This window comes from Cherax quadricarinatus, chromosome 40 (assembly GCF_038502225.1).
Source record: "Cherax quadricarinatus isolate ZL_2023a chromosome 40, ASM3850222v1, whole genome shotgun sequence".
NCBI lineage: Eukaryota > Metazoa > Arthropoda > Malacostraca > Decapoda > Parastacidae > Cherax > Cherax quadricarinatus.
The window spans coordinates 10289816-10351741 of NC_091331.1; the positions used below are offsets into that span (position 1 = coordinate 10289816).

Genomic DNA, 61926 nt, shown 5'->3' on the forward strand with positions numbered 1-61926 from the left:
ACAGAAACACAGGCAGACAGAAAGACAGATAAGCAGAGACAGATAAACATAGACAGAGCTAAACAGATAGACAGACATGTTTATGTGCAACAGTGAAAAATAAAGCCAAGGTAGTGCACGATCATCAAATGTCACTCCACAAGTGACACTCCACTGGCAGTGGAGTGACAAACAGATAGACAGACATGTTTATGTGTAACTGAAAAATAAAGTCAAGGCAGTGAACGATCATCAAATGTCACTCCTCGAGTGTCACTCCACTGCCAGTGGAGTGACACTCATCTTACACTATGCTTCAAAGAGTTTCATATACACTCCAGCATTTCTAAAACATTGCTGGGACCTGGCAAAGAAGGCAAAAATCATTTCTTATTTATAAATACATTTTTTTATTTAAAAACCTGTAACAAAAAAATTGGGGTGTTTTGGGGGGGGGGGGGGCTGGAATGGATTAATGGCATTTTAATTAATTTCAATGAGGAAAATTGATTTGACATATGTATGAGCAAATTGAGTTACGAGCTGGGTCACAGAACGAATTAAACTGGTAAGTCAAGATACCTCTGTAATACGAAGATGTTTGTGTATTTTAGATTTGTTTTATTTATAATTTATTAAATTCACGGGAGGGCACCAAATTCGTAAGAATCATAATTGCCTGGGAGAATGGAAGCAATGAGTTCAATCCAAGGAAAATGAGGTCATATCCAATTCCTTGGATCAAGATTCTTTTATTAGTATCAAGAAACCTTCTCCCTGTAGCAGTAAGGTTAATTACAAACATTAAATAGCAAACTTTCTCTTGGTTATCTTCCCTTATTAAATCTTAAATATAATAACACTTATTTAACATTTACGCTTCAGTATGTATACCTTGTATATTATGTATTTACCAGATAATGTAGGAGAAAAATAATAACCCTAAGAAAATTTAGGATATAACAAAAGTCTCTTAGCAGGCCATTTTAGTCAATTAAACTTTAGATGATGACTTTAAAAAAGCAGTAACTAGTACTATAAACTGAACTACGCCATAATTGTTTCTAGGTTCTTTTAAGTGTTATTTGTGGAAAGAGAATAAAACAATGCAATACTGCACTACTAATTAGGTTACCACAGCTATCTCAAAATACAGAAACATTTTCATAAATTAAATATTGTATTCTTAGACTAATAAAAAAGAAGGTTACACAAAATTTTCCATTTAAAGTTTTTTGCCTAAAAATTACATGGCTGTTATATTGGCACAAGAACCTCACCCATTAGAGTATTATTATTATAATCATAACTAAGCACTAAACCCATTAGATTATTATTATTATACATGTAATCAAAAAGAAGTGCTAAACCTACAAGGGTCATACAACACAAATAAACCCATTAGAGAAGACCCTACTAAATTAATTTTTATAACAAAATCTAGCATAGTACCGTACTGCCTTCTGCAAACTGTCAAGGTAGGGTTCGGTTCTATAATATTTCTTATTGCTTCTGTCTAGTAATGAAGTAATATCACTGTAGATGTACTCTTAGTAACAACATACAGTTTTAGGTACAAGAGAGATAAGATTCGATGCCTGAACCATGTGAATACATTGTACAGTATAAGGAACGCCTAATAAAAGAGTAGATCTGTTGCCACAGCACGAAGGCACATTTAAAAATCTAGATGAAATACTTTCAATAATTTATCTGACTGGCATTAAGTTTTGTGCAATAAATAATTAATTTTCCATTCATCCCACAGAAAGTATACATAATATGATATAAAAATTAGTAGTACATAATATCTTATCTAAATTCTAATTTATTTAGTCTAACCTAAGTGGAGTTAATCGCATTTAATGCGATAATGATTGATATGTCTTACAAATGTAATAACAAGATGAAGTGCATTAATAACAATCACAAGGTTAACAATAAGGAAGAAAAGGTAATAAAGTATCTTGAACAACTGAGAGAGATATACACTTAAGTGTGAGGGGGAATTGCAGCTTAGCAATTTAAAAATACTGTATCACTTTTGATTCACTGGACAGGACATTGCAGTTAAGCATAATATAAATTTAAGGCAAGTTGAACATTACAAAAAAGGGAAATTAACATCAATGTACAGCAAAACCTCCATAAAATGGACTAATAATGAGGAATGGGTACCTGTTTTAGTAAAACTCTTTTATATATAAAGTTTTGATTAAGGGGATATAGTCTGCTGAAATGACTGACTCCCAGACATGGACAAATGCCCAGTGAAGGGACTTAATCTGCTGTACTGATGGAGTACCAGACAAAAAGAATAAACTAGAGTAATGTACAATACTATATAGTACACCTGTACCTGTACCTGAAAAGAAAAAGAGTTAAAAGTACAGTACAAAAAGTACAGTACAGTATGGTAATTTTTGTTACCTTTTCTGGTGGATAAATGACCTTAATTCAAGGTTCAGCTTAACAGTCAAGGTCACATGTATTTTATTGGTACCAACACTTGCTTTAGAGGCCATTGTTAATAACACTGTACATGGTACAGTACTTTAATAAAACACCATAATGGAAAACTGTAAATCCAGGAAAAATTGGAGATAAAATGATGTCAATATGTGAGCAGGCATGGAGACAAATACTAACACACACACTGAGTCCCTGGCCCTGCTGCCCAGGAACAATGAAAACGGACTTATCCAGGATGAAGACAGGACCAGACAAACTTGCGGTAAATCAAACTTGGCCCACTTTATTGATGGTATGATCAGACAGGACAGCCATGCAATAATAGTGGCTTTTGTCAGCTGCATTGCTATTTTTATCAGACAAATCTTTAAGTAGGTATAGTGATTATTATTATAATAAAAAAGAAGATGTTAAAGAAGATAGATATGTTTTTGCTTGTATTAACAGTGCAGTATTACTTTTCTGCATAGAAATAATTTACACTAACAGAAAATCCTATATGGTATTTATATGAGTCTAGTAAAACATAGGTATTGCTAACTGTATTATTATTATTATTCTAGTAATCAAAACTAAGCACTAAACCCACAAGGGTCACAAAGGTTGCTAATTATAACTTGTACAAAATAACCAACTGTAGAATTTATCAAATGCTATTTTCAGTTGTTAGTTGAGTAAAGCTGTTTCTGTGAACTGAATTATAAGGATTTATTTTAAAATATTTTAACCAAAAATGTCATTACATATTCCAAAACAAGACTTCAGCTCTACATTGTATTAATGAAATTTGCAATCATTAATAGTGCAACCTGTTTTCAAAAATGTTCACACTGGGTAATTCATTACACTTCATTTGGTTGAAAGACCAGTTTGCAGCAGTTACAATAAGATAAGATAAGATTTCGTTCGGATTTTTAACCCCGGAGGGTTAGCCACCCAGGATAACCCAAGAAAGTCAGTGCGTCATCGAGGACTGTCTAACTTATTTCCATTGGGGTCCTTAATCTTGTCTCCCAGGATGCGACCCACACCAGTCGACTAACACCCAGGTACCTATTTGCTGCTAGGTGAACAGGACAACAGGTGTAAGGAAATGTGTCGAAATGTTTCCACCCGCCGGGAATCGAACCCGGGCCCTCCGTGTGTGAAGCGGGAGCTTTAGCCACCAGGCCACCGGGCCGTTATATTAGCATGCCGTTAGTAACAACATGCTATTCTTTTCCTTCACTGTTGATTCTCGTCTTTGAGAAAAATTAAATTTACCATTCTGTCCAGCGCCACAATGAGTTTTCAATAGTTTCTCTGCCATGCTTAGGTATTTCTAGTTTTTCATGTTTCTTTGCTTGTATATACGGTACTTGCAGAGTCCATTTTTCTTTCCCCTTTCTCAAGTGCAAGTGGTAGCTCACTTTTGCCAGTACATACAATATGCAGAAGGCTTTGGTAATTTTTTTTTTTTTTAACAAGTTGGCCATCTCCCACCAAGGCAGGGTGATCCAAAAACAAAGAAAATCCCCAAAATATAAATAAATGGTAAATATGGTAAATAAATGGTAAATATGGTAAATAAATGGCAAATATTTCAAATATTTGTTCTAAGAAAAGGGCATTTTAAATGTCTGGAGAAGATTAAGCGAATCCCTTAAAGTAGGCAGCATTCTCAGAGAATTCTACACAAATCAGTTTTCAAATCTTATTGCTTTGATTTATTAGTATAAGAGTAAATATAATTTAGATAAAAGAATCGCTGTTTCTTTACCAATTCCTCTAGCATCAGTAATTTTCAAAAGATTTCAACTGTAAGACCCAAATTTGTTAAGCACTCACAGTTGATAATAATAGGATTATAACAGAATAATAAACACCAGTAATTTTTTTCACACCATAATACGTTTACAGTACTGTATACTATTCTGACTAAATACAGAGGACTCCACATTTATATCTAGGAAAGTCAAAATAAAGCTACCCCAGAATTCATTAACTTCACCAAGCTTAGAAAACTTATTTTCCTATTATCTGTGCTGACACTATGTTAGAAGACCCTCAAGAGAATGCCAGGCTACAAGAGTACAGCATGTCTTGCTGTTAGCAAATCAAATATTGCACTTTCTCTGAACCTTGCATTGAATGATCCCACACAGGTTTAGAGCCTTGCATAAAAAAATTAAGAGCTCTGAATACAGGGGTTGTCCCAAAAAAGGCTGAAGGGGGTAAAAAGAGGATATGAGTATTCAGCAGGCTTGTGTGAGCAGGTTAGATAGGAGTGAATGGAGGCAAGTACCTGTAGCTTTCAAAGGACATACAGATGGAGTGAGAGCAAGGTAACTTTTATGAAGGGATTCTGGGAAACCAATTAGCTATACTCGAATCCTGAAGGTGGAAAGGGCAGTGCCTGTACTCTGAATGAGGGGTGAGACTGATGTATTTGGAGGGTAATTTGAATTAAAGTGTCAACACACTTCTAGAAAGACAGCTGTTTCCTTCTTTGGGGTGACCCTGCCTTAGTAAGATGGCTATTGCGTTGAAAAATAATATATACACATGCATACATTCAATGGAATTTTATCTAACGACATTGAAAGACAGTAGAACCTGGAGAGACAAAATGCTCAGGAAAATTGATAGGGTCTTTAGTTGGAAGTAAAAGACACAGATGAGCCACAAGAATGTTGTATTTCTTGAGTCTCAGGAAGTGGAATGACCTCTTTGAGAAAGTGGTGGAAGGAGGCTCCATACATAGTTTTAGGAGTAGGCATGATGGGGCCCACGAGGTTAGAAGGAAGTGAATCTGGCAAACAATAAGTCAGGGTCAGGAGCCAGGACTTCACCCCTGCAATCACACAGGTAAGTGTGATGGTAACCAAAAGCATGCAGATGAAATTACACTGCAAGCCTGGACAGATGGCAAGCAGGTGATGGGGGATTACACATATACATCCAGCTTCTGGAAGTCCCAAAGAAGAAAATATAGTGAACTTGCCCATCATTTTATGTTTGTTCTCATAGGCTCAGAAACTCTTGGCCCCTAGACAAAGAGCTCATTTAAGTTCCTTAACCCTGTGAGGGTCAAGAGGCCCTCTCCCAAACTCGTTCTCAGGGTCGAAAATTTTTAGAAAAAAAAAAATAATTTTTTCTTGTGAAATGATAATCAATTTCCAATCACAATGACCCCAAAAGTATGAAATTTGATGGAAAACTTACGGAATTATGCTCTCATGAAGTTAGCGGTCTCAAAGTGGGTGATTTCGTCCACTTTGAGCCCTATTTTCGGTCAATTCCAATGTTGCAGTTGACTAAAATCATAGTATTTCCCTAGAACTCCATTTGTTCTATCGACTGAGTTCAAGAATCTGCCCATTTACCGATTTCAACTACCCAATAATTTGGGCAATTTCACACAATTTCAAAAGATGCCAATTTCGAAATAGGGTCCAGAATAAACAAGACAGACATTCATGGCACTAAAATAACATTTTATCTGTTCATTAGTCACATCTCTAGGCCCTTCTTACACTACTTTTGCTTTCCATTTTGAATTTTTATTCTCACAGAAAATAGGAGGTTTTCTGTTATGTATTCTACTACATCATTGTAAAAATGGTATAAATGATATCAGTGCACTTGTGAAAGAATATCAGATTCACCAGTTGACGTGTATTGGATGCGTGGCTTGATTTGTTTACTCTTGAACATTGGCAAAAATCGATAATTTTCGCTACTTTGAGCTTAATTTCAAAGTACTTGTCATCGTGAAACCAATCAAAATCATCTCTATTTCTATAATGTATCTTCCATTCTATCAAATGAGACCAAGGAAATGAGAATACAACCATAAATACGATACAAAAATGCACTAGAAAGTCGCTGTTTTCAACCAAAAACACAGTCGAAGTTTTTTTTTTCTCATTATGCACGGCATGCTTCAGGATTTTTTTTGGACTGCGCACACTGACCACACAGACCCATTCTTCCATATGTAGGCCTGCCAGCTTTCTTCCACCAGATTTGAAGGTGCTAGAATTTAGGCTTACAAGTACGTGACTGACCCTGGCTGCAATGATGTACTTGTACGTGACCAACCCTCAAAGGGTTAAAAAGCTTGGCAAAAGACTTCAGGGCAACTGGGAATCCCAGGACAGCTAGTTTTCTGCACCAACAACCCAGTGCTACAGTTCAGAAGGGTAATGTCTGTTATATCCTAGGTATGCACCCCAGCTCTAAGGAGCTGGATGAGATTTTTAGGTAATTTTTGACAAATATAGTAATATGTACTTGTAGTATATCCCTTAAACTTCAGGTATTGTATATGCCACCTCTGTGTCTTAAGTCTCGCATAACATATTACATAAAATATTTTACTTATTTATTCTTTCTCTCTCATTATAGAATATTCAGTGATGATATATTAAAATAAAAACCAATATTAATTTTTTGAACCTTTTGTACTGCATATCTACCATTAATATTTATGGTAAATACAAATTTACTTAATATTCTTTCATTTTTAGCTGATTTGCAGTTTTCTTGTCACTGATCTGCAAGTTGGTTATATACCCTAGACATATGCATAATTTGATACAGTACATGTTAAAAAGTAAAATGTTTCCTGTAAGTATTTTTTATTTTTATCATGGAGTGGGCAGGCATTAAAACCATAGGAATTACATAGCTCAGTATGCAAATCATTTGTGATGTTATGCACAAGACCTCTAAAAATTTAAACAGTATTGCAGTGTACTGCAGAAAATTCTTACTTACCATCTATTGTTCTCTTATTGATTTCAGTATGTATTTCTGCTAAATATTCTGAATTACCAGCATACCAACATTTCTAAACTTTTTTTTTTACTGTACAATACCTTACAAGGGAAAGGCAACATTTTTTTTGGTATAAACATTATTTTATTCATGGGTTAGTGCTGAACCCATAGGGGTCATAGAGCATCTGCAGAATAGGAGGTAATCAAGTTTGAACCAATGAAGGGTGAGGGAGCACCAGTTCCTTGCATCACTGACACAAATGATCACCTGGAGGTGTTTCACATATTGTACATTATGTATGTACATGTCTTCTGGACATACTCTATGTACTATACTTTTCTTACATTAATGGGAAAGGGGTACTAATGATATCTTCTGTACGTTATCATATTTTGGGAGAAGTGCTACACCTGTAGGGGTCATACAGTGCCTGGGAAATGAGATAATCAGGTTCACTCAAAGAAAGGAGAGAGCAAATCCAGTTCCTTGGATCAAGAGTCCCTCCCCAGCATCCTCTATACCAAATTCCTTCCTTGAGGGGATATTTGGTATAAACATACCTTCTTTTAAATTTTTTTTTTTTTTTCAACAAGTCGGCCGTCTCCCACCAAGGCAGGGTGACCCAAAAAAGAAAGAAAATCCCCAAAAAGAAAATACTTTCATCATTCAACACTTTCACCACACTCACACATTATCACTGTTTTTGCAGAGGTGCTCAGAATACAACAGTTTAGAAGCATATACATATAAAGATACACAACATATCCCTCCAAACTGCCAATATCCCAAACCCCTCCTTTAAAGTACAGGCATTGTACTTCCCATTTCCAGGACTCAAGTCTGACTATATGAAAATAACCGGTTTCCCTGAATCCCTTCACTAAATATTACCCTGCTCACACTCCAACAGATCGTCAGGTCCCAAGTATCATTCGTCTCCATTCACTCCTATCTAACACGCTCATGCAAGCTTGCTGGAAGTCCAAGCCCCTTGCCCACAAAACCTCCTTTACCCCCTCTTTCCAACCGTTTCGAGGACGACCCCTACCCCTCCTTCCTTCCCCTACAATAATAATGCCTGAAACAATGACTGAATATTTCTGCATTCTTTTTGCCCTGAGTGTAGCTAGTTTTGACCAGAATGTGCTTAACTTCTAAGAATGGTATGCCTGCACCAGCAGCTTTTATAAAAATATTGCAGGTACAAAATCTTGTGGAAATAATGCCACATTTAGAACACCAGAAATATCTACATTAGTTGGAACAAGTTACCTGTTGTTTCATCCTTTCAGCTACATTAGTCTTAAAGCAAGAAATCCAGTAGAAAGTATGTCTACTGAACCAGAGAGTATATACTTAATGAAAATTAAAGCTGTGAACCAGCTCAAGTTTTATTGAAAATATTGAAGTGGCATGAAAAGTCTCATGTTTGTGCTTCTACAATACCTAAGTCAGTCAAACCCCCCAAAATTTGCAAGATTCAATTATATAACACATTTTTAATGAGAGAGCATCTAGCCGATGACTGATTATTCACAAGATTTTTGCAGTATCACGTTTTACTTCACTATGTAAATTCCATGCAGCAATGCCATTTCTACCAGTAATTCATTGTATGAGGTAAAGATTTGCTCTTGTGATCATCCAAGCCCTGCATCACTTGATTTTAACCACATTTTCAAATATGACTTTAAACTGATTTACACTGACGTTTCTACAAAAGAAATGAGAAATCTAATGAGCACAATTTGAATCAAATCCTGTGCCTGGTTTTCAATATACATAATTGTTTTGCATAAAGTCAAAAGGAAATGGGCACACAGCCAGACAAAGTTACCTGGACTAGGGTTGAAAGGTTGGAGGATAGATGTAGGAAGATATGCATTCATGGGTTCATAAACTGTGTGCTTCAATGCAAACAAAGGCAGCCTGGTTCATTGATGGAGGGAGGGTGAGCAAGAGAGGCAAATTATGACTGAATTTTTATGGTTTTTTTTTTTTTTTCAATTTCTTTTGGACCATTATTATTTTTGGTGTATGATCATTTGGTGCATGTGTGGGAAGCTCATGCTTTTGGGGGCACCTATACCCATGTCTTATAAAATTGGTACACAGCCTTTAAATTGAAAACAGCCAATATTGAATGTGAAGGATAAAAGATGGGAACAAAATAAAAGGCTGGGATTATTTTTAATGTACTTTTGAGAGTCGAGGACATCAATGTAAAGTACAGCAGACATGCAGCAATATGGCAGAAACATATGTAATTCCACAGCGAATATAAGTTAACTACTATATTTATCCATGGAAACTAATCTGGAAAGACAGCAGTGTATCACACTACTAGAAGAGGCACAGACATCAGTGTTCATAGCAAGAAAATCAAAATACAATTAGAAATGATCCAGAAAGAGTAAACACAAACCAAAAGACTACCCCTTGAGGGTGAGAGAAATGACAAACAGGAAGTAAAACAAGATAAGGTAGACAAAGTGACTCAAATGCCTAGAGACAATGAAGAAAGAGGAGAGACTGTATTACTTAATACAGTCCTAAGAATCCTATAGACTATAAGATATTCAGGAAAAGAAAGTTAATAAAATATGGAAAATAGTGTTACAGCAATCCCATGAGGTATAATAGCCTCTACATATAGATTAACCCTTAAACTGTCCAAACGTAGATCTACGTTCACCTGCGTGCCAAATATTTAATTTTTTTTTTTTTTTTAATTAACTCTGACTGTTTTGGCAGTATATATACGTCTCACAAGCCAGTGATTCAGACTTATATACTCAATAATTCTAGTAGCTTCAAATCAAGCAGGAGAAAGGTGGTAGGCCCACATGTGAGAGAATGGGTCTGTGTGGTCAGTGTGCACTGTATAAAAAATCCTGCAGCACACAGTACATGAGAAAAAAAAACTTCGACCATGTTTTTGGATTAAAATGGTGATTTTGAGGTGTGTTTTCGTATAGTATTTATGGTTGTATTCTCGTTTTCTTGGTCTCACTTGATAGAATGGAAAACATATTACAGAAATAGAGATGATTTTGATTAGTTTCATGATGAAAACGATCTTGAAATTGAGCTCAAATTAATGGAAATGTTAAATTTTTACCAATGTTCAAGAGTAAGCAAATCACACCACACATCCAATACATGTCAACTGGGGAGTCTAATATTCTTTCACTAGTGCACTGATATTATTTATACCATTTTTACAATAATGAAGTAGTCTGTATAAAAGTAAATCTACTTTTTGTGTGAATAAAAAATCAAAATAGAAAGCAAGAGTAATAGAGGGGCCTGGAGACGTGACTAATGAAGAGAGGATAAGTTATTTTAGTACCAAGAATGTCTGCATTGTTTATTCTGGAGCCTATTTTGAAATTGGCATCTTTTTTAATTTGTGTGAAATTCGCCAAATTGCCAATTTCTGACCACTTTACTGGGTAGTTGAAATCGGTAAATGGGCAGTTTCTTGTACTCAGTTGATAGAAAAAATGGAGTTCTAAAGAAATACACAAGTTTGGTCGACTGGAACAATGGAATTGGCCAAAAATAGGGCTCAAAATCGGCGAAATTGCCAATGCATATATATCGCCAAGATCGCTAACTTTGTGGGAGCGTAATTCCGTAAGTTTTCAATAAAATTTCATACTTTTGGTGTCATTACCATAGGGAAAAGATTCTCTATTATTTCATAAGAAAAAATAATTTTTTTTTTTCCAGAAATTTTGTGACACGAATGAGTTTCAGAAATGGGCTTGCAACAGTCAAAGGGTTAAAGAGGGCAATTTTCTAAAACCAAAAAAAAAAAAATAAAAAAAAAAAAAATTTAGGACCAGTACTTACCGAGATATAAGACCGACAAGTTGGCTCTGGATGCTCACCTGACAGCAACATCCAGTCCTACCGCTTGCAGAAGTGTTGCCGATTTACCTCATTTTCTTGTTTTTATTTTAATGTATAATTTTTATGTTCTGATAATTACAATTTATAATAGTTCTTATGATTTCATAGCCAATCTTTGTTCTGACACTAATATTATGTACTGAAATAGTACTCAAATAGTAACAATCACACCGACAGGTGAACATTTTCACCTGCCTGGGTCATTTACTATTATCTAGAAATACATATATACAAAGTATTTATAGGTCTCTGCAATGTTTTAGACATGGTGGAATATATATGAAACTCCTTGAAGAATGGTGTCATGACAAGCGAGATAACTAGTGACAACCAATGACATTTGATGAATGTGCACTGCTACAGGGAACCCTGGCTTTATTTGTTTTTGCTGTTGCACACAAACATGTCTGTCTGTCTAGCTCTGCTTATCTGTATCTAGCTCTGTTTTTCTGTCTCTCTGTCTGCCTGGAATATACAGTGGAGCCTCTACTTACGAGTTTAATCCATTCTATGACCTTGCTCGCAACTGGATTTGCTCGTTTGCAGAGTCAATTTTCCTCATTTAAATTAATTGAAATGGAATTAATTCGTTCCAGTGGAATTCCAGGCACGAGAAAATACTTTAATAACTTCCCTAATATCAACTCTACAGCTTATTTATCTATCACAATTCATGTAATATGACATAATAAACAATATTAATAACATAGAAACATGATATATATACTAGAATGAATAAAATACATGTCATTAGGTATGTGGCTAGTGGTGGTGACAGCAGCCATTGTTGTTGGGGTTTATAGGGCCACCACAGCGGCCATTCCTGCTCCTGACTACATGTGTAGAGAATCTAGGAAAACCCCAAAAAGTCAAGAGTGACTTGTAAGTGCTCCACTCTTAATGCTTCACTTAATTGCTACACTTAATGCTACACTTTGCCACTGCTGCTTCATGTTGTCTGCCACTGCTACCTCATGATGTCTGCCACTGCTGCTTCATGTTGTCTGTCACTGCTGCTTCATGTTGTCTGCCACTGCTGCTTCATGTTGTCTGCCACTGCTACCTCAAGTTGTCTGCCATTGCTACCTCATGTTGTCTGCCACTGCTGCTTCATGTTGTCTGCCACTGCTGCTTCATGTTGTCTGCCACTGCTACCTCATGATGTCTACCACTGATGTCGCCAAAGAATCGAACATTTCTGCTATTTCGAGCTCAATTTCAAGGTACTTTTCATTGTGAAACCAATTAAAATCATATTTATTTTTGTAGTATATCTTCCATTCTATCACATGAGACCAAATAAAACGAGAATACAACCATAAAAACCATACGAAAATATACCGCTAAGGGGAGGCTAATGGCTGAGAAGTGAACTCCATTATTTATAATCTGATTTCTTTCATTTTTGGTGTATGTTAAGAAGCATCTTTTCACCATACATTGCCCAAGTTTCAATAAGATAGTCCAACAAACAACTGAGATCCAATTCCCTAGAACAAGTGCATAAGCTCCTTCACCAGTGTCAATTAACCTCCCTTGAGGCCCACTTGCATCTGGAAATTTTGCTCGCGTCTTGTAGCAAAAAAACGACCGAGCAGCTGCTCATATCTGGAAAAACTCGCATGTGGACGCACTTGTAAGTAGAGGTTCCACTGTATATGAAACTCATTGAAGAATGGTGTTATGACAAGCGTGAGATAACCGGTGACAGGCAGTGACATTTGATGAAAGTGGGCTGCTGCAAGGAACCCTCGCTTTTGTTTTCGCTGTTGCACACAAACGTGTCTGTCTGTATGTGTCTGTCTGCCTGTATGTCTGTCTTTCCATCTGTTTGTCTTTGTCTCGGAGCGGCTGGTAAACCTGTTGGTTTTTGGTTTATGAGCCGCTCCCCGATTGCTGAGCAAGTGACACTGCTTTTACTTGCATCATGTTTATTATGTCTTAGATTTACAAACACTGCATAGCACTTTGCCTGGAATTTTTGGGTTTTCCTAGGCAATTTACGCTATGTACAATAACTGTACTTATGTCTACATACATGTGAGAGACAGAGATAGACAGATATAGACAGAGATATAGACAGACACATATAGACAAATATAGACAGACAGATACAGACAGACAGCCAAAGCCAGCCCAGCCAGCCTGCTGAATACATAAGAACATAAGAGAGAAGGAACGCTGCAGCAAGCCTACTGGCCCATGCAAGGCAGATGCATGTCACCCTCTGGCTTAGACCAATGACCCGCCTAGTCAGGTCACATCCAATGAAGGAAGGAGCACGGCATCTGATCTAGTAGCACAAGCTAGTCAGGTCCAACTCATACCCACTCATGTATTTATCTAACCTATTTTTACTTTCCTCTTAAAAAGGGAGTGTTAATACAACATGACATCAGTGAATCCCTGGTGTTTGCCATGCTATATGCTCTAGCCGGCACTCACCTGAACTTGTGCTCCCACAAGGTACTAAGTGGTTCCCGATTTTTTTCATACTGCACACTGAGTGCACAGACCCATTTTGAAGGAATGAAAAATAAAACGTTGATCTACATTTGGAGCCCCCCCCCCACGCAATGTAAATATAGATCTACGTGTGGACAGTAAGGGTTGAAGCCTAAAATCAGAAGCAATGGTGGCACAGGAATATATATATGACCACGGAAACGTGAAGAGTGTATTATTATTTTTGAAAAATTTGAAATTTGCCAGTTTTCATCATAATCCAAACATTAGATTTCTGTAATTTATGAATAATTTAAATACCACGGAACCTCGGTTATCGTATGCCCTAGTTTGTATGTAAAACTATAGTTATTCTCTATAAAATGTATTATTTGTTAATATTTTTGGGTATCTGGAATGGATTAATTGGATTTACATTATTTCTTATGGGAAATATTAACTGTATGTACTATATAAAATAACCGCAGTATGTCAACAGTTATAAAATTCTTGGCACTAGCTTATGGGGGTAAGAAGAGGCTGAGTACTTAAGACAAATTACTACTGATAAAATAAAGCTAAGGCCATTCTTTCTCACCCTATGGTGTGATTAAGTTGATATATTAATCCTTCAAATTTATGAATTTGAGGATTTTTTCTTATAGATTACCACCAAAAATTTCTTGTCCCTTTTTTCGTACCAATATATGTTGTTTTTCAAGGTTTCTTGTTCCAATGACTGCATGAAATGTATGTTTTAGCATATCACAATAGAGTATCACTCATGTTTTGTTAAGTTTGTTGCAGTGGTACTTGTTGTCAAGCAAGCCACTTACAGAAGTTGAATTCTGGCTTATTGCATAATTTCTAAACTGAAAATTGGCTTGCTGAATTTCCCTTAGCACAAATTTTTTTTTTCTTTGTCATACCCTTTCTCATAAATGCCAGTATTAATGAGGTTAAAGCATTATTTAGACATGACCTAGGAAAAAAATTTAAAAGTCAGATAAGCTATAGATCTTTTTTCAAAAATACCTTTAATTTTCCATAAGTTTTTTATAGGTGATCTAATATATCTTTCCTCCATAAATCATGTGTGTGGTAACAGGCAACTAAAATGCTGGGAGCAAGGGGCTAGTAACCCGTTTTCCTGTATAAATTACTAAAAGAAAAGCTTTATAAGGTTTTCTTCTTTTTCAAGGTGCCCTGCCTTGATATTGGGGGAAAAAAAAAATCAACACAATCATAAAACTGAAATATGATTTCTTTGCTCTAATAATTTAGGTTCATATAACTCACAAAATTGTAAAAACACGATTGTAAGCAAATCAGAGTGGGTGGGGCTCAGACCCATGGCAGGCAAACCCTAAAATTCATAGGCCAGAGCACACTGGTCTTAGTTTTTGGACTTACCTACCATGAGTTCAAGCCCCACCCATTCTGCGATTTTTTTTTTTTAGTAGGGGATGGAGATATTTGCAGTTTGGAGAGGCATCTGAACTGTAATATCAGCACATCTCTAGCAAGACAGTGCTAGAGTGAATGATGATGAAAGTGTTTCTTCTTTTTCGGGTTGTACTACCTCAATGGGAGACAGCCAGTGTTAAAAAAATAACTTTTTTTTTTTTTTGGTTTACTGCTCAATTTTTATTTAATGCTGGTTTTGGTGCATGTGTGGTATGCTCATTTTTGGTACAAATTGGGCAAGAAAGTGCACTGGTAAGCTTAACACAATTCCTTAATTGAAAACCAACCAGTTAATACAGATGAAAAATATGCTTACTGCATTTATAATTTCAAATCTCTTATTGAATAAAAACTATAAAAAATAATATATTAGCAAGGTTTGAGAAATATTTGGTGGTATTTGCAGTTTCTGGATTTGCCAAGATCTCAGGAACATTTCTTCCAAAAATCTGGAGGAAGCATTATACATGCAACCAACCAGTTATTGTGACAGAGCAAATAATGTTTCACCCAAAGAACTCATTCCTCTTGGTTTTCTTTACATATTTATAATGTAAAGTAATTGACCTGTGACACCAAGAACTACATATTAAAACTAGATTCTCAGATGTAGTAGTACTGTACAACAATATATAAGTCTACAATACTTTTTGTTTAAGTGCTCCAGTATAAACTATGCTGTGCATTTTACAAATTATCATCCACTTATGTTTACCAATTTTAGAAAACTTGCCTCAAGTGCACATAATACAACAGACAATTTATTTTAATTCTTTGGCCCCTTTCATGATACTGCCCTCAACGATGCCTTTGGCAAATAAGCTGAAACCTTAAAGAATCTGTACTTCTTTCACTCATTATTTCCAATTTGTTTATCCCTGATATTTATCTAGCATTTGTATTCAGCATAACAACATTCATGGCAAGTGTTTCACTTACTTGGTAGACCAATTTTAGATTAAGATTACTGTAATACATATCAATAGTGTTGCTGTTGAGTTTTAAATACTCAGTGGTGCCAAGAATCCTTGACATGTCATTCCAATTTGAATGCAAAGAAAGGTGACTGCATACACACTCAAACATAAATAACTGGTAATTGCATGCCATGCTGCGTTTGTTCTATGGTACCATTCTTATTAGACTTAAAATATGGAACTGTAAAACAATTAAACAACTGTAAAGTAAGAATGTTAATCAAAAAGATAAATTTATTTCATATCTTCCAATAACCCAAGCTTCATCTTGAAACAGGGCAATAACACAAAAGAAACAATCAGAAATTACTCTTACAATATAACACTCAGTTTTCCCATTCACAAAATTCAACAATAAAAAATTATGGAGTCATAACCTGGCATGAAGAAATTAATTAGAAATAACTTGGCATTAAGAAATTAATTAGGAATAACTTGATGTGAAGTTAATTAGGAGTAACAAGAGCTCTGGCAGTAGTAATTAATTACTTTGTCGATAGTAAGCTAACTTTTGTTAAAGATGTCAACATCTTCAAACTAAGAGCCCTGCTCTGATAACGCTATCCATTACAAAACAAAGTGCTAAGACTTTCTTTCATATAGTTACTTTAGTAATGCTAGCAAAACCTAGGAAGTAAGAAATGAAAATCAGCAATGCTCTTAAGAATGAAGAATAAAACTCTCAAGGACTGACCCGTACAAATATTCAATGTTTAAAAAAATTGCACAAACTTGCATTACAAAATATGATGCAGCCTTAATATATTTTTTTTTTTTAGCAAGTTAATACTCTTGGCTAACAGTTATATAAAAGTCTTAGTAGAAAAAGAAATGTTATTGTCAATATACTTTCTTCAAACTTCAAATCTTATAATGCAAAATTTTGACACCTTGCTCAAATATCGTATACAAGATGATAATCGGTTTCCATCACTGGGTCTTCTTTGTTGCCCCTCGGTTCTTCCATGCCAGTATAAGCTTCCAGGCAAAAATCAACGTAAAGATATGAACTTGCATAGCTATCAAGATGAAGCTGTACCACAGCACACTCACTGGGTAACCCTGTAAAATAGAATAAGTGATCAATTATTGAACATCATAACATATCTAAATAAGACCCATATACAAAGTAAAGATACAAACAAATTTTAGGATTATTGTTTATCATTAAAATTATAAAACTTTTTGAGAAGTGTCACAAAGTTACTCACTGCCCAGTAAGTTAATGCATGTTAGTGTATTTTTATTAGTGCATTTAATTAAATCTCAGACATACAGTATATAAAAAAAAGAATTTGGATCATTTAATTCATTTTATACAAAACGCTTTCTTTGAATGGCCAAAATACATTTTTGCTATACAGCCTCTCCTCACTTAACAACGGAGTTCAGTTCCTAAGAATACATCGGTAAACGAATTCGTCGCTAAGTGAGGAGCATACTGTAATGGTAGTGGGTTTGTGTCAACTATTTTTTATATTGTTGTAATGTCACCTTTGCACCATTTATAACATTTCTGGTATATTTTTAAATGTTTATACAGTAGTGTACTGTATACTGTAATAAACGAAATAGAGGAAATCAGCTTTAATATACATTATAGGTATGCATACTGGTCAAAGAGCCGGTCTTAAATCCGAGTTGTCAGTAAACGCGTACGTCGCTAAGCGAGGAGAGCCTGTACATTCTACTAGGAAAATCACATTTCATTAATAAATATAAATATGGCAACCGTGAATGGGATCATTGATTACCTAAGCCACCAAAAATATCCTTCACCAATAATATCCTACCTCGTTTTTGGAGTTACAGTGGACCCTCGATTTTCGTGTTTAATCCGTTCCTGAGCTATCGGCCAAAACCGAAACCATTTTCCCCATGAGAAATAATGTAAATGGAATTAATGCATTCCAGACACCCAGAAGTATCAACAAAAAAATTTTTTTTTATCATAAAGACAGTTACATGCACAAAAGAATGAACATTACACATGACACTTACCTTTATTGAAGGCTGTTGTTGCTGGAAGGAAGAAAGGGAGGAGGGGAGAGGGATGATAGGTTACTGTTTGGAATGGGAATCCCCCTCCATAAGGTCTCTAGGTACCAAGTCCTTATCCGGGTCACTTCCCTCCTTTGTTTTTTACTGCCACTAGGACAAGCTTGAGAGTCACTGGACCCCTGTCACACAAAATGTGTGTCCAGACAGGTGTTTCTGGAATCTCTTTAAGATTTGCCTAAAATGGGACATGGCATTGTCATTGTAAAAGTCACCAGCATGGATTGGAACAGCTTTCTCAGGGTGATGTTCCTCCACAAATAAATGTACTTTAGTCCACATTGCACAAATCTCCTTAATCTTTAAAAAAGGCACCTTATTCCATCTCTCTTCCTCCGCCTCTGAAGCAATTTCCTCAGCTGTGGTCTGTTGTTGTTGCAGATGAAGGTCTTGCAGCTCATCAGTGGTTAGCTCTTCATTGTGGTCCTCCACCAACTCTTCCACATCCTGGCCACTCACATCCAACCCCATGGAATTTTTCAGTGCCACAATTGATTGCACAACAGGTGCAGGGTCGACAGGGTCAGCCTCAAACCCTTCAAAATCCCTCTTTTGGACACAATCTGGCCACAATTTTCTCCAAGCAGAGTTCATCATCCTGGTCACTCCCTGCCAAGGTTTATCTGTAAGGCCTATGCAGTGGAAGATATTGAAGTGATTCTTCCAGAACTCTCTTAGGGTCAATCCCCTCAGGGAAGGTTCCTTGATGTTGGTGAGGGGCTCTTGATTTAGGGAATTGGATCTGTGCTCCGGTTCCCTGAATTAAGCCTGAATGCTTTCCACATCCCCCCCAGGCGCTGTATAATCCTACGGGTTTAGCGCTCCCCCCTTGATTATAATAAATAATAATCTTAGGGTCAATTCAGAGTCCAAGGTTATGTCAAAGCACCTTTAAAACATTGCTTTGGTATGCAGTTTTTTGAAGTTTGCAATGAACTGCTGGTCCATGGGCTGGAGAAGAGGAGTGGTGTTAGGAGGTAAAAACTTCACTGTTACAAAACTGAATACCTTAGACAATTGGTCTTCAAAGTCTGGAGGATGAGCAGGAGCATCGTCCATTAACAGGAGGCACTGGAGTGGCAATTTATTATTCAGGAGGTATTTTCTCACACTTGGGCAAACACTTCATTAAACCACTCCAGGAAAATTTCCCTTGTGACCCATGCCTTACTGTTTGCCATCCACATCACACACAATTTACTCTTGACAACACTTTTCTTGAACACTCTGGGATTTTCAGAGTGATGCACCAGTCAAGGCTACACTTTGAAATCCCCATTAGCATTACCACACAACAAGAGTGTTAGCCTGTCTTTCATAGGCTTTTGTCCTAGGAGTGCCTTTTCTTCCTGCGTAATGTAGGTCCTCTTTGGCATTTTCTTCCAAAACAGGCCTATTTCATCACAACTGAACACTTGTCGGGGTTGGAATTTTTCAGACTCTACATAACATTTGAATTCCTGCACAAATTTTTCAGTCGTTTGTTTGTCTGAACTGGCACCCTCGCCGTGCCTTACATTGTGTATGCCACTTCGCTTCTTGAATTTTTTCAAACCAGCCTTTGCTACACTTAAATTCACCTACATCAGCATTTGTTTCAGGAAGTTTCTTTAAGAGGTTGTCATGTAACTGCCTTGCCTTTTCACAAATAACTGACTGCACAACACTATCTCCTGCTAACTCTTTCTCTCTGATCCACACCAACAACAATTTCTCCACTTCTTCAATTGTTTGGGATCTCTGTTTGGTTACTGCATTCACCCCTTTTGCAACATCAGCTTCCATGATTTCTTTTCTTTTTGCTACAATGAAGCCGACTGTTGATGGCGACTTCCCGTATATCCTGCCGAGTTCAGCAATGCGTATGCCTTTATCATATTTTCTTAGGAATTTTTTTTCATTTCTACAGTGTTCCTCACTTTCTTTACCAAAGGACTAGAGCTTTCTTTGGGGCCATGGTGGCTTATTTAGCAGTCACAAACAATAAACAAGCGGCAAAAACAATGATTACGAAATGTTTCATATGACCAAGAAGGATACGTTCACTCACCGAGAAACAATACTACACTGGTGAGAATGGTGTGGGAGGTGGCTTTGTCTGTGCGTTCGGCACTGGACAGGTTCTGTACGATCGACGAAAATGGAGCCAAAAAATCAGCGAAAAAAGTCTGCCAAAACCGAATTCAGCAATAACGGAGATCGACAAAAATGGAGGGTCCGCTGTATTACTAGGGATGGGACGATACTAAATTTTTGGCAGCTACTGACACTCAATTGTAGGGCAGTACCAACACCTTTTTAATATTTTTTTATTTTGAAAATTATAACTATGCTCTATATATAAGCGAATGTCTATGGGATGCCAGTGTCATTACTCGTTACAAATTTTAGGCACCCTCATGAGGCTTAAAAAAAAAAAAAAAAAAAACCATACATACAATTCCTGAATTTATCTACATATGTATTTAGTAAACTGATGAAGGCAATCTGAAATCAATTACAAAAGTAACAGTGAATAATTACTAGTTATATTAAACATGAAAAAATAACTTTTTTTTTTTTCCAACACGACAGCCGTCTCCCACCGAGGCAGGGGTGCAGAGGCACCTGGATATGACAGTTCAGATGTCACTCCAAACAGCCAATATCCCAAACCCCTCCTTTATATTGCAAGCACTGTACTTCCCACCTGCAGGGCTCAAGTCCAGCTAACCAGTTTCCCTGAATCCCTTCACACAAAATATTACCCTGCTCACTCCAACAGCCCGTCAAGTGCCAAAAACCATTCATCTCCATTCACTCCTGTCTAACACACTCGCACATGCCTGCTGTATGTCCAAGCCCACACAAAACCTCTTTTACCTCCTCCCTCCATTCTTTTCAAGGATAACCCCTACCCCTCCTCCCCTCCAAGTCATCCTATTTTGCTCCATCTTCTATAAATGACCAAACCACCTCAACAACCCCTCCTCAGCCCTCTGAATAATACTTTTAGTAACTCCACACATCCGAATTTCCACACTACGAATTCTCTGCATAATATTTACACCACACGTTGCCCTTAGACATGACATCTCCACTGCCTCCAGCCTCCTCCTTGCTGTAGCATTGACAACCCATGCTTCACACCCATACAAATGTTGGTACCACTATACTCTCATACATTCCCTTCTTTGCCTCCATGGATAACTTTCTTCGTCTCCACAGATACCTCAATGCACCACCCACCCTTTTTCTATGGTTTACCTCATCCTTCATAAACCCATCCATCCATCCCATCCACTAATTGTATATTAAAACTACAGACAATGCTTTGAAACCTAAAAAAGTACATTTTAACAACTGGAAATTGAAAATCTAAAATTATAGTTCAGAACTTGAGCAACCTTTCTCCAATTTAACTTAATTAACCAACATATTTCTATTATCTTATTCTTTTTAGTAATCTTTACAGGAAAAGGGGTTACTAGCCCATTGTTCCCAGCATTTTAGTTGACTTTTACAACACGCATGGCTTACGGAGGAAAGATTCTTATTCCACTTCCCCATGGATATAAAAGGAAAAGTAATAAGACCAAGAACTATTAAGATAAAATCAATGAAAACTCAGATGAGTGTGTATAAATAAACGTGTACACGTATGTGTAGTGTGACATAAGTGTAAGTAGAAGTAGCAATACATACCTGTAATCTTGCATATTTATGAGACAGACAAAAGACACCAGCAATCCTACCATCATGCAAAACAATTACAGGCTTTCGTTTTACACTCACTTGGCAGGACGATAGTACCTCCCTGGGTGGTTGCTGTCTACCAACCTACTACCTACGATGCCTGCACTTTAAAGGAGGGGTTTGGGATATTGGCAGCTTGGAGGGATATGTTGTGTATCTTTATATGTATATGCTTCTAAACTGTTGTATTCTGAGCACCTCTGCAAAAACAGTGATAATGTGTGAGTGGGTGAAAGTGTTGAATGATGATGAAAGTATTTTCTTTTCAGGGATTTTCTTTCTTTTTTGGGTCACCCTGCCTCGGTGGGAGATGGCCGACTTGTTAAAAAAAAAAAAAATCCATTATACAGCTTAAGGACTTTTTTTTTTGTTTACTTTGAAGATATCAAGTGAGCTGAGAAGCATCAACATCTTCCTATTTTAGGAAATTAATCTGTTCCTATAAGGGAGATGATGTTCCTTCCAGTGCTGAACAATTTTTCATTCTACTGAAGCAAAGGGTGAACTCAAGATATTTACTGGCTAGGTTTGCCTGAGACGGAAGAACTATCATATTTTCTTTCCATTACTCAAGTGGATTTAATTCTTTAGGCATTAACACCAATGCCACATTTTTCTATTATCCATTTTTATCTTTATAGTAAAACGAATACCAGTGTATTTGTTTAAGGATGCTGCTTTTGGGATTTGGGAAAGGCAGATGTCTATGATATGCTGTTAGAAGAACTGACTACAATTTCTTCGTAACATTTATCAAATTCAAAGTTGTCACGTTCTTCAATCCCTGTATCATCATCTTGACTTTCTTCATTAGACTCATTGCTGCTTTATTCTAATATTGGTTTACAATACTGACAGTAGATGAGCATGACTACACCATCTTCAGTTGAATACATAAGTGACAAAATATGGAGACAGCAGAAGTGGTGGAGAGGTAGAGATAATGTGTTCATTTAAACAGCCTTGAGGTAGTAATTTTCAGGTGGTCAGTCCCTCAGCCATGAGAAGTGTTCAACTTCATAATCTTGAGCAATATTCAAGACTATGATGCTGAACACTTCTCATGGCTGAAGGTCTTATCACCTCAAAACTACATCTTCAAACTTATGGGCTGATCACATATTTACCTATCCACCCCTTCAAGGTGTGGTGAAGGGGCTCTTGAACCAAGGAATTGGGTCTTTTATCTCTTTCCTCAGATCAACTTTAAATATTCCCCCATCCCACCCCTCCTCCCTTCTCCACTCTTCTCAGCTTCTCTACATTTGGCCTTTGGAGATATTCCTCTTATAAATTACAGCTCCTAGGTTGTAGGAAAAGGGAAAATTGACCATCCCATGCTGGCGATGTTCTCAGTGATGGTGGTGGTGTTTGCCGTGAGAACTGAATTACTTGGGGATGTGCTAGGCTACCCTCCGGAGTCCTGGTGGGAGACCTCATGCATCCTTAGAATGAAATATACCTGGAGGCTGCCTGTCAGTTCCAGGAGGTTGTGGCCAGAGGGAGGTATGACACTTGACAATCGCCCACATCTTGTCAGTTGAAGTGGTTTCGTTGATGCGTAAAGTGTCACCTTGGATTGCTTGTTTAGATGCATGAAAGGGTAGGGTAGGGTAGGGAGTGGTTTCCATGAAGCATTAGCATGACTAAATCATTGATACTCCAGTCCCTGATTTGCCTCCTTTTGGGCCCCTTATCCCTGCATCATCCTTACCTGGCCCCAGCCTGGTCATGCTGCATGGAAACCACTCCCTTCCTTTTAACCAGGAACTGCTTTTGGGCAATGCCTTTTTGCCTAATTTTGGTGCCAGTGTTCCAGCTGGCACTTGTGATACCCCTGACCTCCACTCTACCTTGATCATGTACCTGGCTTCTCTAATGATGGAGAGTTGATTTTTTTATTGTTTGCAACAAGGCTTAATGTAATGTGACTCAGTCACCAAAGTGGAAACTTATGTTTGCACTTCTCAGGGTCAGAGACATTATCCTAGCAATGTTGTTAAACTAACTTTCAATTGCCAGGAGCTTCCAGCTTCCATTTATTTAGCAGGCCAATATTTACAGGTGCAGGAGTTGCTCCCCACACCTCAACAGTGCAGACACTGCTGGCACTTTGGTCACCTGGCCAAGTATTTTAGATCACATTTTTGCCCAATCCCTATTTTCGGCCAATTCCACTGTTACAGTCAACCAAACTCATAACTATTTCAATGTAACTCCATTTATTCTATCGGCCAAGTACAAGAAACTGCCCATTAACCAATTTCAACTACCCAATCAAGTGGTCAGAAATTGGCAATTTGGCCAATTTCACACAAATTTCAAAAGATGCCAATTTCAAAACAGGGTCCAGAATAAACAATGCAGACATTCCTGGCACTAAAATAACATTTTCTCTGTTCATTAGTAACATCTCCAGGCCCCTCCATTTTGAATTTTTATTCACACAAAATATAGAAGATTTACTGTTATGCAGACTACTGCATTATTGCAATAAGTGTATAAATAAGGTCAACCCAGTTATGACTGCGTATTAGACTGGCCAGTTGGACACACATTGGACGGTGATGTCATTTGTTTACTCATGAACATTGGAAAAAATTGAACATTTCCGCTACTTTGAGCTTAATTTCAAGGTACCTTTCATCGTGAAACCAATCAAAATCATCGTTATTTATATATCTTCCATTCCATCAAATGAAACCAAGAAAACAACCATAAATACCATGCAAAAATACACCTCAGAGTCTGTGTTTTAAACCAAAAACACAGTCGGAGTTTATGTTTTCTCATCGTGCACTGCATGCTGCAGGATTTTTTTTTATATTGCGCACACTAACCATGCAAACCCATTCTCTCACATGCAGAGGTACCAACTTTCTGCCACTAGATCTGAAGCCACTAGAATTTTGGCACATTAATACGGCACCAACACTGGCTTGTAAGTTGTACTAATACGATACCGACAGTGAAAGGATTAAGAGAACATCAAATCTGTTGTCTCAAGGAAGGAGAGGGCCTTTCATACATTATAGCAGTGACTCCTCCTACTCCAGAGCGGCTCAGTGCCCTCAGGTCCCCACTCCACTCTCTTATACAGTCACCCTTGTGTTTAACCCTTATGCAGTCCTCACCTCTGACATTCCCACTTCTTTGCCTTCTCTCATTCTTCCTGCTTCATCTTCCAACATTTCACTTGTTTGCCTCCGACAGAGCCTTCCCTGGCTGTCTTCATCACTTCCTCCAAAATCTCAAAGGCCCAAAACTCCTTTCAACTTCTTGCTCCTTCATGGTTAACTTTCCTTTCCCTTCCCTGCCTCCTACATCTGTCACAGCTGTAGACATACATTCATTCCCACTTAAGGTCATTACTGTCCCTGTCTCTATGTAGATTCCTTCCTCCCAAGACACCCCCTTTCCTCTCTCTCTCTCCTACAATTTTGACAGGTGCCAATGCCTCTCCACTCCCTGCTCCATCTGCCTCTTGGGATTTGCTTCCTGCTACTTCTGTCTTCAGAAACTTTTGAGCGATTTTGGATTTTATTGGGGAGGCAAAGCCTGTGCTGGACACCAACCCATTTGCTTTACATTTGCATTCTCACCCTCTGCAACCCCTTCACCTGCTGATCACTTTTTCTTTTAGGACTATGCACACATTTGAATTAAATATAATCAGTCACAATGCAACCTCTTACCTGCCACAACTGTAATCCTTGTGGCTCATCTTCAGTACAATATTCCAAGAACTCTTTGAAGTATATCATTGCAGCCAAAAGAATTGGCACTGTTGAGAGGAGATTGATAAGACCAAAATATATCTGGAATTAAAGTAAAAGTTCAACATTAGACAAATTATTAGTATACGATTGCAACATTTAAATAAATTGTAAAATAACTTGCTTCCTCTACATTTAAAAAATTCTATTACTGGTCCAAGTGACTCGTGAAAAAATTAATCCATATCTATCATGTGAGATTATATCACATTCCATTAACACCAAGAATGTTAATCATATAAAATATTTCTCCTTGGTAAGAGATTCTCAGACTATTAAGCAGCTGGAAGCCATTGAGTCATTCAGATTACCGCTTGTTTTTGGCAACAAAACAGAATTCTTCCTCCATAAGCCATGTATGTCGTAAGAGGCGACTAAAATACTGGGAGCAAGGGTCTAGTAACCTCTTCTCCTACATAAATTACTAAATTTAAAAAGAAACTTTCATTTTTCCTTTTAGGTCACCCTGCCTCGGTGGGATATGGCTAGTTTGTTGAAAAAAAAAAAAATGTTACTGAAATACAGTAGACCATCATTTAGCACGAGTTTATTTGGCACAATTTGGGTATAACACGATTGAAGAATTGCGGCACAATTTTGTGTAACACGTCATAAGATGAATATAACACTGTTCAGTTTGCGGGAAGGAAAAAACATTATTCTTTTCCTCAAGCAGCTGCCTTGTTGTGGATCTGCAGGGGAGACCTCCCGCCATCCCCATCCACCTTCCCGACACCACCTCACCATCCCAGCATTCGTACTTCATACATGTCCAGTCCAACTTCTCTGCTACAAGCTTGTGATAGTGAATTGTGTTTTGATCTTTTAACTGCTATATCTTTTATCTGCCAAGCAATCATGACACCTAGTAGGCATACCAGTATTGCTCAAAGTGGCAAGAAAATGTGTAAGCATTTAAGTCTTAGAATTAACAAAGGAAACAAAGATATTAGACAAGACATCCTGTGGCCATAATGAAGTGTAACACTTCATTATGGCCACAGGATGTCTTGTGGCCATAAGTTTATGTGACTGGCTGACTTACCGAATGACTGACTGACTTATTGAATGACTTGAGACTTACTGAATACTTGAGACTTACTGAATACTTGATTGACTTACTGAATGACTTGATTGACTGATTGACATAAAGTTAGACACTCCAGTACAACCATCAACCAGAACCTCTACCATCCACCTCAGCCCAGTAGGGCCACAGCATAACTCTCCACTCTCTTCACAATCATCCACAAACACCAGCACCCACAATTTAAAGTAAGAAATACTATTATTTCTGTTACATTTGTAGTCTTAAGCAGTAAAAACAACATAATACATCACAACAATGAACTACAATTACATATTCACTTTTATTTTTATAAGATGTGGAGGCCTAAAAAAAAAAGTTGTTTGGCTTTTTTGGAGCTCTCAGGAATGTAACCCTATTTTTCCCATAATTTCTTCAGTTCATCCAACATGGTTTTACCTAAGACTGTGTTTTCAGGAATGTAACTACCGTGTTAAACAACGGTCTACTGTACATATGCTAGGCAATAAAGTATCGCAAATTCTACATTTAAATGACTAACGGGGGTAGCAAATGACCAATACTGGTGACTGTGGTAAACAGAGTTATTTTGCCAGGAACATAACTATAGCAACTAATTTTTTAGATAATGCACATTGTGGATTCCAATCAATTGACTCAATGAATTTTGTTCCCTATTTTGAAAGTCTCTTAAATCAAGTGTTTTTTGTACAGTACTATGTAATTTTTTTTAGAGAAACTTTCATTGCTTTTCAGCAAGAGAATTTTTTTTTTTTCAAAGATCCACGAACAGTTTTGCATATACGATTGCATTCAACATTTATCAAACAGCTAAAGTGACCAAATCAAGATACAATCTCCTACAATGTTACTAATGAAATATTTTGCACATGCTGCCTCTAGTAGCATGGCATTTCATACCACTGCCAGAATGAACTCTTATGAGTGACATGGTTCTCTTATTCATGACACTAGTCTGACCCAAACCAAGACATGGTGCTAAGAATACCTATGATTAACACTTGAGCTGTTATCAAGTACTGATCTACTGTTCATTGAAATATTTATTTAAATTTAGTAGGGCAAACATGTAAACAAATACACAAAAAAATGGGTGTAATTAAGCAAACTACAAGAAAGAGTTAACAACTTGAGCTAAAATCTGGGCACCTTTAATACTAACATGGAATTGAAAAGTCAAACATAAGCAAGGCTCCAGCTAATGAAAAGCAAACTAAAAAAACAATGAAAACTTAAGGCACAAAATTTCCAGTGGATATGAGCTTCAGTTCATATAAGTACAGTATATGCCCCAATGCCAAAAAAGAAAAGAATTTATATGAAGAAATTATGAAAGCTCATTGAAATCAAAACTCACTTAAAAAAATTACTGCATTACTGCAATGCTTAGTGACCATTTATGTTTAACCTTGTTTATGATTACTGATATTTTTAATGACGAAGCTAAGAAAACACAATTTGGTGATTTTGCTGTTGGAAAGTTTGGTCTGGATGATGTGGAGATGACATCTGCCTTGCAGACTTTGAAGAATAATTTAATGAAATGAAATACAATTAAAAATAAGCTAGAAATCTTATTGCAACAGTTATGAATTTCTTTTTTATGGAGACACACTACAAGACAAATACTCCCCAAGGTTCCTACATTGATGTCCAAATCTATAGCTTCACACTATAAATGTAAGCAATCAGTTTTACGTAATCATTTCACCTTTTTTAAATGGTCTGTATCTAAAGCAATTTCATTGATACTATTGGAAATACAGATTGACAGATTAAAAATATGGGTTAGTGTTAAGTAGAAAATGTCATAGCAACACTAACAAGAGCATTGGATGTCTTAACTATTAGAATCCTAAATATGCAGATAGTTTATAAGAAGGAATGAGTGATATATGAGAAGTGTAGCAGAGATACTGAGGGGAATTAGGGAAATGCTTAAAAGAATTTTGAACCAATAAAGAATAAATGTTTGAGCAATTTACAAGAAAAGGGTAGGGGCAAGTGACAAAAAAAAAAAAAAAAGTGGAATAATGAGGGTTAAAAGATGTTAAAAAATATTAGGTTAGTGTGAAGAGATTTTTTACAATATAAAAATTAAGAACAAAATAAGTAAACAGCAATCAGTAGGAAGATGCTAGCATCCCACCATCATATAGGTGAGATAAATGAAACCTGTTTAATGATTTTGTCCAAAAAGGATTACAAACATGGTTATTTCCTGCCTAAGGAAAATTAAAATATCAGGCTAATAATAATAATGCCTACTTACATTCATAATACCTTATTATCTTTACTTTCTTATACATAATATTTCATTAAAATGTTTCTCAAATCCTAAATAATTTGTATAACTATTCTAATTTGGACTGGGAGCCATCACAATTCACGGATAATAGTGTTAAAGGGAGAGTCAAGAAAAACTGGAGGTTGGAAAGTGTGTGTGTAAACAAAGTTGAAAACGAATGCAGATAGCAATGAGATTAGCAAAAACAGAAACACTGTATAGGAAATGAATGTTTAAAGGTCAGTGTGAAAGGAAAGTACTTGCAGGATGTGAATGTACATAAATACAGTACTGTACAAGTACTTGGGAGTAAAAATATCAGAAGATTTGTCCATGATGAGGTAAATCACAGAAGACCAAATGAAAGTGGCAAGTGTCAAGATATTTATGGAAAGAAAGAAAAAAAGGAAAATATCAGGCAGTATATCAATATATTGGTGTAGACACCACCGTATGCCTGTGTGAAGCACGATCTATATATACAGTGCCCATAAAAGTAAACCAGACATCCTTTTCAATATTATAAAAATCGTTTAAAAAAGCAATATAAACATTATAGAACAAAAACTGTAAAATTTGATACTTATATTAATATTTTATCATCTGCCCTTTGGCCTTGTTGACCATTTGAAAGTATTTAGGCATGCTTTCACTTAGAATCCTGACATAATTAATGAATAACTGGTTGACCCAAATGTCCATCTCCTGTTGCAGGGATGACATGGATGAATGTGACAGGATTCCACCTTTTTCATGATATTCCAGGCATTGTCAGTAGGATTGAGGTCTGGACTATTACCTGGCCACTGTAAAACCTCAATATTTTTCTCAACAAGCCACTTGCTTACTTTTTTTTGGCCTTGTTATAGGGGAGTGCTATCATGCACAAAGGTGGTGCAGTCGTGAGCTTCAAAAATATTCAGCAGGTGCTCCTTGAGAATGATGATGTAGTGGTCATTTGCTAACATTTTGGGAAAGGAAGTACAAACCCTCATGACAAAGTAAACCACTAAAGCAACCCCAAACTATGACAGATTATGGGTGCTTTATGATGCTCAGTGTGTATGCATGGTCATACCTTCTGATGGAGGACGGGGTGCCTCACCCTGCTCCGACAACTTTGAATACAGTGAAATGTGGATTCATCCAACTGCATGACTTTATTCCAGTCATCAACACTCCAGTGAACATATTTCCTGGCAAATTATAGGTGTTCCTTCTTCATACTGGGTCTTAGTGGTTACCTTGTAGCACAACTTGGTAAGCAGAGGTCTTTTTGCAGGCAGTGATCGATGCACCAAACTAAGGAGTTTGGGATCCAATTCTCTGAGCTATGATGCAGTCATATGTGGATTTCTATGTAGTTATCTGTGTAGGATGTTATCCATGTGTTAAGATGTCCTTCTTAACCATGCAGTTTTTGTAGCGGGAATGATGTCTGGTGGGAGGCCATGGGTAGCAGCAAGCAATGCCATTATGCTGGACTTTACTCGTCCACTATGATAACAGATTTCCTTTATGGTGACTATCTTCAAACCAATAAATGGGCTTTTTCCTCGCTATTCACTTCTGAATAACCCATATTTATCTACTTTGCATAAAATTACGTGGCAGTAAATACAGCTCTAAATACTGGGCACATGGGGGTACAACAATGCAAAAGAACACCTTATCTCACTGCCATATGCAGGTGCACTGAGAGGTGATACATACCAGTCTGTTGTATTAACTCAGATAGTCGACATATCTCTAGAAAATGTTCAGATGAAGCATCAGATATATTCTATGAATCCAGACTACTTTATACTGTTTATAATGGAGGCTGAATCACCTTTCTGCATGATAAGGGTCCCAGTCACAAAGAAAAAAAAAATGGCTTGCTGAGAAAAATACTGAAGTTTTACAGTGGCCAAGGAACAGTCAAGACCTCAATCCTATTGAGAATGTTTGGAATATCATATAAAAGATGGAATCCTGCTACATTTCATCCATGTCATGCCTGCAAGCAGAGATAAAGGGCATTTGGGTCAACCAGTTATCTACCAAATACTTCAGGAATCCGAGTGGAAACCTACCCTAATGGGTTCAAATGTTCATCAAGGCCAAGGGGGAGATGAAAAAATATTAATGCAAGTATTACAGTTGTTGTATAATGTTTAGATGGCTTTTAATCTATTTTCATAATAAAGGGGAGGTTTGTTGTGTAATTAGTGGCTTTACAAATAACTTACCTTTTCTGACTACTGTATCTGCAATTTTTTTTTAAATTCTGTAAACTACTTGGAAATAAAATTTATGTTGCAGCAAGGAGGTTGGAGACAGTGGAAATGACTTGTCTGAAATCAATGTGTGCAGCATATGAAGTGATAAATAATAAAAAAAATTAATATAGATGATGTTCTGGTTATGTGGAAAAAATTGGAACAAGATAGACTGATAAAGGTACTATGATATACAATTCTGAGATGATTGGTGTCTGACAGAAGTTGGAAGGTGAATAAGGTGAAAGGGAGTATCAGTAACTAGGAGCCTTTACTTCCAACAGGCCTGAGTGAAAATGTTATACCAGAGTGAATGGAGGAGAGTGATCTATGGCAGGTGACTACCAAGTGAGATGGGAGAAAAGTATAATTTATTAAGATCGATCTTTGGAAAATTAGTCAGAGTTTGGAAAATTGGGAAGTACATCCTCTCCTCATTTAACAAAGGAGTCTCATTCTGAAGACCACATCAGTAAACAAATTCATTGCTAAACAAGGATTATACTATAATGGTAGTGGGTTTGTGCCAACCATCTTTGATACAGTGGACCCTTCGTTTTCGTCGATCTCCATTATCGCCGATTTCGGTTTTGGCCAACTTTTTTCATCGATTTTTTGGCTCCGTTTTCGTCAATTACCTCCATTTTTGTCGATCGTACAGAACCTGTCCAGTGCCCAGCGCACAGACAAAGCCGCCTCCTACACCATTCTCAGTCAGTGTAGCATTGTTTCTCGGTGAGTGAACATATCCTGCCAAGTCATACGAAACATTTCGTAATAATCCATTGTTTTTGCCACTTGTTTATTGTGTGACTGCTAAATAAGAGACCATGGCCCCAAAGAAAGCTCGTAGTGCCAGTGCTTTGGTAAAGAAAGTGAGAAACACCATAGCACTGAAAAAAAAAATCCTAAGAAAATGTGAGTGGCATATGCCTTGCTGAAGTCGGCAGGATGTACGGGAAGTCACCACCAACAATCAGCTCCATTGTGGCAAAGAGAAAAGAAATCATGGAAGCTGATGTTGTGAAAGGGGTGAATGCAATAACCAAACAGAGATCCCAAACAATTGAAGAAGTGGAGAAATTGTTGTTGGTGTGGATCAGAGAGAAAGAGTTAGCAGGACATAGTGTTGTGCAGCAGTCTATAATTTGCAAAAAGGCAAGGCAGTTGCATGACCATCTCATAAAGAAACTGCCTGAAACAAGTGCTGATGTAGGTGAATTTAAGGCCAGCAAATGCTGGCTTGAAAAATTCAAGTAGCGAAGTGGCATAAACAGTGTTGTAAGGCACAGCGAGGGTGCCAGTTCAGACAAACAAGTGACTGAAAAATTCTTGCGGGAATTCAAATGTTATGTAGAGGCTGAAAAATTCCAACCCCAACAAGTGTTCAATTGTGATGAAATAGGCCTGTTTTGGAAGAAAATGCCAAAGAGGACCTACATTATGCAAGATGAAAAGGCACTCCCAGGACACAAGCCTATGAAAGACAGGCTAACTCTTGTTGTGTGGTAATGCTAGTGGGGATTTCAAAGTGAAGCCTTTACTGGTGTATCACTCTGAAAATCCCAGTGTGTTCAAGAAAAACAGTGTTGTCAAGAGTAAACTGTGTGTGATGTGGAAGGCAAACAGTAGGGCATGGGTCACAAGGGAAATTTTCCTGGAATGGTTTAATGAAGTGTTTGGCCACAGTGTGAAAAAATACCTCCTGGATAAGAAATTGCCACTACAGTGCCTCCTGTTAATGGACAATGCTCCTGCTCATCCTCCAGACTTGGAAGACCAACTGTCTAAGGAATTCAGTTTTGTAACAATGAAGTTCTTGCCTCCTAACACCACTCCTCTCATCCAGTCCATGGACCAGAAGATCATTGCAAACTTCAAAAAACTGTACACCAAAGCAACATTTCAAAGGTGCTTTGACATAACCTCAGACTCTGAATTGACCCTAAGAGAGTTTTGGAAGACTCGCATCAATATCTTCCGCTGCATAGGCCTTATAGATAAGGCTTGGCAGGGAGTGACCCCGGATAAGGACTTGGTACCTATAGTCCTTATGGAGGGGGATTCCCCTCCCAAAGAATAACCTCTCTTTCCTCTCCCCTCCTCCCTGTCTTCCTTCCAGTAATAACAGCCTTCAATAAAGGTAAGTGTCATATGTAATGTTCATTCTTTTGTGCATGTAACTATCTTTAAGGTTAAAGAAATTTTTTTTTTGGGTGTCTGGAACGGATTAATTCCATTTACATTATTTCTTATGGGGAAAATGGTTTCGGTTTTGGCCGATGGCTCTGGAACAGATTAAACATAAAAACCGAGGGTCCACTGTATTGTTTTAATGTCACCTTTGCACCATTTATAACATTTTTAGTATATTTTTAAATGTTTTTACAGTAGTGTACTGTATACAGTAGGGCCCCACTTATACTACAGGTTAGGTTCCAGGCTACCGCTGCAAAGCAGACATCACCAGAAAGCAGACCGCCATTTTTTTCAACTTATAAACGCATATAAATGCCAGATAACAAGTTTAAACTAACATATATTAAGTCAGCAAAAGAACTAGGCATTAAAAAACAATAAAAAGTAAAATACACAGTACACTCATTATTTACCTCAAAATATTTGTAGTCACAATGTAGGGGAGAAGGCGAGTAGTATTTATTGTAAGAAGTCAGGTGTGGGTAGGTGTGGTAGCCTTCCTGGTCACCCCACCCACACATAATATACTACGGCCCTAAAGTGCCCTCAAGTGATAAAATGCATATACAGTACACTCATCACTTACCTTAAAATATTTGTAGTCTTAATGTAGGGCGACGGGTGAGTAAGCAAGATAAAAATGAATAAACAAGAGTGAGAGAACGAGTGAGATGACAGAGCTGCAGAGTACTTATGTAAGCAAACGTGTCTGGTTCATACAAACACCTTACATTGTGTACAAGTTGTCTCCACAGTGGTACAGTAGAAAATAAATACCAACATTTCCATTCTCATGTAACATCATTTTTAGAAGGAATGATGTTCTGACAACTTATTAATATTACAAATTATTATTATTATTATAATCATAATAAAAAGATTTGCTAAACCCAAATGAATCATGAATAGCTATAGAGGGAAGGCATACAAAAGGAATATTTTTCTACAGTTAAGTAACTGGTGTTTGACTAGAGAAAACCTAATTCTTCTGACACTCCTACAAAACGCTTTGAAACAAATCTCATTTATGTCAATTTTTTATACCGTGGGTGTATCATGTTTATATATTACGTAGCGTATTTATTATACAATTTTGAAAAAATACAGACAGATTAATGGAAATGTCTATATTGACGTAATATGCGACATTTAATGCGCCCAAGAGATTATATGGTGTCAAGAGTAGAGAGAGACTAAGTGACTTTTGTATGTACCTGCACACCAGCAGTGTGTAAGTGTATTTAAGTACAGGTACACAATTTTTTTTTTCAACAAGTCAGCCGTCTTCCACCGAGGCAGGGTGACCCAAAAAGAAGAAAAATCCCCAAAAAAGAAAAATACTTTCATCATCATTCAACACTTTGACCTCACTCACACAATCACTGTCTTTTCAGAGACCCAGTTACAACAGTTTAGAAGCATATATAAAGGTATATAACATACCCCTCCAAACTGTCAATATTCCAAATGCCTCCTTAAAAGTGCAGACACTGTACTTCCCATTTCCAGTACTCAAGTCCAGCTATATAAAAATAACCGGTTTCCCTGAATCCCTTCACTAAATATCACCCTGCTCACACTCCAACAGCTTGTCAGGTCCCAAAAACCATTCATCTCCATTCACTCCTATCTAACATGCTCACACATGCTTGCTGGAAGTCCAAGCCCCTCGCCCACAAAACTTCCTTTACCCCCTCCCTCCAACCTTTTCGAGGATGACCCCTACCCCGCCTTCCTTCCCTTACAGATTTATATGCTCTCCAAGTCATTCTACTTTGATCATTTCTCTCTAAATGACTAAACGACCTCAACAACCCTTTTTCAGCCCTCTGACTAATGCTTTTAGTAACTCCACACCTCCTCCTAATTTCCACACTCTGAATTCTCTGCATAATATTTACACCACACAGTGCCCTTAGACACAACATCTCCACTGCCTCCTCGCTGCAGCATTTGCAACCCAAGCTTCACACCCATATAAAAGTGTTGGTACCACTATACTTTCGTACATTCCCTTCTTTGCCTTAATGGATAACGTTTTTTTGTCTCCACAGATACCTCAATGCACCATTCACCTGTTTTCCCTCATCAATTCTATGGTTAACCTCAACCTTCATAAACCCATCTGCTGACAAGTCAACTCCCAAATATCTGAAAACATTCACTTCTTCCATACTCCCTCTCTCCAATGTGATATCCAATTTTTCTTTATCTAAATCATTTGATACCCTCATCACCTTACTCTTATCTATGTTCACTTTCAACTTTCTACCTTTACACGCCCTCCCAAACTCATCCACTAACCTTTGCAACTTTTCCTTAGAATCTCCCATAAGCACAGTATCATCAGCAAAAAGTAACTGTGTCAACTCACATTTTGTATTTGATTCCCCATAATTTATTCCAACCCCTCTCTCCAGCACCCTAGCATTTACTTTTACAACCCCATCTATAAATATATGAAACAACCATGGTGACATTACACATCCCTAAGACCTACTTTTACCGGGAAGTAATCTCCCTCTCTTCTACACACTCTAACCTGAGCCTCACTATCCGCATAAGAACTCTTTACAGCATTTAGTAACTTACTATCTATTCCATATACTTGCTACATCTGCCACATTGCTCCCCTATCCACTATCATATGCCTTTTCTAAATCCATAAATGCAATGAAAACGTCCCTACCTTTATCTAAATACTGCTCACATTTATGCTTCAATGTAAACACTTGATCTACACATCCCCTACCCACTCTAAAGCCTCCTTGCTCATCTGAACCACTACTCTGTCTTACCTCTAATTCTTTCAATAACACCCCTACCATACACTCTTCCTGGTATACTCAGTAAACTTATTCCCCTATAGTTTTTACAATTTCTTTTGTCCCCCTTCCCTTTATATGAAGGAACTATACATGCTCTCTGCCAATCCCTAGGTACCTTCCACCCTTTCATACATTTATTAAACAAAAATACCAACCACTCCAACACTATATCCCCCCTGCTTTTAACATTTCTGTCATGATCTCATCAGTTCCAGCTGCTTTACCCCCTTTCATTCTACGTAATGCTTCACACACCTCCCCCACACTCACATCCTGCTCTTCTTCACTCCTGAAAGATGTTATACCTCCCTGGCCAGTGCACGAAATTACTGCCTCCCTTTCTTCATCAACATTTAAAAGTTCCTCAAAATATTCTCGCCATCTACCCAATACCTCCAGATTTCCCTCCACTAACTCCCCTACTCTGTTTTTAACTGACAAATCCCTTTGTTCCCTAGGCTTTCTTAGCTTGTTTATCTCACTCTAAATTTTTTTCTTATTTTCATCAAAATTTCTTGACAGTGCCTCTCCCACTATCATCTGCTCTCCTTTTGCACTCTCTCACCACTCTCTTCCCCTTTTTTTTACTCTCTATATACTCTGCTCTTCTTATAACACTTCTGATTTGTAAAAACCTCCCATAAGCTACCTTTTTCTCTTTTATCACACCCTTTACTTCATCATTCCACCTATCACTCCTCTTTGCTCCTGCACCCACCCTCCTACAGCCACAAACTTCTGCTCCACATTCTAATACTGCATTTTTCACCTCTCTCTTACTTGTTCCCATTTTCCTTTTGTCCCATTTACCTTTTACTCTAATTGTAGCTACAACTAAATAATGATCCGATATCTCAGTTGCCCCTCTATAAACATGTACATCCTGAAGCGTACCCATCAACCTTTCATCCACCAATACATAATCTAAAACTACTTTCATTATGTGCTATATCATACCTTGCATATAAGTATAATTATCAGAGTATATATAAAATACACAATAACTTTAAAACACTTGAAATTTTGGAAAATTTCCAAACATAAAAGATGTGCTCATAGAAAATGTAAACAAACCAGGTGGGGAATCCCTTATTAGAAAGACTGCTCGCCGTATAACAAGTTTTGGTCATAATTTGAAATCGCCGTATTAGTGGAATGCCATAAAGCAGGGCCCTACTGTATTGTAATAAACAAAATAGAGGAAATCAGCTCTAATATACATTATTTAGATATGCATACTGGTCAGAGAGCCTGTCATAAGTCCGAGTCGTTTGTAAACGAGTAAGTCGCTAAGTGAGAAGTCTGTATAGTGCATGCACTCTGGTGTAGGGAGATTACAGTTTGATTGTCTAACAATGGATTGATGTATGTTTGTGCCATTCTGGAAAGGCGGATAGGTTCTTATTTTATTTATAACGAAGTGTCATAATCATTGGAGTCATAGTGTTAAGATTTTAAAGGAGAAAATGTCTTCTTTAACAGAAAGTGAAATATATACGGTAGGTGTAAAACAGCAGAGTAAAAACAAAAAAGCATGACTAACTCACACTTAAAAGAGGAAACTATAGATGACATTTTTAGTTTATCATTGATAACTGTCAGTTCACAGCTGAGAGAAAAAGCTGAAAAAACCAGACTAAGTGTTAAAAGGTGGAATTACCTGTTTTACGATCCCTTTGAGATGGAATTTAAATCACCCTTTCTTTTATTGTACTACCATATTATTATTACTTCAGTATTATTACTACTTCTACTACCTTCTTTCCCTTTCCTCTTCCTGAACTGTTTTCCAGTCTTCTCTACTTTTTCTTGTTCAACTGTGACTTGATAATGATTGATGATGGAATGAAAAGTTGTCTAATGTTTCCTCTAAATGTGGGTATTTGAGTGTTACTCTGGTAAAAAAAAAAAAATTGTAGCTCTTATGTGTATTTATATGATGGTATTTATTACAGGATGACTTGGAGGGTGTATAAATCTTTAGGAGAGTGGGGTAAAGGTCACCAAGGAAGGCAGGGTAGGAGTCACCCTAGGAAAGGCTGGAGGGAGAGGTTTTAAGTTGTTTTGTGCGAAAGGAGCTTGGATATACAGCAGGTGTGTATGAGTGTGTTAGACAGGAGTGGAGGCAAATAGTGTTTGGGATTTGATGACCTGTTAGAGTGTGAGCAAGGCAACATTTGGGAGAGGATTCAGGGAAACTGGTTAGTCAAACTTGAGTCCTGGAGGTAGGAAGTACAGTGAATGCACTGAAGAAGGGGGGTGGGGATATTTGCAGTTTGGAGAAGCATCTGAACTGTAGTATTGGTATGCTTCTGGCAAGAAAGTAATAAAAGTGTATGATGGCAAAAGCATTTCTTCTTTTACAGGTCACCCTACCTCAGTAGGAGACGGCCGGTGTTAAAAAAAAAAAAAATTATCACAGGATTTACTTTAATGGCTTTTAATGGCCTCATAGCTTGGGTAGGCTTTAAGTGTACACACCAACTTACTTTTGTTATAAGCTTAAAAAAGTATCTTAAATGAAGGGGGCCAACTAACCTTATTTATAATTAAAAATTTTACAATATATTATCTGATTAGGTTTGAGGATTTATCTCAAGAGGCCTGATGAATTCAGAAAGATGACTACTGGTGTTTTTACCGATGTTACATATTGCACATCACATGCCCTAATACTCTTTGTTCACGATAATGTGATAATTTCTGCTCCATTTTATGGAACTTGATGCATATATTGTCAGTAATACACTGGTTCCCGGTAAATTGCTTACAATCGCAGGAACTTTACCTGCATAAGTAATACTCTATTTTTTCGGATGGCTATGAGACCCAAGAAGCTGGCCAAGGACCCCACCAACCAGATGTATTCCCATTTCAATGGCTGCAAGAGACAACTTTGTATTACTATCATCTTTGTACTACAGTAATAATGTGGAATTGATGCATACACATAGTGTTTAATATATTAGTTACTAGCTTCTTATCTAGTGGCAGACTTTATTACATGAAAACAGTCAATGCATTAACAAAATAATTGATCTAAAAAAGTTATATCCAAATAAATTAAAACAAAAACTAGACAATACAAATTTAAACTAATTAAAATAGGTTGAAACTGTCTATAAAAAAATAACAAAATTATAAAAAGTCAAACATATCTGCAGATAAAGAGGTACAGTACTCATACTTGCGGTACTTCTAATTCTTCAATTTCAAGAATAAAAATGTCAAGTCTGTCGAGGAAATCAGGGACCATCTTGACCACCATGAGGAGTGCCAGCAACAGATGAGAGAACACACATTTTCTTAGCCGCCCTTTGTTCAGTGCACTATCAAAAGGTAAAGGAAATAAAAGAATAGTGAACAAACATATTTACTTATGGAGTACCCTGGAGCAAGGGTGATACAGAATAATTAAATGTATCATTTTATATGGAATAATAAGTAAATCTATCCTTTAATACAGAATAAATTATTAAATCTATCATTTTGATAAACATAAATGCAAAGCAACTTTCGTATCCTTTAGTAAACAAAACAAATGAGAAGAGAATATATGTAATGTTCAGTAAAGTTAAAAGAATTTGCATATAACTACTATGAAGAAAAATATTTTGAGTATCATTAAGCATTATAATTGTTAAGAGGCCTTTCAGAAAAAAAAAAAAACCCTGCCTTTACTGTTTCAACAATGTTATCTGCATATCAATAGCATTTTGAATCAAAACTGGCTCTCCTTAGTCAAAACATTAATAGTTATTATTGATTTTTTTATAAGATTAAACTGTGTTAAAAGTTGTGTACAGCCTCTCCTCACTTAGGAACATACTCGTTTACCGATGAATAGGGCTTACAACAGGCTCTCTGGCCAGTATGCATACCTAAATAATGTATATATTAGAGCTGATTGCTCTATTCTGTTTATTACAATATGCAGTACACTACTGTGTACACATTTAAAAATATATCACAAATGTTACTAATGGTGCAAAGGTGACATTAAAACAATACCAAAGATGGTTGACACAAACCCACTACCATTATAGTATGCTCCTCACTTAGCACCGAATTCGTTTACCAACATGGTCTTAGGAATGGAACTCCATTGTTAAGTGAGGAGAGGCTGTATTAGAAATAAAAGAAAAACCTAAAAGATTTTATTAAAACACACAAAATCTGCTGAACACAAAGTTAGTCACTGACAAATAATGTAAGGAACACCAGAAATATAAAAGTAAGAAGTAAGGAAAAACTTCAGTCTTGCAGAACATGTAAAATGAGGTATAACAGGGGCTTCAATTTAAGGAGCAGTTAAAGATTGAGACACTTATGCAACATATGGGAATCTTTATTGAGGAAACATTTTGCCATACAGTGGCTTCATCAGTCCAATACAAAGCAGAAAGGTGTAAGGAGAGGAAGAGTATGAGGCAATCAGTCCCTCAGCCTGGAGTCAATGTGTTCAGTCCATCAATCTTGTAGAATGTACTGAACACATCGACTCCAGGCTGAGGGACTGATTACCTCATACTCTTCCTCTCCTTACACCTTTCTGCTTTGTATTGGACTGATGAAGCCACTGTGTGGTGAAACATTTCCTCAATAAAGATTCCCATATGTTGCATAAGTGTCTCAATCTTCAACTTGTCGATTTTCAAAAACCATTCATCACATAAGTAGCAGTTAGATTAGCAAAAAAGTTCTTTACAAAAGATTACACCATACACAGTTACATATATCCAATTCTTTCTTCTTTCTTTCAACACACCGGCCGCATCCCACCGAGGCGGGGTGGCCCAAAAGGAAAAACGAAAGTTTCTCCTTTTACATTTAGTAATATATACAGGAGAAGAGGTTACTAGCCCCTTGCTCCCGGCATTTTAGTTGCCTCTTACAACACGCATGGCTTACGGAGGAAGAATTCTGTTCCACTTCCCCATGGAGATAAGAGGAAATAAACAAGAATAGGAACTAGAAAGAAAATAGAAGAAAACCCAGAGGGGTGTGTATATATGTGCTTGTACATGTATGTGTAGTGTGACCTAAGTGTAAGTAGAAATAGCAAGACGTACCTGAAATCTTGCATGTTTATGAGACAGAAAAAAGGACACCAGCAATCCTACCATCATGTAAAACAATTACAGGCTTTCGTTTTACATTCACTTGGCAGGACGGTAGTACCTCCCTGGGCGGTTGCTGTCTACCAACCTACTACCTATATATATCCAATTATAATGGTAAATTAGTACAGTAATGTTTGCTGTATATTCCATTCTAGGTCACAATCGCTGGATAACATGTCATAGCTGTCTTTTCCCATTTTGCCACAATGTCGAGCTCCAAATTTGTCCAATTTACAAACCTGAGCATAATAATACTTGTCTAATCCCAGAGAAAGCAGCTAAGATGGAAAATTGTATTTTATATAAGTACACTTAAAAAAAATCAATAAATTTATCCCCTACTCGTGTCATTACAAAACCTCTGCAACTATGACTCACCTCACTTGTCCCATGCATGTATCAAGTGCAAACCTTAAGTGTGATATACTCCCACAGCCTGGCCTGTGGCCAGGCTTTTTTGGTGCTTGTCCGGTCAACCAGGATGTTGCTGTTGGTGGCCCACTGACCAACACAATCATCATAACCTGGTTGATCTTGCACTAGGCAGTGGTAGTGATAAAGTTTCCTCAAGATTTCTACACTTGTTCCAACAGTATTTCTAATATCTTCTAGTAGTGCACTATGTTGAATAGTCCAGGCCCATTATGTTGATAGTGTTTTCATATTGTGCCCTTGGCTCCCTCTGCTCTTCACTGGGTTTATTTTACATTTCTTTCCATATCTCAACCATTTGGAAAAGCTTGACTTGTCCAAGTTAAAGGTGCAGATGTGTGCCTATAATGCCTGTATGTATAGCTTATTTTCCTTGAAATCTATTAATAAAGTTATAGGTGGCTTACAATTACTAACATTAATTAGTGTCATGTAAGTAGAACTAGAAAGTGAGTGAGAGAAAGAAAAATAACTTAAATACCAGAGAGGATAATTTAAAAAAAAAAAAAAAAAAAAATTTGCATAAAGTATAGCTGGAAATGGTAAAGATTTCAATCTTTATGATGAAATTCCTTTGAATTTTTTACAAACAGGCTTTCAAGAAATAATAAATAAATAAAAGTTAATAAATCTTAGGCAAAGACTGGTAGGCTCGTCCCTACAAACTTGTGGTCTTCCATACTCATGGGTTTTGATTACCCAATGTTTCTACTCAAGGAAAACCAGCAAACTGATACAATTATCTAATGTTTCTCTGCTTCAACATTTTTTCCCCCATGCCCATGTACAGTAAACCGTTATATTACACTGATGTATTTGCCACGTTTTGATTATTGCACTACTGAAAAATTGTGGCACAATTTTATACAACACTTCGTAAAATTAACTTTACACAGTTCCATTTGTGGGTGCAGAAAAAATTACCTCAGCTCAAGCTGTTGCCTTGTTGTGGGTCAGCGGGGGAGACCTCCCGCCATCCCCTGCCACCCCCAACACTCCCGCCACCACCATCCCAGCCTTCATGAATGTGTGTTCAGTTCCATTCTGTCTTAGGAGCTATCAGTGTTTGTGAACTGTGTTTTGATCTTTTAATTACCATATCTTGTATCTGCCAAGCAATCATGGCACCCAGTAAGCATACCAGTGTTGCTGAAAGTGGCAAGAAAAGGTATAAGTGTTTAAGTCTTAGAGTTAATGAAGAAATAGATACAGTGGTACCCCGAGTTTCATACAGCTCCCCACTCGAACTATTATGTAAGTGTATTATTGTAGGTGCTTTTGTAAGTGTATTTTTGGGGGTCTGAAATGGACTAATCTAATTTACATTATTCCCCATGGGAACAAATTCGTTCGGTAACGGCACTCGAACAGCTTTCTGGAATGAATTATTGCCGAAACACTTTATTAGACAAGAGATAGCCTGTGGCCATAATGAAGCGTCAATTTGTGCAATTAAAAAGAATGAGGTAAATATATGAGTTTGTGTGATGAATAACTGACTGACTGATTGACTTGAATGATTGATCAACTTGACTGACTGACTTGACTGAGTTCCTGACTTAAAGTTATACTTTTTCACTGAAGAGGACCCTGAAATGGTGTCTAGAGCAGCTGATGCCTTACCATCAGTTGTATAATGTACTGTGGGGTCAAATAGAACAGAAATCCATTACAGAATTTATGCACACTCCAATACAACCATCGACTTCAGTACCAGAACCTCTACCATCCACCTCAGCCCAGTAGGACCACAACATAACTCTCCACTCTCTTCACAATCATCCACAAACACCAGCACCCACAATTTAAGGTAAGAAATACTATTACAGTCAAACCTCAGTTTTCATATGCCCTAGTTTTCATATGCCCTAGTTTTCATATGCCCTAGTTTTCATACGATTCGGTTTTTCTTGAGTTTTTTCATCGAAATATTGTCCCAGTTTTCTTACATCCACTCGAGTTTCATACAGTTGAAAATAGTCTGTACCAAACTTGTCAGCCTGCCCACGTGACTCGGTCACTCATTTCCCGGAATCGAGCACCCACACAAAGCATCCGATGCGTTCGTGACTCAATCTGCCTTTGTTTCTTGTTGAGCGAGCATCATCCCGCACATTCATCTGAAACATTTCGCAATAATCCATTGTTTTTTGTGCTTGTTTATTGAGTGTGACTGCTAAGTAAGCCACCATGGGGCCAAAGAAAGTTCTAAGTGCCAGCCCTTTGATAAAGATGGTGAGAAACACGATAGAATTCAAGACAGAACTCGTAGCAAAGTACAAAAGTGGTGTACGAATGGCTGATCTCGCCAACATGCACAGAAAGTCCACATCAACAATCACTTCCATCCTTAACCCTTAAATGGTCCAAACGTATATATACGTTTTTTCAACATCTGAAAGTATGTAAAAAAATGTAGATCTTCTTTTTTGTTTTACATTTGAAAACGTGTAAAAAAAACTTTTATCTACTTTTTTTTTTTTGTTATATTTGAAAATATGTAAAAAAAAGTAGATCTACTTTTGTAGCACTACAAATCTGAACGCCAATCTCTTTGGGCCGTTTAAGGGTTATAGAAACATGTGCAAAGTGGAATGAGTTGCAAAGTTTTGTGGAGAAATATCACACTAACAAAGCTGTTGCAAGCTGTGTCTGCAACAAGCTCAATGACAATGCCTTGTCCCATTTTTAGGCAAATCTTAAAAAGAGACGTCAGAAACAGACTTCTCTGGATAGATTTTTTTTTTGTGTGACAGGGGTCCAGTAACTCTCAAGCTGGTCCTAGTGCTAATAAAAGACAAAGAAGGGCAGTAACCCTGGATAGGGCCTTGATACTTTAAATCCTTATGGACGGGGATTCCCCTTCCAAACAATAACCTCTCCTCCCTCTCCCCTCCTTGCCATCTTCCATATGCCAACAAGAGTCTTCAATAAAGGTATAAGTGATGTTAAATGTTCATTTATCCATTTCATTAGCCATTTATATTTATTTCTCATTGTTTTCTGTATGTAAAACTAATTATTCTCTATAAAATATATTTTTGTTAATATTTTTGGGTGTCTGGAATGGATTAATTGAATTTACATTATTTCTTATGGGAAATATTACTTCAGTTTTCATACAATTCGATTTTTGTCAGACTTTTTCGAACGGATTAATCACAAAAACCGAGATTCCATTATATTTCTGTTGCATTTGCAGTCTTAAGCAGTAAAAACAACCTAATATATCACGACAATGAACTGCAATTACATATTCACTTTTATTTTGGCAAGATCTGGAGGTTTAAAAAGAAAGTTGTCTGGCTTCTTTGGGGGCTCCCAGGAACGTAACCCTATATTTCCTATAAGTTCTTCAGTTTATCTAACACGGATTTACCTAACACGACATTTTCAGGAACGTAACTACCATGTAATACAGTGGACCCCCGCATAACGTTATCATCGCATAGTGTTAAATCCGCATAGCGATACATTTTATCGCTAAAATTTTGCCTCGCATAGTGCTAAAAAATTCGCTCAACGCGATTCGTCCGAGACACATCCATGCGGCCTGAGCCAGCCTCACTTGTTCTGCCAGTGGCATTGTTTACAAGCCAGCCTCAGCGGTTACATTCAAGCATACAATCGGAACATTTTTGTATTATTACAGCCTTTTTACAGTGATTTCACCTGAAAAATAAGTGACCATGGGCCCAAAGAAAGCTTCTAGTGCCAACCCTACAGGAATAAGGGTGAGAATTACTATGGAGATGAAGAAAGAGATCATTGCTAAGTATGAAAGTGGAGTGCATTTCTCCAAGCTGGCCAGGTTGTATAGTAAACCCCAATCAACCATCGCTTCTATTGTGTCCAAGAGAACGGCAATCAAGGAAGCTGTTCTTGCCAAAGGTTTAACTGAGATCGCAAGTGATAGAAGATGTCGAGAGACTGTTATTGGTGTGGATAAACGAAAAACAGATAGCAGACGATAGCATCTCTCAAGCGATCATAAGTGAAAAGGCTAGGAAGTTGCACGAGGATTTAATTAGAAAAATGCCTGCAACTAGTGGTGATGCGAGTGAATTTAATGCCAGCAAAGGTTGGTTTGAGAGATTTAAGAGGTGTAGTGGCATACATAGTGTGATAAGGCATTGAGAGGCTGCCAGTTCGGACCAAAAAGCAGCTGAAAAATATGTGCATGAATTCAAGGAGTACATAGACAGTGAAGGACTGAAACCTGAACAAGTGTTTAATTGTGACGAAACAGGCCTGTTTTGGAAGAAAATGCCAAGCAGGACCTACATTACTCAGGAGGAAAAGGCACTCCCAGGACATAAGCCTATGAAAGACAGGTTTACTCTTCTCATGTGTGCCAATGCTAGCGGTGATTGCAAAGTGAAGCCTTTATTAGTGTATCACTCTGAAACTCCCAGAGCGTTCAGGCAAAAGAATATCCTCGAGGCTAATTTGTGTGTGCTGTGGAGGGCAAACAATAAGGCATGGGTCACTAGGGACTTTTTCTATGACTGGTTACACCAAGCATTTGCCCCCATTGTGAAAAATTACCTAACTGAAAAGAAATTAGACCTTAAGTGCCTCCTGGTCATCCTACAGACTTGGCAGAGCGACTTTGTGGGGACATGAACTTCATTAAGGTGAAGTTTTTGCCTCCTAATACCACTCCTCTCCTGCAGCCCATGGACCAGCAGGTTATTGCAAACTTCAAAAAACTGTACACAAAAGCTCTGTTTGAAAGGGGCTTTGTAGTGACCTCAGAAACTCAATTGACTCTAAGAGAGTTTTGGAGAGAGCACTTTAATATCCTCAATTGTGTAAACCTTATAGGTAAGGCTTGGGAGGGAGTGACTAAGAGGACCTTGAACTCTGCTTGGAAGAAACTGTGGCCAGAATGTGTAGACCAAAGGGATTCTGAAGGATTTGAATCCTTCAGAATCCTGAGAATCCTATACCAGTTGAGGAATCAGTTGTGGCATTGGGGAAGTCCTTGGGGTTGGAGGTTAGTGGGGAGGATGTGGAAGAGTTGGTGGAGGAGGACAATGAAGAACTAACCACTGATGAGCTGCTAGATCAACTTCAACAGCAAGAGGCCACACCTGAGGAAATTGCTTCGGAGGAGGGGAGAGAGAAATTGAAGAAGTTGCCTACTTCAAAGATTAAGGAAATCTGTGCAAAGTGGCTTGAAGTGCACACCTTCATGGATGAAAATCACCCTCAGACAGCTACTGCAAGCCGTGCTGGTGACTATTACACTGACACTGTTGTGAAACACTTTAGGAAAGTCATAAAGAAACGAGAGGTACAGGCCACTATGGACAGATATGTTGTGCGACAGAAGTCCAGTGACTCTGAAGCTGGTCCTAGTGGCATTAAAAGAAGAAGGGAAGCAACCCTAGAAAAGGACTTGACACCTCAAGTCTTAATGGAAGGGGATTCCCCTTCTAAACACTAAAACCATCCAGTCTCCCCTCCTCCCATCCCATCAATCATCACCATATCTTCAATAAAGGTAAGTGTCATGTAACTGTGCATGTTTTCTTAAGTTTGTGTGTATTAAAATTAATATTTCATGTGGTAAAAAAAATTTTTTTCATACTTTTGGGTGTCTTGCATGGATTAATTTGATTTCCATTATTTCTTATGGGGAAAATTAATTCGCATAACGATAATTTCGCATAACATTGAGCTCTCAGGAACGGATTAATAGCGTTATGCGGGGGTCCACTGTATAACGGTCTACTTTATCTTTTACTGGTCATTATTTCTTATAAATGTCAACAGTGACCAGATTACGTGATGTATCACAGAGATATGGTCTCCGCTGTAAAATGAACAAAATATGAACCAACTAGTTATATAATAAACTTAATTATGCAGAATTAGTGGAACTTTCAGCAATGTGATCCCGTGCAAATTTGTGGGATGCCTGTCATTAAAAACAATTAACAGAAAAAAAATGTTTCAGAAGTGAGAGGAATGGGGATGGGGGAAAGAGGATATGAATAAAAAATAAAAAGATTTTCCTTAGACGAAGGTTTAAATAAAACAATTAACACCAGATCCAGTTGCAGTACATAAGTTTTTGCAAGTTACAAAGTTATTTCTTACTAAATCTTCATCTTCTAGTTAATTTTCAAATTTGCAGTCGACACCTGAAAGAACCCAGGTTTGATTCCTATACAGGATGAAGAGTATATTCAAATCTCCATACGCCTACTGCCTATTTTAACCTAGCATTAATAAAGGTACAGTGTCAGCCAGTTATTGTGGATACCATCCTAGATAAAGTACCACCAATGATAAATAAATCAGTCACATTGTTGTCTTATCCAAAATTTAAAAAACCTAATGAAACCTTCGTCAATTTGTCTTTACACAGCTCATGCATACATTTTATTAACCCGTAAATGGTCCAAACGTATATATACGTTCACTACCGTACTGCCCCAACTTTTTTGAGAAAAAAAAAATTGTTGTTTTTTAATAGGAAAAAAGAGCATATGGTACCCAGGCATCCCCAATTATTTTAATATGGTGCACAGTGAGTGCTCACACCCATTCTCACATGTCTAGGCAACTCAGGCTTATCGTGGCAATGTTAAATGTAGGACACATAAAACGTATATACACGTTTGGGGCACTAGCGGTAAAAACGTATATATACGTTCGGACCGTTTAGGGGTTAAGAGGAGTAATGAGGAATTTCAATGTTTTTATTAGATTTTGCAATTGGTGAAACACCAGAGAGTATTTCTGCCCATTCATACAGCCTCAATCTAGAATGTAGGAGAAACAAAGTGAAAAATCATGTACTATATACGAAATGTAATTCCACTCTCATCTGTCCTTCAACAAGTGCCTGACTGTAGGAGTTATGCTTGTGTGTTTGTCAGGATGTTTCAATATTATTTAACAAGCCACAGGTGATAAATTTAGGTTCTATGAAGTGCAAGACGATAACTTTAACATACTACTCAGTAATAAATCCATGGATCATGTTTAAGTTCCGAGCAAATAACAAGTACGCAAAAACATGTTTAATTTTTAATCTACCCTCTCTGGTAAAGCAAATCTCAAGGATGAACATGCATCAAGCATACAGCATATCACAAGTAACAGGGATAAATGCCTGACACTCGTGTGGCTACTTGTCTTGTCAAATAGCCATTACACATTTCCCTCTCAAAACAAAAATAAAAATCCTTCAGTTATTTTGCATACTGTACTGTGATATCAAACAGTGAAAAGATGTGAAAAAATTACTTAAAGCCTTTTTTTTTCAATATGAGATTCATTTCCTGTAGGTAAATATATACAAGGTCTAGATGGATTAATGCAAAGATTCAGTATGAGGTAGAAAAATAATTATTCTGTGTAATAAAATGGGGTAAAAAGGATCGAAGTGAAAATGTAGAAAAAAGGTGGAATTTAATGATCAAGCTGACACAATGCAGAAAATAGATGGAATTTAACCCGTAAACGGTCCAAACGTATATATACGTTTTTTCAACATTTTAAAGTGGGTAAAAAAGTAGATCTTCTTTTTGTTTTTTACATTTGAAAATGTGTAAAAAAAAAGGTAGATCTACTTTTGTAGCACTACACATGTGAACGTAGATCTGCTTGGACCGTTGACGGGTTAAAGATAATGCTGACATGAGAGAAAAGTACAGCACTATGTTATGTGCAGTACAGTAGTGTCTAAAGAAGACAACAAACAATACTAGAGTATACACCAACAAGGTAAGAGAAGAGCCTGTGTAACAGTATTTCAACGGAGTAATTGTAATGTGAACCTAGAGTCTAGTGGCCCTACATTTACTAGCTTGTCAACTTTGCCACTGAACCAATATACAGCATGAATATGTTAATACTGTATGTGTTTTCACTGTCATGCCATACACCATTTGTTTAAACACACTGGCCATTTCCCACCTAGGCAGTGACCCAAAAAAAGAAACACTATCACTGTCTTGCCAGAGGAATGCAGCTATGACAGTTTAGATGTTATTCTAAACAGCAAATATTCCAAACCCTCCTTAAGAGTGCAGGAATTGTATATTTCATTTCTAGGACTCAAGTCTGCCATACCCCATATCTACCAATAACTCCCTATGCAGAGCAAATTCACCCCGTGAAACCAGTGCTCTCCATAACACAATGTAATGAAGAATTAAGCATTGATGACCCGATTGAAATTACTACAGCTGTCATGGGCCTAGAATACATTTATTGCATAAAGTCAGCGATACTTTTAGTTTTCATATGAATGGCTAAAACAAATTTTAGTCATAGACAAGGTGAATGAACATAAATGAACCTAAGATGTAGCCTATCATCCCAACAAAAGAAAAATACATTAGGTAGTATGCATTTGTGTAAAAACTTTTTACTATGTAAAATGTATGAAACTATACCAATTTATCAATAGATATTTGGAGAAAGCTTATCGGAATTTATCAGGATTGTTCATCCTCGATGACATGCCTAGTTTTGATGGAAACTGTACAAAATAAAATATAGCCAATTTATAACATTATACGAACAGAACAGTACAGTATTTCAGTGTTACAAAATTACCTCCCTAAATATCTGAATGAGAGTAAATATCAAAACAAATTTAAATTATAATTAGCTCAAGATACTTTCCTTAAATCTCCAGTGAATATACTAAACCATAGCATAGACTTCAGCAGATATAATGAATATCGCAATTTAACTATAATTCCTGAAATCATTTAGCTCTGTATTAAACATTGTAAGCCACTGGTTTAATTAATACATTCAAACTAATGCACAGTGATGTAGTAACAGTCCAATGAGTTTACGAATGCATCTTAAATCTTACATAACTGCAGCATAAAGGTTAGAAGGTGCAGTAAGCAATTTATAGTTATACATGTAGATTCTATAACTGGATACATATTTATATGCTGCACCAGATACACTGATACAGATGGTTAGAAAACAATATATGGTAACACTGACAAAAAACTGGCTGACAAAAGACAAGTAGCCACCTTATCACTTACACTTCTGAAATTTTCTTCTTTGAAGGCCAGCTGCAACAACCAAATATAATATTAGCACAAAGAGTGATACAAGAAGTTATATAGGTAGTGCATTTCTCTTACCACACTTAATCTATGGGAAAACTCTGAATTAGAGGCATCATAAAATTAACGTTAAAGAGCATAAAAATTTAACTAGCAACATACAGTACAAAGAAAATAAAATATAATTGCAAACAACTCTTCCTTTTCAGTTCTGGAATAAGACAACAAATTAAACATGCATTAGTACAATATAATTAATTATTAATTTGTAAATAAATGAACAACTAAGGTTCTGGCTGCAACGGAAAATTTTATTTAGGAAGAGATGTCATATGGTATGGCTATTTGAATTTTTTTGAAGACAGATATGTACTATGAAAATTGTCAATAAACTCAGAAGTAATATAATATACCGCACAAAAGCATTAAAATTAAAACAAGAAAATACGATATACCAACTCCCAGCTTACCATTGTTACCCACTGTTAATAACATTAAACCTATGACTTATTTAAATTTATTGCATTGATCATATGATACAATTTTTAAAAGTATCATTGTTCATTTAGCCACCTTTCTTACTACCTGGAGGCTACCTGGAGGGCATTCTGGGGATCAATGCCCCTGCGGCCCGGTCCATGACCAGGCCTCCTGGTGACTTAGGGCCTGATCAATGAGGCTGTTACTGCTGGCCGCATGCAATCCAACGTACAAACCACAGCCCGGCTGATCCAGCACCGTCTTTAGGTATCTTTCCAGCTCCCTCTTGAAGACAACCAGGGGTCTTCCAGTAATGTCCCTTATTGCTGGTGGGAGGCAGTTGAACAGTCTTGGGCCCCAGACACTCATTGCATTTTCTCTTAGTGTACCAACGACGCCCCTACTTTTCACTGGGGGTATGTTGCATCGCCTGCCAAGTCTTTTGCTTTCATAGAGTGTGATTGCTGTGTGCATATTAGAGACCAGTCCCTCCAGAATCTTCCAGGTGTAGATTATGATACATCTCTCTCTCGCCTGCGCTCCAGTGAGTACAAGTCAAGTGCTTCCAGGCGCTCCCAGTTGTCAAGGTGTTTGATGGAACTTATACGTGCAGTAAAGGTTCTCTGTACATTCTCTAGATCTGCAGTTTCACCTGCCTTGAATGGGGATGTTAATGTACAGCAGTATTCCAGCCTAGAAAAGGATCATCATTGGCTTAGCATCTCTTGTCTCGAATGTTCTCATTATCCATCCTATCAGTTTCCTCGCAGATGTGATAGTGGCATTGCTGTGGTCCTTGAAGGTAAGGTCTTCGGACATTACCACACCCAGGTCCTTCGCATTATTTTTCTGCTCTACTGTGTGATTAGAGTTTGTAGTATACTCAGTCCTAGTTATTATTTCCTCCAGTTTTCCGTAACGGGGTAGTTGGAATTTGTCTTCATTGAACATCATATTGTTCTCTGTTGCCCATAGAAAAACTTGGTTTATATCTTCTTGGAGCTTTGCTGTGTCCTCAGTGGATGACACTCACGTGCAGATCCTAGTATCATCTGCAAAGGATGATACAGTGCTATGGTTTACATCTCTGTCTATGTCTGACATGAGAATAAGGAACAAGATAGGTGCTAATACTGTGCCTTGTGGGACAGAGCTCTTCACTATGGCAGCATCTGATTTAACTCTGTTTACCACTACTCTGTGTGTGATTGGTTAGAAAGTTGAAGATCCATCTGCCTACTCTGCCAGTTATCTCTTTAGCACGCATTTTGTGTGCTATTACACCATGGTTGCAGTTGTCGAAGGCTTTTGCAAAATCTGTGTATACTACATCTGCATTCTTTTTGGTTTCCAGTGCATCTAGGACCACATCATAGTGGTCTAGCAGTTGCAAAAGGCAGGAGCGACCTGCTCTGAAACCATGTTGCCCTGGGTTGTGCAATTTTGGGGAGTCCAGGTGGTTTATCCTGCTTCTTAGAACTCTTTCAAAGATTTTTATGATGTGGGACATTAAAGCTATTGGTCTATAGGTCTTAGCTACTGCTTTGCTGCCACTTTTATGGAGTGGGGCTATATCTGTTGCTTTTAGTGACTGTGGAATCTCGCCTGTGCATATAACTGAGATTAGCTACACAAAAAAAATCCTACTTAATAGTCTATGTCTAATTTTAAAGTAGTCTTTAACCCTTTGAGGGTCCAAACCATAGATCTACGCATTGTGCACAGGGTCCAAGAATTTAAAAAAAAAAAAAAAATTTCTTATGAAATGATCATCTTTTTCTGGAGGTAATAAAACAAAAACTTCGAAATTTGGTGGAAAACTGACGAAATTACACTATTGCGAATTTTACTATGTCAGCGATATTTACATATCTGTGATTTTGCCCACTTTGACTCCTATTTCAGGCCAATTACATTATTCCAGTCGACCATATTCTTAGCTATTTCATTAGTATTACTTCTATTTTATCGATTGAGCACAAGAAACTGCCCAGTCAACTATTTGCCAATTTCACACAAAGCTCAAAATATTCCAATTTCAAAATAGCATCCAGAATAAACAATGCAGGCATTCCTGGCACTAAAATAACAATTTCCTCTGTTTATCAGTTACATTTCCAGGCTTTACAGATGAATTCCATTTTGATTTTTCATTTACATAAAGAATTTTTATTCATACCAAAAAATTGATGAATTACTCTTATGCAATATTGTAATAACTGTATAAACCCTATCAGTGAAATTGTAAATGTATATTAAACCCACTAGTTGACGTGTCATGTGATTTGTTTACTCTTGAAAATCAGCAAAAATCAAACATTTCTGCTAATTTGAGCTCAATTACAAGCTATTTTCAGTACAGGTCAGCCATCACTAATCCGGCATCACTGGGACCTGTAGTGTGCCAGATTAGTGAGTTTGCTGGATTACAGAGTGGTTAGGTTAAAATACACTTATATTTTGGCCTTTCTTTGATTAGTTTACCCTGCAGCATGTAAACATTCATTATTTCTTGTTCACTTATAAAACTGCATTGCTCTAGATCTTTTAGCAATAAGATAAGATAAGATTTCGTTCGGATTTTTAACCCCGGGGGGTTAGCCACCCAGGATAACCCAAGAAAGTCAGTGCGTCATCGAGGACTGTCTAACTTATTTCCATTGGGGTCCTTAATCTTGTCCCCCAGGATGCGACCCACACCAGTCGACTAACACCCAGGTACCTATTTGCTGCTAGGTGAACAGGACAATAGGTGTAAGGAAACGTGTCGGAATTTCCACCCGCCGGGAATCGAACCCGGGCCCTCCGTGTGTGAAGCGGGAGTTTTAGCCACCAGACCACCGGGCCACCTGTCAAGTGAACTAACCCAACAATAGAGACTTTCTGCTACATCTTCCTCATTTTCATCACTGCTTTCTCCTCCACTGGCTTGCTGCTGTGGATTTACAACCATCTGCACAATTTCTGAGTCAGTATAATGATGAAATTTGAAATTATGCTAGCTAAAATTAGTGCCGGATTACTGATGGAACCGGATAACCGATTGCCAAATTAGTGATGGCCGACCTGTACTAAAACCAATCAAAATCATCTCTATTTCTGTAATATATCTTCCATTATCAAATGAGACCAAGAAACCACGAATACAATCTTAAAAACCACATGAAATTACACCAGAAGCACTGCGTGCTTCAGGATTTACTTTGTATATGGTGAACACTTACCACATAGATGCATTCTCTCATATCTAGGCCCAAATTTACCGATCACAGCTTATCCGAGTGAGCTGAGCTCATGGCATAGATCCACAGCTTGGACCCTCAAAGGGTTAAGCATTATAATTAGTTAGCCCAAAGTGTATTTGCATACTAGTGGTTTTCTTCTGTGCTAACAATGTTTTATCACATGTCAACTACATTATCTTTGTGTACAGCACAAGAGAAATACAAATTAGAATATGGTGTTATTTTAAAATTAAAATGGTACTGTTTAAAAAATTAAGTTTGGTGGATTTAATTATGTGCCCACCTACTTCACATTCTAACACCATGCCGTCATTCTCATTTCTACCTCAAATTAGTTAGAAAAGTTTAAGTACAGGAATCTACATGTTTTCTTTATTTCTGTTGGGATATATCATTCATCCTGACAGTATTTTTGTACATAGTTGTTTGTTTCAAAATATATAAGTTAAAACTAACAATTTGAAGATGAGACTTGTATGTCGTACATGAGAGATACAGGGCAAGAAAGCCTTAAGACAAGTTGGGTGAAGAGGCAGAAGCAAGCCAAGGTCTGGTCAAATAATTTCAGCTTTTCTCTCCAAAAATGAGGGCTATCTGTGAGTTGTTGCCTTTTATTCTTTCTGTAGTAGGTTACTGAAGGCTAAGTAAGAGCAAATGCAGACACATTTGGTATGCCTTTTACTGAAAAAAATAGGAAAGGCTTTAGAATGTTTCCTTGCAGACACCAATATTTATGGGCACAGATGAAGAAATGTTTGTCACATGTTGGTATCTATCATTAGGACAAATTCCAATAAAAGAAAAATGCATGGCCTTCGAGCCTAGTTCTCTAGTTTAAGGAGGATGTTGTCATCAACAATATTAAATTTTTGTAGGTCAAAAATACTAATGGATACTGGTTTATTTCAAGTGATGTGTAGATTGTGGCAAGCATTTTAATAGTCCCATTTGTGCGCCGAGTAAATTGTTTCACGGGTTTCAATAGTGCCATTTATGTGCTGTGTAAACCGTGTTAAGCATTTTAACCCTTTCAGGGTTGACAGGCCCTCTCAGAGACTTGTTCTCAGGGTCGGCCAAATTTCAAAAAAAAAAAAAATAATTTTTTTTTTCCTTGTGAAAAGATAGAGAATCTTTTCCCGATCATAATGACACCAAAAGTATGAAATTTGATGGAAAACTTACGGAATTATGCTCTCACGCAGTTAGTGGTCTCGACGATGTTTATGCATCGGTGATTTTGCCCACTTTGAGCCCTATTTTCGGCCAATTCCAGAGTACTTGTTGGCAAAAATCATAATTATTTCGCTAGAACTCCATTTTTTCTATCAAATGAGTACAAGAAACCACCCATTTACCAATTTCAACTATCCAATACAATGGTCAGAATTTAGCAATTTTGCCAATTTCACACAAATTTCAAAAGATGCCAATTTCCAAATAGGGTCCAGAATAAACAAGAAAGACATTCCTGGCACTAAAATAACATTTCCTCTGTTCATTAGTCATGTCCCCATGCCCCTCTTACATTCTTTTGCTTTCCATTTTGAATTTTTATTCTCAAAAAAAATAGAAGATTTACTGTTATGCAGACTACTGCATTGGTGTAGAAATGGTATAAATATTATCAGCGCACTTGTGAAAGAATATTAGACTCACCAGTTGATATGTATTGGACGCATAGCATGATTTGTTTACTTTTGAACTTTGATAAAAATCGAACATTTCTGCTACTCTGAGTGCAATTTCAAGGTAGTTCTCTTTGTAAAACCAGTCAAAATCATCTCAATTTCTGTAATATGTCTTCCATTCTATCAAATGAGACCAGGAAAACTAGAATACAACAATAAATACCATATGAAAATACAGTGCAAAGTCACTGTTTTAATCCAAAAACACGGTCAAAGTTTTTTTTTTTCTCATTACGCACTGTGTGCTGCAGGATTTTTTTTAAACCACGCACACTGACCACATAGACCCATTTTTTCATATGTAGGCCTACCAGCTTTCTCTCACTAGATTTGAGGGCGCTAGAATTTAGGCATACTAGTACGTCAAAAACCCTGGTGCATAAGCCGTACTAGTACAGCCGAAACCCTGAAAGGGTCAATAGTGATACCTGAGCACTTTTTTTTTTTGCTAAAACCAAACACGGGTTTAGTACGAGGGGTTGCACAGAGCAAGAGTATATCTGCTTATATGCAATTTTCTGAAATAACTATGATAATATTGTTTGGCTAGATACTGACCTGTAGTTTTTCAATCTGAGTGATCCCTACCTATGAGAACCAGTATAACCCTAATTTGTATGTGTTTCAGTTTCAATAGAACTTTAATTTTATTGCAAGTATAACCAGTGTATCCATGTACAGCACTGTTCTGTATACTGAATATAAATTACATTAACTACCAAAAAATTCTTTTGTGTATTTAGAATCCAAAAATAGTGCAGAAAACTTAATAACATGTAATTAATATACAGTACCACATTTCAATAATTCTTAGGTCATGTTATGACAGTAATACAATCTTGCAGATCACCTCTGGCCAGCACCGCCGGCGGACCACCCCTGGCCAGCACCGCCGGCAGACCACCCCTGGCCAGCACTGCCGGCAGACCACCCCTGGCCAGCACCGCTGGCGGACCACCCCTGGCCAGCACTGCCAGCGGACCACCCCTGGCCAGCACCGCCGGTAGACCACCCCTGGCCAGAGCTGCCGGCGGACCACCCCTGGCCAGCACTGCCAGCGGACCACCCCTGGCCAGCACTGCCGGTAGACCACCCCTGGCCAGAGCTGCCGGCGGACCACCCCTGGCCAGCACTGCCGGCGGACCACCCCTGGCCAACAACACTAGCGGGTACCATCTGATTTCTAGACATCACCAATGGCTAACCAATCCAGCAGGAACTATCCGAGCCCCAGACATCATACACAAATAACCCGCACATAGGAGAGAGGAGCTATTGATGACGTTTCAGTCTGACCAAGACCATTTACAAATTCACACTGATTTTATAGACCCAACATCACCTGTGACTAACACCACCACCAGCAGATCATCATCTGTGGTCAATACTACAAGGACCCCAATGAAAATGTCACTGACTTTTTTTGGGTTACCCTGGGTAATTTACGTTACTAGGAATAACTGAACATGTGTACCTGTACCTAAAGTAAACTTAATTACATATTTAGCAACTGGTACTACCTGACGCCTGAATATCACCTGTAGTTAATAACCCGTCAAGCAGGAAGTACCCGAGCCTCAGACACAACCTGTGGGGTCAACAACACCCACCAAGTCAGATGGTGATTCAGACATAAAAGTTGTTATAGTGAGCATATGACAGCAATACAAATGGGCGAGATAAGGCCGCCAGAGAGAGGAAACGTGGCCAAGGTGCCATGAAGCGGTGCCAGGAATACTGCAGGATCGGGCATCATATTACAACTCACCTAATCTGGTAATGTGTTGCTACAGTCTCCCTGTGGACGAAGTCCGTTCCATCCGTCCCCGCCACCATAGGGCCGTCCCGGGACGCCATCCTCACCTCTCACAACCCTTCCGTCTCTCTCTTCCAGCTTAGCGAGAGATGAAAGGGTGATTGAGTAGTGTGGTGAGTGTGGCTGGAGTCACTACTGGCAAGCATCAGTAGCCAGAGCTACTGGCACCCACACTGTCACCTGGCGGCCGTTCCACCAACAATAACAACAATGTCGTCACTGCTGGGCCAACACTAGGCTACAACACAGAAAACCTAACACTTTACCAGTTATTTTTACAGGAAACTACGATATAACACTACGATCCAACAGAAAACGTAGCAATTCAAGATTTATTTTTTGACGGGAAACGATGCTATAACACTGCACTATAATAGAAAACGAATCAATTAAAGAGTATTTTTTATGGGAAACTATACAATTTCTCCTCCTATTCCACGTGCCCTAATTTTCCTCAATAGTCTCTGATATAGAACTCTGTCAAAAGCCTTACTGAAGTTCATATACACAATATCATATTCATTACCATAATCTACCTCCTCAAATACCTTAGTGAAAAAAGTTAATAAATTCGTAAGGCAGGAACGCCCCTTTGTAAAACCATGCTGAGATTCGTTGATAAATTTGTGCTTTTCAAGGTGGCTACGAACTGCCTCGGCAATTATTGATTCAATAAATTTTCCCACTATGGAGGTTAGGCTTATTAGCTTCGAACTATAGACCAATAAGCCTAACCTCCATATGGAATCAATAATTGCCGAGGCAGTTCGTAGTCATCTTGAAAAACACAAATTAACGAATCTCATCATGGTTTTATAAAGGGGCGTTCCTGCCTTACGAATTTATTAACTTTTTTCACTAAGGTATTTGAGGAGGTAGATCATGGTAATGAATATGATATTGTGTATATGGACTTCAGTAAGCCTTTGACAGGGTCCCACATCAGAGACTATTGAGGAAAATTAAGGCAGATAAGATAAGATAAGATTTCGTTCGGATTTTTAACCCCGGAGGGTTAGCCACCCAGGAAAGTCAGTGCGTCATCGAGGACTGTCTAACTTATTTCCATTGGGGTCTTTAATCTTGTCCCCCAGGATGCGACCCACACCAGTCGACTAACACCCAGGTGCCTATTTGCTGCTAGGTGAACAGGACAACAGGTGTAAGGAAACGTACCGAAATGTTTCCACCCACCGCTAATCGAACCCGGGCCCTCCGTGTGTGAAGCGGGAGCTTTAGCCACCAGGAAATTAAATCTTCATCAGAGTACAAAACAAATTCTGGCCACAAAATAGAGCGAAACACCAACGTCAAAGACCTGGGAGTGATCATGTCGGAGGATCTCACCTTCAAGGACCATAACATTGTATCAATCGCATCTGCTAGAAAAATGACAGGATGGATAATGAGAACCTTCAAAACTAGGGAGGCCAAGCCCATGATGACACTCTTCAGGTCACTTGTTCTATCTAGGCTGGAATATTGCTGCACACTAACAGCACCTTTCAAGGCAGGTGAAATTGCCGACCTAGAAAATGTACAGAGAACTTTCACGGTGCGCATAACGGAGATAAAACACCTCAATTACTGGGAGCGCTTGAGGTTCCTAAACCTGTATTCCCTGGAACGCAGGAGGGAGAGATACATGATTATATACACCTGGAAAATCCTAGAGGGACTAGTACCGAACTTGCACACGAAAATCACTCACTACGAAAGCAAAAGACTTGGCAGACGATGCACCATCCCCCCAATGAAACGCAGGGGTGTCACTAGCACGTTAAGAGACCATACAATAAGTGTCAGGGGCCCGAGACTGTTCAACTGCCTCCCAGCACACATAAGGGGGATTACCAACAGACCCCTGGCAGTCTTCAAGCTGGCACTGGACAAGCACCTAAAGTCAGTTCCTGATCAGCCGGGCTGTGGCTCGTACGTTGGTTTGCGTGCAGCCAGCAGCAACAGCCTGGTTGATCAGGCTCTGATCCACCAGGAGGCCTGGTCACAGACCGGGCCGCGGGGGCGTTGACCCCCGGAACTCTCTCCAGGTAAACTCCAGGCCACCGGGCCACCCATAGGAATAGGAGAAATTTTTTCCTGGATAGAGGCATGGTTGACAAATAGGCAGCAGAGAATTTGCATAAATGGGGAGAAATCAGAGTGGGGAAGCGTCATGAGCGGTGTTCCACAGAGGTCAGTATTGGGCCCCTTGTTGTTCACAATCTACATAAACGACATTGATGAGGGCATAAAGAGCGACATAAGCAAGTTTGCCGATGACACCAAAATAGGCCGTCGAATTCATTCTGACGAGGACATTAGAGCACTCCAGGGAGATTTGAATAGACTGATGCAGTGGTCGGAGAAGTGGCAGATGCAGTTTAATATAGACAAATGCAAAGCTCTAAATGTTGGACAGGAAAATAACCATGCTACATATAAACTAAATAATGTAGATCTTAATATTACGGATTGCGAAAAAGATTTAGGAGTTCTGGTTAGCAGTAATCTGAAACTAAGACAACATTGCATAAGAGTTCAAAATAAAGCTAACAGAATCCTTGGCTTCATATCAAGAAGCATAAATAATAGGAATCCTCAGGCCCGGTGGCCTGGTGGCTAAAGCTCCCGCTTCACGCACGGAGGGCCCGGGTTCGATTCCCGGCGGGTGGAAACATTTCGACACGTTTCCTTACACCTGTTGTCCTGTTCACCTAGCAGCAAATAGGTACCTGGGTGTTAGTCGACTGGTGTGGGTCGCATCCTGGGGGACAAGATTAAGGACCCCAATGGAAATAAGTTAGACAGTCCTCGATGACGCACTGACTTTCTTGGGTTATCCTGGATGGCTAACCCTCCGGGGTTAAAAATCCGAACGAAATCTTATCTTATCTTATATCCTTGGTTAGACCGCATTTAGATTATGGTGCACAGTTTTGGTCACCGTATTACAGAATGGATATAAATGCTCTGGAAAACATACAAAGGAGGACAAAGTTGATCCCATGTTTCAGAAATCTTCCCTATGAGGATAGACTGAGGGTCCTGAATCTGCACTCTCTAGAAAGGCGTAGAATTAGGGGGGATATGATTGAGGTGTATAAATGGAAGACAGGAATAAATAAAGGGGATGTAAATAACGTGCTGAAAATATCTAGCCTAGACAGGACTCGTAGCAATGGATTTAAGTTGGAAAAAATTGGATTCAGGAAAGATACAGGAAAGCACTGGTTTGGTAATAGAGTTGTGGATGAGTGGAACAAACTCCCAAGTACAGTTATAGAGGCTAAAACGTTGTGTAGTTTTAAAAATGGGTTAGATAAATACATGAGTGGGTGTGAGTTGGACCTGATTAGCTTGTGCTACTGGGTCAGTTGCCGTGTTCCTTCCTTAAGTGAATATGACCTGACCTGACTAGGTTGGGGCATTGGCTTAAGCCGGTAGGAGACTTGGACCTGTGTGAGTTGGACCTGATTAGCTTGTGCTACTGGGTCAGTTGCCGTGTTCCTTCCTAAAGTGAATGTGACCTGACCTGACTAGGTTGGGGCATTGGCTTAAGCCGGTAGGAGACTTGGACCTGCCACGAATGGACCAGTAGGCCTGCTGCAGTGTTCCTTCTCTCTTATGTTCTTATGTTCTTAATAGTATCCCACTGCAGAATGTGAGCCATTCTCAATCGACAGAGATTAGTCTCAGACAAATCAGATCACAGAACGGTAGGGATCGAATTCAAGGAGTTAGTCTTACAACTCACCATGGATTCCAGTCCCGCCTATTCTGTGATTTGTTTGCAATAATAATACCCTTATTTGTACATGTACAAGGTATACAGGCCTAGCTGATATCAGTGA

At 37.9% G+C, this 61926-nt stretch overlaps 1 protein-coding gene across 2 annotated transcripts; it reads right to left on the minus strand.

Annotated features, from left to right (window-relative positions):
* Nucleotides 1–16227: 16227 nt before the first annotated feature.
* Nucleotides 16228–58313, minus strand: jagn (jagunal). Of its 2 annotated transcripts, XM_053774867.2 has the most exons (6): nucleotides 58028–58313; nucleotides 50823–50852; nucleotides 39423–39564; nucleotides 39024–39116; nucleotides 25511–25633; nucleotides 16228–17084 (listed from the first exon to the last, which is right to left on the minus strand). In XM_053774867.2, exons 1-6 carry the CDS (start codon nucleotides 58114–58116, stop codon nucleotides 16953–16955), a joined length of 609 nt encoding a protein of 202 aa, XP_053630842.1. In that variant the 5' UTR covers nucleotides 58117–58313; the 3' UTR covers nucleotides 16228–16952. The 2 variants fall into 2 exon arrangements, with proteins under 2 accessions (XP_053630842.1, XP_053630843.1); XM_053774868.2 differs by lacking the exon at nucleotides 50823–50852 and having other exon boundaries at nucleotides 58028–58311.
* Between the last annotated feature and the right edge of the window lie 3613 nt (nucleotides 58314–61926).

Excerpts from the sequence above, each read along its gene's own strand:
- jagn (XM_053774867.2), bottom strand. The coding sequence starts at position 58,116 with ATGGCGTCCCGGGACGGCCCTATGGTGGCGGGGACGGATGGAACGGAC. Across the intron at positions 50,853-58,027 it reads GCAACACATTACCAGATTAG|CTGGCCTTCAAAGAAGAAAA; the intron begins GTGAGTTGTAAT and ends TGGTTGTTGCAG. Across the intron at positions 17,085-25,510 it reads AAGGATTACAGTTGTGGCAG|GGTTACCCAGTGAGTGTGCT; the intron begins GTAAGAGGTTGC and ends TCTATTTTACAG.